Genomic DNA, 72,089 nt, shown 5'->3' on the forward strand with positions numbered 1-72,089 from the left:
AACCGATGACGTTCTCCGCAGCACTGTTGATGGCTGTTTTGATGGTATCCCAACAGTCCTCGAGAGGGGCTTCGTCAAGCTCGCCCTCTGCCGGCAGCGCTGCTTCGACCGATTGCGCGTAGTCTGCCGCGACCTCAGGTTGCTTCAGTCGCGCGATATTTAACAGAGGCGGGTGCCGGTTTCGCGTGTTATTCACTACGGAAAGTTTTGGGCGCATCTTCACCATCACCAGATAATGGTCCGACTCGATATTGGCGCCCCGGCAGGATCTGACGTCGATGATGTCCGAGAAGTGCCGGCTGTCAATCAAACGTGGTCGATCTGTGATTGCGTTTGATACGGTGATCTCCAGGTGTACTTGTGTGGGAGGCGGTGCTGAAATAAGGTACTACGTACGGCCATTCGTTTGGAGGCGGCGAAATCAATAAGTCTGAGGCCGTTTTCGTTGGTCAGCTGGTGCGCACTGAACCTTCCAATTGTCGGTTTGAATTCCTCCTCCTGGCCGACCTGAGCATTGAAATCCCCGATGACGATCTTGATATCATGTTTTGGGCAACGGTCGTATTAACGCTCCAGCTGCGCGTAGAATTCGTCTTTGTCGTCACCGGTACTTCCGAGGTGAGGCCTGTGCACGTTGATGATCCTGATGTTGAAGAACCGGCCCTTGATTCTCAACCGGCACATTCGTGAGTTTATCGGCCACCACCCGATCACGCGCTTTTGCATCTTTCCCATCACTATAAAAGCTGTTCTAAGCTCGTGTGTGTTGCCGCAGCTTTGGTAGATGGTACGACCATCTGGATACGTTCGTACCGTGGAGCCCTTCCAGCATACCTCCTGCAGCGCTACGATGTCGAATTTGCGGCTCTTCAATTCGTTGGAGAGCACGTGGGTACTGCCCACAAAATTTAGAGATCGGCAGTTCCATGTTCCAAGTTTCCAATCGCTAGTCCCTTTTCGTCGCGTGGGTCTTTGCCGATTTCCATCCGAAATTTGTTGTTCGTTGTTCGTTGCTTATGTTTTTTTGTAGTCACAGGCTCGCAAGGCCCGCAGCTAACCCCACTATCTCGCAGGAGGACCGTCGTGATGTTGCTGTTTTGGGTCCCGAACACCACCAGGACGCTGTTGCACTCCGCACGCCGCCCCTGACATGGAGAACAGACGCGTACGAAGCCCCCTGACTCAGTCTGCATGCGACCAAAGCATCCACCGGGGTTGGGTACCCGATCTCCGCTAAGGTTGCTCGCACCCCAGCTAGCACCACGGGGAGGTAGAGAATCGGAGTTGCAGACAAGAGGTGATATGACCACGACCACTACCCGAAGGTTGGGTGTATGGGGTCTCAAGTTGCACATTGTCTACCGTTCACTAGCCAAAGAACGGTTGAAGAAAATGGTAACTGAATTCTCCAACTGATTAGGCCCACATACTTCTGATGTATATTTATCTAAGTACCGTAAACTGGGAAAAAATTGGTCACTTTTTAAATTCATTTTCGATTAGTTTGGAAGGAGCTTTTTTTTAACACATATAATTTTTAAAATACTTTCTGAGGTAAGGAGTATAAAGTATGATCATTGATAGCTGAATATTCAAACGAAATCAGTAGCTATAACGAAATGTTTGTTACAAAACCAGATTTCATGTTCCAGGGTAACTTTGTGTTTGATGCTAATTAGCACTGAAGGCTTGAAACATCAATAACAGTAATTTTTTGTTTGGACTCAATTGAATTTTCAACAGTTTCATTTAAAAACAGATATTCTTAAAAGATGAACAATGTTGCTGCATACATTAAGGGGCAAAAATTATAAACATTTCTCAATATTTTTTTGGCCTCAAAAACATATGGAATTTGTTGCGACAATAGCAATCGCTTATGAATTGTGTAGTTATGTAATGACTAGACTGACGAAACATCAATAAAGATAACTCTATTCCACCACTGAAACCTGGGTTTTGCAACAAAACTTAACCATTTGGTAGGGTTTTAAGTCATTTCTAGAGTTTGTTATGATCGCTGTTAAAGTTTTGTAACCTTTTTTTTAAATCTACAATTTAAAAAATCACTTACAAGTGTCTTATGAAATCGATATGTGATGCGAAAATAGTGTAAGGCTAGTGTATTCGATTCAGTCATAAATATAGTTGTTCAAGAATACATGCACTTACGATTTTTGGCATTGCGCGGTTGTCTCAAACGTCGTTTTGCATATTGATTAAATATCGCCGTGTTTTCCACGAATTATTCTTTAATATGCAACCAATAAAGTTTTTTTTTCTATGCAGGGGTTAACAAGATAAAGTTTTCTTCCTCCCTCGTCCGAAACATCAGACGACTTTTCAGCAATTTCAAATTTTTTTACGGTATCTAAGATTTCAGTTCTGTTCAACGCCGGAATTTACTGAAATGTTTTGGAAACGTTTAATTTCAGTTGACAAAAAAAATTTAATTCCGTTACGTCATATCACACGATCAACATTTTATCTGAAACTGCACCTAGATTAGAGTAATGATTCGTTCATTAAATTCACCCGTTGTCACTTCTACATTTCTCAACCCATTTTAATTCTGTTAAAGACATTGATCGCGTCTTCAAAATTTTGAAGAGATTTCGATTTTTTATTTCATTGTAAATCCAGCCAGAAACACCCTCTAAATATTGTTGCGTCACAACTTTAAAAGTTCCCCCACCCTCAACAAATCCAAAGCTATAAATAATAATTTGCTCATAATATCTTGAAAACCTGAAAGCAGTTGACATTCGCCATGATTTTGTTCACATACCGTAGTTTTTGAAACCCGTTCAGTGAGAAAAAGTGTGAGAATTTATCAAAATGTAAAATTATGTTAATAAAAATGAACTTACTGAATGTCCATACATATCTCGTTTTCTACAAGTCGAAAGTGATTTTCTTAAATGCGGAACAAAGCTGAAGAATTCACCTTTGAAATGGCGCAAAGGAATATAGAAAAATGACTTTGTGGTGGACAGGCGCCTGGAATGGGTCTATTACTAGCGTTTTTTTTTACCGTCCATGGAAGAAGAATAATTTAATACTTTATAATAATCAAATACTGACGTAAGCGACTAAGATAAGACCTTCTCACGAAAAGGAAGAATACTGTTTTTTGAAATTTATGAATTTGCGTTTTTTTTTCGAAGGATTTTATGGGCGCATTTTGAGCTAGTTCTTCATATGATTAATCGAGAAAATTGCATGTTAATGCCTGTAGAATAACAAACAACCTGATGAAAATAATTGAAGACCGCATTATCATAAAGGTAATAATAAAAAAAGTTATGAAAGTTCAAAACTTAGACGTGGTAAAGTGCGAGCAAAATTTTGAACTTGCTTGCCATTTTGTCATTAAATTGTCGATTTCATTAATTGTTATTGCGTATGGAGAAAGTTCATAACGCCCCATGTAGCTGATACGTGCCACTCGTGTTTTTTAATGAAACTGTAACATTTTAAGCCTGTAAAATTCTACCAATATATTTTAAGTGCTATGTTTTGGCCTGAGTCCTGACAAGTATAAATATTTCTTTAAATTGTCCCTGAGTTTTAAAAATTTCACAATTCAGTTTTTTTATGTCAATTTGAAGATGCTTTCGATAAGCTTTCACCAATCAAAGAAAAATAGAGGAAGATAGACGAAAATCTAAAACAAGACTTTATGATAAAAAATTATGCTAAAATATGCTTTCCATGGGTATATTTCATCACGGCCCATGCGCTCATAATAACGCGCCAATAGTAAAATGGTAAAAATGGCATTAACTTTTCAAAACGGCAAATTTTGTTTTCGGTCTGCGGCTGTTATCGGTGTTCTACACTCCGGACAGTGGTCAAAAATGCGAAAAACCTGATTTTGTTTAGTTCACATTTTAGGTTATTGGTGTTCTCAGAGAAGTTTGTCAGTAAAATAAGCTCTATAATAAAAACTATTTTTTTTCTGATTAATCTCTCTACAAGTGAGATAAAATTCTCGACTTCTCTATTCTAGGTTTAAGCTCTTCGATGTCTTCAATTAACTTGCTTAAAATTAAATTTTCTACATCTTTGTCTCAGATGTCAAGTTTCTAAAGTAGGAATTACTCTCCGAGCTATAGGCAAAATAGAAAACTTGACCTCCTAAAATCAGTTTATTAAAAATAATTTTTTTCAGTTAGTTTCAAGCTTAATAGAAAGTTGTTTGTCTCATCAAAATACACCACTTTGTTGAACATTTCAAGTTTGTAAAATGTAATACTGCAGAGCTATGTAAAAAAGATGTAGATTTTCTACAGTAGACTGATTTGCATCACATTAATATCTAGCCTAAGATAAGGCTATAACATTCTGAATCCTCCTAAAAAAGCTGGCTCCAAAAAGATCGCAGGTAGTTTTTATCCATATATGAATAATGATAAAGAAAAAGTGATCCAATCCTAATGTAATGTACTTTTGAAATATCTGACTTCCTTAAGAAGAATAAGAAATTGTTTTCAGATCGGTATTTATAATGTTAAACTCTCGATTAGCAATGCAACGAGTGAAAATCTGAACCATTAAAAAATATTTAAGGCACCATTTTGGTGGAGAAAAATAAAACCTTTTTGCCCAAATTGAATGCTACCGTCTGAGTTGTACTGCCGTTTGTTGATTGTACGTGGATTGAATTAAATTCACAGCCAGATTAGTACCGTACAATTTCCAGCACAGCCGATTGCCGATTCATTGATGTCGTATGGCGTACGTAGTGCCAGAATGAGAATACACTCGAGTAAGTACAGCCGTTGTTGCATTTTTATTACCGCGACCAAAAATAACGACGATGCCGCGCCGTCAACAGTGACATTCGATAGCACCCACTGGCAAGCAAGCAGCTAGTTTCTCGTTTGAAGTGTTCTCCGGAGTACTGAAAATAATGATTATTTTAACGGAATCACATCCTGTTGTGTTTGTGGAACTTCGCACTGCACTATCTATCTATAGCTTTGCGTACATATTAGCATCCGTCGTTGTTGGGACTGAGTTGAAACGACCGACATACAGACATACCCACATATTCAGAAAATCGAACTCGAATGCAGCCTTACATAGTTTATGGGGTGCGGACAAATCGTGTCAGAACTGTACAGAAGAACGCTGCGTCTGACGATTCGGAACGTCGACCGCATCAACAATATAATGCAGCATGTCGATGGCCGAAAAACGAGTTTCTACGAAACGGAATGATAGAAATTACTGACCTCCTTTCGCTTCCCGAAATCAATTGTGCCCGACTACCAAAATAACATAAATTTAGAACGTGCGTGTCTGACTACTGTTCGATGCGCCTCCTCCCAGGGCATTCACTCACGGTGCTTGGGGACACAGATCCAGGAATGACAACACATATTTGGTATGCAATAATCTATGCACTTTTCAGAGAACTTCGGCTCCATTTGGAGGAACGAGAAATTTAGCAGTGTTGGATTGGATTTTGCTGGTTTAAACATAATCATCGAATATTGGAACTTACTGCATCCTGTGCCTAGGACTGGTGAAATGCAATTCACCGGAACTTCAGGCAAAGCCATTCGTTATGATGCAGATTTTTCAACGGAAGAATTGGCATACTCCACTAGTTGAGATAAATAAATGATTACTTATTTCAATACCTGGAAATTGATGCAATTCCAGCACTTTTTCATGCCCCGATGATACCTACCTTACTGGTAATTTAGCGAACATCTATTTTGCAGGACAGTCGTCCGGCATTCTCACAACATGTCCTGCCCAGCGCATCCGGCCAGCCTTCACCACCTTCTGGAAACTAGGCTCGCCGTAGAGTCGCTTGAGCTCGTGGTTCATCATGCGCCTCCACATTCCGTTCTCCTACACGCCGCCAAAGATGGTTTTTAACACTCGTCGCTCGAATACTCCGAGCGAGTGTGCGCAGATCCTTCTCGAACAATATCCATGTCTCGTACCCGTGTAGAACAACCGGTGTAATGAGCGTCATAGACAGGTTACACTTAAAGGTCACCAGCTTCCAGTAAATCTGAACATGATTTCCCCCTTTCTCTGTCATACTCCACTAGTTGAGATAAATAAATGATTACTTATTTCAATAACTTCCCCCCTTTCTCTGTCATTACTTTGGCTTGATGTAGTCCTCTCACACTGCACGAGGATTATATCACGTGAGGCGCTGCTTGGGTGCTTCATTCCCCACATGTTTTCTTCTACCGAACACGCAGGATCCTCCGAAATCTTTTTGAAATAACAGCAGTCTCTTCCTCCCAACAGATTTGCTGCTAAATCTGTATGAGTATCAATTCAGTTTGTTATTCTATCGCACACTAGGGAATTTCGTTAAAAAAAAAGGTACCTATTTTGATGAGGACATGAGGATTCGATTGGTTTCACCACAAGCTCTTAATCGACAAACTGAAAAAAAAAAGGATTCCCAACTTGGCTTGTAAAATGGCTCGAACCATATCATTCGACAGGGTCGCATCAAATCCCAAAACTTCACTGTACCCTCTGGAGTTCCTCAAGGGAGTCATTTGAGTCCAGTTCACTACTGTCCAACTTTTTTATGAGCGACCTTTGTGATATAACCGATTCTGAATTAGTGTTCTACGCTGACGATCTAAAAATGTATCGTTCAATATCATAATATTCAGACTGTTTGTCACGTCCCTGCAGCAGGATCTCGATAAGCTTTTGTTCTGGAGCCAAGTGATCGGCGGTATGAAACTACTTGAATCTGTCCAGAAGCGATTTTGAAGGTACGCACCTCCTAATCTACTCTGGAATGAACCTCAGAGGCTTCCACCTAACCATTACCAATGTGAGATCCTGAACATCGAACCGATCGGCTAACGAATTATACTTCTCCGTCGCCTGTTTATATTTGACATTATATCCGGGGATATAGACAGTGCTAAATAAATAAAAATAAATTTGAATATTTTGAATGAAACCTGATTTCGGATTATATAGGGGAGAGTGGGGTATCGTGGGCCATGGGGAAACGTGGGCCACTTTTAATATCTCAGATGTGTGATGAGATAAAAATCTCAAACCAACTGTCATCGTCGTCGCTTTGCGTGAGCATATATTTCTATATAATGTTGACTGAAATACGCATCATATGCTTCTTTTATTTATCGAGGTAAAAAAAGTTAGAAAAATTTACTTTCATAATTAATAAAACACCCGCTAATTTCATCGATGGGGAACCTAAAGTGCATAACAAAAATATGCTCATAAGCTTATGATCTTATTTTTGTCATGATCTTTCACGCGGAAAAGGAATTTTTGATGAAACATCAATAAGTCACACAAACGCAACCAATTTGCAAATCATAGCTTGTGGGGAATCGTGGGCCACAAATCTTGAACTACCTATATTTTTATCTTTTTATACACATTCAGATCTTAAAATACGTTTTTCCTATCTGTAAAGTTTTCTTACGCCAAATGAAGAATTATTGGAAATATTTTGTCCATCCTATTTAAGAAATTTTGCCAAAACGTTCGCGAGCCAGGTTTTGGAATCTATTCGATCATACACAGCTCTCTTTTTTATTTCATCATCTGAAATTGCTTTGAAATAACGAAATGAAAAAGGAAATCACAGTTTTGGGTCAACTGATAAACTTTGCATGTTATTTGGTCAATTTGGATTTGGTGGCCCACGATTCCCCACCATTTTTCAAAATCCAAAAAATATTGCTTTTTGTAAAACAGTCAGAATTTGGGGAAAATAACTTATTAAAAATTTTGAAAAAATACCTTATGATACCTTGAAAATGTAGAAAACTATACCATTTTTTATTTTCATTTTATCTTTTATAGTAAAGAAGTTATGGAACAACGAAAAAAAGTGGCCCATGATTCCCCACTCTCCCATACTTATATTTCATTTTTTTCATTTATTTGCACCCTGGATTACGTTCGAACCACTCGGAAAGAAAACGTTTTTAAATTGTGGATCATCGGTAGTGTGTTTCTCACAATCCACCAAAAAAATCCAATCATGAAAAAGTGTTCAATACTTCGACAAAGCTTAGTAAAAATTGTACACCAATATATTAACACAAAGAAAATTATGTCGTTAATAAAACCCTATAGGTGTTCACGATGAAATTGCACACTATGAAATTCTTTTAACTTTTTAGCCGTTGGGTAGAATTTTATGAAAATTCGGGTGACTTTAGTTCATAGTGCATTGTTTACATCCTGCAAGTTTTAAAGTCCTGTGATCCAAGCTCGTGGAAATGGGGTCGAAAGAACAGCTCGTGCGTGGTAAAATCTTGCGCATTTATCACGAGAACAAGGATCTCTTGCATCGTTCCATCACTAAAACGTTGGAAATCGAGAATTCCACGGTGTCTCGAGTGATTAAGCGGTTCGAGGAACGATTGACCGTCGATCGGAAGCCCAGATGTGAAGGAAAAAGTATTCCGTACAACACCAAAAATCACAACCGCGAAGTTGGAGCCTTCAACCGAAATCCAAACGCCTCCGTTCGGGATGTGGCTAAGAAGCTGCACCTAAGCCGAAGTTTAGTCCAGAAGGCCAAAACTATGGCCTTTTTGAGGCTAAGGATAAGTTCAGCGCACCGGGGGGGGGGGGGGGGGGGGGGGCACCTTCTTAAACGACCTAAGGTAGTGGAAACAGTCGAGGAACTGAAGAAAGTATGGGTTTTGTTACCATTTGAGTCGTAACCCTATGCCACTCACGAAGAGTAGCCATAAGCAAACGCCTAGATGTTGCCTGGTTTATGTAGCATCGTGTCCCGTGTAAATGAATAGTCCATTATCAATATTAATAAAATTCCTAAATAAAAAATATTAAAATTAAAACATGTAATAAAAATTATAAAATAATTGGATAGGGAACTCCTAACCGGCACATCAAATTTAAAAACACATTCCACAAAACACTTACCACAAAAAACACAAAACTGGAATAAAGGGATATAGGCTAGAGAGAGACAACACGCTAAAGGGGGAAAGAAAAGATAAGGGACAATCACTATTGAAAAAGTGGAAAAGGGAATTAGGCAATATTCGCTACCGGGGACATGAGGTTCTTTTCCAGGTCATCTTTCGAAACAGCAACATCGGTTGAGAGTGAAAAGTTCAGTGCCTGTAAAGTAAACGAAATCAAGTAACTAGTGTTCTCTCCCGGTAGCTCGCCAATTCGCTAATTCCCGGAATTCCACAGGACCCATTAATCTTAGCCTGGATTCGCAAGCTTTCTAGGCCGCACCATCGTCACCCGTCGCCCAGTATACCCGACCGCCATCCTCAACCAGCAGCAAAATCCGGAAGTTGCCCCGACACACTAAATGCGCTTACCGAAGGTTGAACGGTGAGTGTAAGGGTTAGCGACTCTAGCCAGCGATTAGCGACATCCGCTCGACGCTCAACAACCAGCGTTTGATCATAGTTTGAACCTTCGAAAGTTCCCCGAAAACCCTGAGCCGTGAATACGGCGCCGCCATTGCTCCGTTCCCCACGTGTGGTCCCAAAACCCCGAGGTATCCCGCAGCAGCAAAGTTCCAGTTGGCCGGCCACCCCACAGACTACACATAACACAGAGACTCGAATGTGAGTAGGACTAATAAAAGTTTAAATATTAACGACCGTTGTTTAGGTTTCCTTGGTCCAGTGTCACTTCGTTGTCAGAATCCGACCCGAGGTTCTTCGTAACCTCTGCTCCGCTGAGCCAACCAAAAGAGGCCGCATGAGGTACACCCTCACCAGAGTCCCCGTGGCTTGACCAGGGATTCGAGGGCTATTGTAGCAGGCCGAGAAATCTCATGGCCAGGGTTAAAGCCAATGCGTAAATGACAATGTATGGGCATTTGCGTATGGACTGACAGTTTTTGAGGTTATTTTCCCCTATCTCATCGGTACACTCCCAGCAACTCTATCCGTTTTGATTTTTAAGGGTTTATTAAGGTACAGGGTTTTATGAATTGATTGTTCACGATATAAATTTTCTTTGTGTTAAAACCTTGGTGTGTGAAAACTAGCAGCCGGCCGGCGACCATCCGGTCAATTTTGAATTAGTTTTTCCAAGGATTGAAATGTGTTAATGCAAAGCCTAGCATAATGTCACGAACACTACCTTTGCGAATAGGACTATAACTTGGATAGCTTAAACGTATATTTAAAACCAGAGCTTCAGGGCGTATAAATTTTAAGAGTCAAGATATTAAATCAAAAAGTTTCATTACCTTTTAAATTTAAAAAAATTGAGTTTTTTAGCGTATTACTCTGAAAATGCATTAATTAGATACGTTCTCTGTCAGTCATTTCGTCGAACGGCAGTAGACGCTTTAATCTCCTTTTGCGGTTAAAAAATAAGCCGGTTTGGGTCATATAGACCTGGATTACTAAATATTTTGGCTGTATCTTCGAAACTACAGAACCGATTTCCATAAATTAAACCAATTCGGAATCGTCTTATGCATGGATCACTACAAATCTAGACGCACTGTTTATTATACCATAGCGCTCCTAGTTGTCGGATCTGGAATTTTTTGACAATACTTTGTTGGGAAATGTTTCCTCTATCAGTGCTGAAAATTTCATTACGATTCGTTTTGTTCCAAAAAAGTTACACGTGATCGAAGCCGCGAGACGAAAATTAGTTTTGGACACTCAAGTCAAAACCCGAAGTGGTCGGGTTCAAAAATCGCGAAATCGTTAAAAATGGTCAAATCAACCGCTTGTAGCGTTCTCAAACGTTTCCGTGAGATGCATACTATCGATCGGCAGGTTCATACCAAGCGTCATAGTGGAATTAAGTATCGGAAACTGCATTTGAAGGTGTTGAGAACGATTAAGGCAAGCACAGGGTAGTCGGACTACGACATCGCCAAGAAATTCAACGCCGACCGGTGCACCGTCAGCAGAATTCGTCTACGCGAAGGAATACGATCCTATCGGGCCGATAACCAACCAAACCGGACATTGAAGCAGAATTTAGTAGCCAAAGGACGTGCCCGGAAGTTATACAACAAGATGCTTCCTCATGAATGACGAAACGTACGTAAAGATGGGTTTTGGGCAGCTTCCAGGCCAAAATTTTTATAAAGCCACTGCAGTGGTGCACTGCACTGGTCGGGGTGATGTCCCCGGCAAGTTCGAATTCGTTTTTGCCGATAAGTTTGCAACAAAGTGTTTGATCTGGCAAGGTATTTGCAGCTGCGGATGAAAAACCCCGGGTTTTGTGAAAAACAAGACCATGGAGTCCGAAATATACAAGAAGGAGTGCATGAAAAACGTTTTTTTTTCGAACATTAGATCTCACAAAGGACCAGTAAAGTTTTCGCCAGATTTGGCAACCTGCCACTACAGCAAAGAGTGGTATGGGGCCAACGGGTAGATTTTGTCGAAAAGGACATCAACCTGCCAAACTGCCCTCAATTTCGCCCTATCTAAAAATTTTGGGCAATTGTCAAGCGGAAGATGAAGAAGAATGGTCTGACGACTCGGGATGCAACAGAGATGAAGAGATTGTGGAACAAAATGGCCGCTGAGGTCATCGAATAGGGTGTCCAAATTATAATGAGTGGTACTTGACGGAATGTTCGAAAATTCATCAAAAAACATCGGAATATTTTTTTTATTATTTTTCCTTTAAAGTTCAATAAAAACCCTACATTTTAAGTTCAAAACATTTTGATTTCGTTTACATAGCTCCGAGATAGACCCGTTTTAATGCGTCCAGATTTGTAGTGATCCATGCTTTACATGTTCACTGCCTATTTACAAAGAAAAAAATAATTACAATTTTCATGGCGATAAAATAACCAAAAAATGGCGTTTTTTAAATAAGGATCGCGACCATCCCGGTTCAAATAATGTAATTTCTATAGGTTAGCTAAATTGAAGCTGCTTTAAAGATTCATATAGAGTAATAAAAGTTTGTGGTTGCTTATGTCATATGTCATGAATGAAAATATAAAGAGAATATAAAATCAGTAAAATAATATATATCATTGATTTCCTTCTTGAAAACCATTGTATTTTTTTTTACTGAATAATTAGCTTATATTTATAAAACTGTGTCGATAAAACATGAAAACCAATGGAAATTGACTAAATTTCATTTTTTTGTGATATTTTTATCACAATAAGAACCGCAAAAGTCATACAACTAGCGATTCTGGAAATTGGTTGAGCCATTTTTCAACATAAAATGAATTAAATGTGCAGATACCGAATTCTAGAGTTAGTTGAAGTGAGGAATCAGATTTCCTCTATTATTTAACAAAAAAAATTCTCATTTCAAAGTAGATATGCTGAGGGTTACAAAAAACATAAGTATAAGTCGATATACCTCAGATTTAGTCCTAAGTATGTTAAAATTCTATTTCTTAATACAAGAATTGGTCACCCTATCAGTCTTTTCATTGTTAATGCTAACATGCATTCTTAGATTAATAAGTTCGACAAATTTCAATACCATCCACCATACCTGGACCCAATGGCTTCGTATGAACTGTTATGGATGAATGTATTGTGTTGATGTAGGTATATTTTGGAAGAACGAGTCAATCAGGTGGTCTAGTTTACTTACAGCTATTCCGGCATCCGTGTTTATATCTAACCAGCAGGCAACTGATTGAACATTCTTATTGTATAGTCAGATTTAGGAGGGAATACATATTACCTGTCGGCAACCTATGGGATTCGAACCCAAAAGTTGCCGATACCGGGAATCGAACCTACTACGCCTGGCATACCAAAACCAGACTCGCACAAGCCTATCCACTAGACCACATCGGCGCTTCTGAATTTTAACTTTCAGATTTGTATTGTGTACTGAAAAATCAACATCATTTTTTTTCTTCTGTAGAACTGAGACTGCTAATGGGTTTTGTGCCAATTTATAAATTCTCTAATGGATTTTTTTTTCTGAACAACTTTTTTGGAGACCTTAAATTCGTATCGTAAAACGAAGCGAATTAAACATTCTTCTACGGATAAGGATTTCAACTATGATACACAGTCTGTGTTTTGTTATAAAATGAATGCCATTAAATAGTTTTACATTAAAAAAAACTTAATCCGCCTCTCCAGTCATTTTTGGGGACTTTCCTTTTTTCTAATTAATTATAAATTAGTTTAATTATGAGGAACCAAAAAAAATGAACAAATTTGCAGCGTGTTTCAGCATTAATCATCATCGAAAGGAATTTATTGTCTGGCACCCAACATGCCAAAAGAGCCAACTCAGCGGTAACATTCACCTAGAACCTTGTGAAACACAATTTGGACATATATTTGATCACTTTCAATCGAGAAGGGCCTGTGCTCTAAATACATGTTTGAGCACAAAATTCACGATCCACTCGCGGCGTTGCCTACTAGCGCAAGCAACCTTCCGTTCGCTCTGATTGATTCTAACAACCCCTTTTTTAGAACGGAATTGGACTAGCGATACTTTTTTTTTTTGTTTTTGTTGTTTGTTGTTCTCAACCATTGCGCTGGTGTCTTAACAAGAATTTGTTGGCTCGTGGCATTTTATTTTGGGTTTGTTTTTTTTTCTTGAGCCACTACCGTTTTGAATGCACCCCCATGCTCTATGTATGTCTTATATCCAATGTCTTGGCCGGGGGGGATCGAAGCCCCTGGAATTTTTTAACTTTATGTCGATACCTACCTACTTGAGAGAATTTTCTGTCTAGCGACGACGACGAGAGCCGGCCGGTGGTGGCGAGAATGTGGGCCTAGTGAGCGTGAGCACAAATTGTCTCGAAAGGAGCGACGATCGGCTGGGTAGAAGCTTAGCGTACGATCCGATCGTGCGATCCACTAAGCCAACAAGAAGTTTCAATGCATGAATAAGAAACGAACTTCTCGCGGGACCCCAAAACGAGCACTTCCAAGCCATAACAGCCAATCTCGCAGATGTATGAGTATTGCGGGTAGCTTGTAGTTAAGTCGGTACTAGACTTGATTCGTTAAAAATGGTTGAGTTGAGACAAATGTGCTAAGAAACTCCCGAAGAGACGCGACTCGCGCATGCTATGTTTGTTATGTCGTTGTTGCTGTTGATGTTTTTTTTCCCTTCTTTTCTACTGTCATGGGCTGCTGAGGTGTCGCGCGTACGGTGGCTCTCACGAGGGCGCGCGAATGGTTTGGCCATTTTTTTCATACCCTAGTAGAGTGCAACTTTGCCGCCATTGCGCTAGTGTTGGTGTGGCGATAAACGAAAAATGCTTTTTCCACCTACTGGGGTATAAAAACCGATTGTAAAATTATCTTTTAATACAGTTTTCTTAGAGGTTTCGTGGCGTTCGGATAATCCTTGTTAGCAAAAGTGCCCGCAGCAGTTTGGGTGTTTAGAAACTAGACCATTCTAGACTCGGCAGTGATTCGGTGTGAATAACTCTAAAGTTCTGGACATTCCTTTCGCTGGAAAGCGTGTGAAGTGACTATTCCTTGTGGAAAAGGACATTTTCGGTTTCATTTGTGGTTTCATTTTTTCGGAAGCGGAAACGTGAAATTTTCATAGTGTTAATCATGAAGTACAGCATAGTTTTTGTGGTTGCTTTGTTTGGAGCCGGTATGTACATCTTTTAAGCTATAAAAACAACTGAACTGAAACAATTGAAAAAAAAAGCCAACCAAATTTGTGCTTGAGAACCGATCGAGTGGTGATTCTGGTGGGAATGGACATTGGAAGGGATTGAAAAAGGCTGGTTTTCCTGGTTTTCTACCAATCAGGACGTCTATACTGTATTCGTTTGTATCGTTAGTTAAAGTGAGAAAGCACGAGGAACTCTGTGGTCACAATCTCTAGCCGCTTCATAGTGGATTGTTCAACTTTTACTGCTATTGCCTGTGGGGATTGCCTTGGACATTATATAAATTTTTCTCAGTATCTAGTAGTCTAATCTACTTCGAAGTAGTGAAAGGAACTGTTAGTACTGTTTTGCAGTACTATGGAATTGGATTGTCGGAGCATACAGTGCACAAAAGTGACGCATCGAAGGCAGCAACGTTAGAATAATTCAATTTTCAGTTTGATTCGGCATGCATGATTAGTGGTATATGATTTGGCACTGAAGGTATAAAAAGACCAGTGATTTTTTTCGTATATAGATAATAAAGTTTATTAGTGAAATTATTTAACTAAATTAAATCAAGTCAAAAACTAATTATCTGTCAACGTGAAAGGGTTAAAGAAAATCTGAAATATTTTCTAATTTCAAGTTTCCCTGAAAATAATAAATAATTGTTTTAAAAAAAATGGCTGTTTGAATTATTGTACTGAAATATGTGATAGTGGAATCCTGTATGAATAATATAAAAATGGTGTCAATTGAATGTTGAGAAAAATTGTCGCCTCAAGCATCTTTGAACATAACTTTTGAAATCAAAATTGAGTTGTTTATTTAAAAATTATATTTTCCTAACTGTAACCAGAAATGAGCACAATTAAAAAAATCATTTATTAGTTTTTTTAAAAATAAACTTCCACTCACTCCACTCGCTATTAGTGGAACTTGATTTTCCCCTTAAATCTATAGAGAAAATGATAGCTAGAATCTTTAAAGTGCTAAATTTTCGAACCCATAGGAAAAATACTGTTGAGATCTTAGGTTGTTTTAACTAGAAATTTCTAGCTAGGTTGATACTAGAGGTGCTGAAATGACATTTTAGTTAAAATGTGATAAGATTGATTAATATTTGATAAGAACCTGTCCGTATTTCATAAAGTGTTGCATAATATGAGTTACATGCTAATTAATTTCATCGTTTTGAGCTTCTCTGTAGTCTTTTAAGAATCAACTAACTTAGATGTTGACCACCACTTCTTATATGACTCACAAGGACTTTCTAGATAATTCGTACAATCAAAAGGCGGTGGGTTTATCATGAAATGCTAAATAACTCAACCGTACAACATAATTTACGCAGTAATTCGAGCCGAGGTCACCCAGTTCGAAAAAACTCAGATGTATTCCTTCTCACTCAATGAGAAGTCCCATGTCACTGGGTGTGGTTCGTTCAGCTTTGGGGTATACTAAGTTTACCCTAAAATAACCACTTGCTCGTGGATTTTTTCTCTTTCACTGGTCTCGTTCCACCGCAATATTATACGACCACATAACACGCCCGCGGTGAATTTCTTGAGAAACCTGAAGATCGAATCGAAGGAAAACGAAATGTGCGAAACCAACCGCGCGTTCGGTTCAGCTCATTAGGATAAACGCACAGCCGCCTTCGATGATCACTGGCCTGGCGCTCCGTGTACTACTGACCTTGGCACGCTTCAGACGTAAACTCGTACACGATGGGATGCGAGATGTCAATATCTGTGCCTACTTCGTAGCAGCAGGTTATGCAATGGCGATCGAAGTTGGCGTGGTGACACATTTATTTATTTTTTGGAGAACCAGTTTATTCAACAACTAGCTTTACCTGGCTGCTGTGGAGATTAAAGACCTTGTAGACCTTGAGATAGCCAAACTAGGTTGGGCTGCCTTTTTTCGGAATGGATGTTTACGACTTTCTGGAATTTGATCCGCTCAAATTTTGTCTTCCTGAATATGGGACGATGATTAGCGAGAGGGTGAGCGATTTATTGCCAACGTTGGCGTTCAGCATTGAGTAAGAGCTCAATTAGTATTCATGGATTCGGAGGATATGCTGCTTCACATAATCCCCCCTGTCTTCGACACGCCTAATCAAGTGGCGTATCATAGAAACCAAGAGCTCATAAAGCAATTTTTTATCATTCGCCCCCCTCGTGCAACGATTTGTGTATTACGCTGCTCTTTGAAGAAACGAGGTCGTACTTTGCCATATATATAATTTACGCGTAAAACTCCACCGATAAATGAATTCGACAAAAGTTGGCATTCCGTCCACGTTCCGGATTATTCATGATGTTTTCCGCGCTCGCTCTTTCCCCGGCTCAGTCCTAACCGGTGCGATGGTCAGCTAGTATAGTGAGGTTTTGTGGTTGTGCCACCCACCCCATGCTTCTTTCTTTTACGTCGATCACGAATTCGCGTACAGTTCGTTGACAGCTCTATCGTTAGACTCACTGTTGCTGACAAATGCGTGATCAAATTAGTTAATTTTCCTGATTGAAATCTTGTCCGGACTCTCCTGTTGCGCTTCCACTCCATTAGCGATTACACCAATATGGATTCCAGAAAACAAGCCAACACTCTTCAGTATAAAAGAAGATTCTTGACGATGGAGTACCATCCAGCTTTAGTATACCTGAACAACTTTGTCGATTATGACTAGTTGTTTGTCTTAATGAGGCTTAGTCCATCATAGATAAGAAGAGAATCGCTTTTGGCCACCGGAAAAAGGGCAAAAGAATCGATCCCTGCTGGAAAAATACCAAACGTGCAAAAAAAAGGAATCGTTTTTTCTGACCTTTCTCCAGATTAAACTTGTACTCAACGGAACGCCAGGCACAACAGTAAAGTGCTTTTTCATTACTGACTGTCTACAACAGTTGTTACCATTAGTAGTGAGTCTTCTTTAGTCGAGAGAGTCAACAAGTATGAAATCTGCCCGGGCAACAAGCTTATACAGAGCTATTCGTGGCTCCTTGTCCTGAGCTTCCCTGATTCCGTTTTACAACCTTCAATCAAGATTATTTCATTGAGATAACCTGCCGTGGTTGGACTATGGCTGGTTGGTTTCTTACTTTGAAAGTTGGTACATTTGCTAGCCAACATCTTCTGAAGGCATTTGCCGAACTTCTGACGGTGCCAGACAACGACAAACCTGGAATCGAACGTTGTGTCACTCGGTTTGTTTTTTTTTCTCCACATCCGTAATATAGCACAATCCTATCGGACAAAAACTTTATGGGGAGCATTGAAACAACTCACCATCAATTAAACTTTAATCGATTTTTTTTCAATTGATTTAATCTCCTGTTCAAGTTCATTTTGAGTGTTTCATTTAATCAACTTAAGCGTTTTAGATACTTGATGAATTTTGATTACAAATTAAAGAAATGTATCAGTTGTATCTACACAGTTTATTTCAAATATTTTTATACCCAAGAGTATGGAACTAATCAACTCAGAATATTTTCTTTCAATGGTTGTGAGGTTTAAATTTCACAAGGTTTATTTTTAATCAGAGTTCAGGACAGCCTTTGAAAACTTAAGGTAATCTGTAATCGTCTATACACTATCTGCATTCACTACAGTGTCCGTATCCCCAAAGACATACGCCCACGGAAAGGATTGTAAATTAATTTTACTTCCTCAAGCCGTCCCGGTTGAATGACCCATTGCTTCAAGCAATCCATCAACACCTCCATCAGATATTAGAATGCTACCGCGCTCAAATCTTTCCCCCTTCTCATCCTCACTGGAGTGTCCGAGTTCAGGTGTTTGATAATCGCGATAAAATGATTAATTAATGATATCTTCCATTAGCCTGGTTGGAGCTGCGAGTGGTCCCCAGGCGTAATTTACCAGATCGAGTGTACCTACCCTACAAAGTACAATCGCAATGCAGCGGGCGAGTAGCTTCGATGCAAAATGGACACGTTAGTTTTGGCGTGTAATTAAATTAATCAACCGTATCAATCTCACTGGCTGCCAAAGCCACAAACCATCGATGACGTGCCTATACAACACAAATATGTAGGTAGTATGCAGTGACCATTTACTCAAGGCCACACAATTTATCGGTCTCTCTCTGTCTCTTTCACTATCCTTATTACCTTCACTCATCTGACTCGCGAACTAATTCACGTGCTCATAATTTATCTTTTGCATGCATAGTTGGCCATGAGACGACCAGCGCATTATACAAATCCAGGGAAATATTTGATTAGTGTAATTAAATTTTCCCGCTGCATCCTTCCTTGAGGTTAGTGGGTTGATGTTCTGCTTTGGAGTCAATAACACACACATATGTAGTTTCATGTTTTGATGTGCGTCACCTTAGAATGGTGAACATTTCAAAAACTATGCATAATCCTTCGGGTGTGAATTGCACACTTTGAGCTTCTCAGCTATGCACTTTCACCATGAAGGAAACGTTGAGCTCTATGAATTTTGCTAAATATTCACTTGGTAGTTTTAACTGTGTAAGTTCCGTTACTTAGAAAGTAAACAAGACCTCGCGGAACGACTAAATATTTGATTGTCACCTATGATAATCAGTATGTCACCACAATAACAATGTGAGCGGACTTAATGAAGTCTACCCGTGCCACCTAGAAGACGCTTGATGTCTCTTTCAACTAACGAACTGTGAAACATTCCAATCCACACATCGCTGCCCAAACTATAATACCGTCCTACTTATTGTAAGCCAATTATATCAACAGCAACAGTGTGTAGATTCTCAATATTTCATCCGCATTTGCTCCTCACAGACATTCGAATTTGGATTACTGTTTCAGGATTTTATCCGTTGAACGTGAATGTCATCAAACGACTGTAAAGTTGAATTCTTTTAATGATTCTATCAATGATTATTCTTATAACATTCAGTCACGATAAAGAAAATCTAAAAAGTTGAAACATTTCAATGATCACGGCAAAACTAGTCCAAAACAATTCCATGACCATGATGATATGTAAGAATCAATGTCAGCCAGACCAGTTTATTCACTCAGAGGCAGCCTTGTTTCAACCATCTCGTGAACCTTTCCGTCCACATCCACCGACTACGATAATTGCAGACATCATTTGGTCCAGATTGAAGTGAGCCTTAGGAAAGTCATGATCACCTCCACCATCAACGACCGAGGGTGATTGAACGAAAGTGATAGCTTTAACGATCGTGAGAGGGCACCTTCAAGATCCAGGAAGTCGTAATTACACGGACGTCACGTACAGACCCCGTCTGCGGCTATTTCGAACCATGTAGCTTACTTCAAGGTAACACACGACCTGATCTAATAACAACCTGCGATCCCGGTCGAGACGCCAGCCTGATCTTGTTTAATAGTGGAAATTTTCACCGACGGCCAGTACGGCGCTGTTTTAGAAACTAAAGATATCATGAACCTTTTGCACCAAGATCAGTTTAACCTCTCTTGTTAATATCTGTCCGGTTTGGTAGTAAATTGCCCACCTTGAGAGCCGTGACTGGATGGCCTCTTAGAAGACATAGATCTATCGCTATCGATCGCACGCAAATCGAAATGTACTAACAACATTCAGCCTGGCCAAGTGGCATAACGTGGGTTTCAGTCTGCTGGAAAGGAACCTTTTCTTTAAATTTCGAGGGGGGAATGTGGCTGGGGTAAAAAAGCCAGTGCAAGTTTGCAGCTTTGATCATGCAAGAAACGATCGGTAATGTTTTGCGCATTTATGTAATTGCCCTTACCGCGGAAGAGTGAACGCGAGGGAGTTGAATTTTGTCGTTCAGAAGAAGGCCGCCATAAATGTTCCAGTAAACAATTACCAATAATGGCTTTTGAATCGATAAATCTGAGAAAAACTAAACAATAATGAGATTTTTTTCAGAAGGTTTGAATTTTCCTGAATATGAATTTTAAATTAACTTTGAGGTTTTGTATTGAATAATGAATCTCTTCGAATTCTATTTTTCATAGGCCTTATTTTAGAAAGTTGATGAATGATTAAAAATGGTTGTGTTGCAGCATTCTAAAGCACTTTTCCTGTTGACAATACATTGTAGATTCCACCTAAAACTCGAGCTCAAGATAAATGAATGAAAATAAGGTGTTTTAAATAAGACAGCGTCCCTCCTCCTATCACATGCTTCAATTATTCGTTGAGAATAGAAAACTCATAAAAGTAACTTGGAGTACGTTTAAGAATAGTAATACAATTTGTTTATTTATAATTATAAATTGCCCTATAGATAATTATTTTAAAAAAAATCAGAAACTTCAAGATGTGCTTAGAAAGTAGAAGAGGGGGGGAACCAAATACATAATTTGTTTAGTCCTGACAGTGGCCGAACTCTTGCTCCGGCTTCTATGCAAGCTAATTTATGTGTTAATTAAATTCTATTATCCATTAATGCTCACGTACCAAGATTGGGCGTAGTCCGTTGAGCTTTGGTCTACTGTTGTGACTCAAGTGGCACTCCTCCCCCCTCTTCTTTAAGCGCTAGCCTCGATGAGTGCCTCTGACGAACTGTTGTTGGCACGAAGGTGGAATAGCAGAAGGGTTGTTATTGCTGTATCTAACATGAGGCCCCACTGGTTTCAGTCTGGCTTGTTTGGACCGTTTGGAGACACCTTTCACATACAGAATGTCGCGCAACTGAATCACAGTCCTTCCCTAGAACTCGGTTCATAAATGTCACGCATAAATCAAGGATGGTTTGAATCCACTCGTTCACTCAATCGCGATACACTCTTCAACGATTCACTCAAGCGCTCTTTCGGATCTCGCGAATCTTCGTCTGAACCGAACGCTGGTGGAAAAAGAATAACGTTGATCGAATCTGATTGTGAGTGCTGCTGGTTTTGAACGCTGGGCGCTTGCATACGGGCAGGTTTGAATCATGCAATGATGCAATCATCGACTTTCCTGGCTCCAGATATTCGTTCGCTGATCCGATTCAACTGGTTCAACTGAAAGAAGGAATCGAATCGGCAAATGATTGGCCCGCCGTTCGTTCAGATATCTTTCAATCGCCGAACACAGTATTTAACAAAAAAAATCATTGCGGCGGTAGACATTTGAATTCTTCGCAACATGTTCATATTTTTTTATGATCTTTCTTATTTTCAAAGAAAAAACTGATTTTATTGCCAAGGGATATGAAAAATAAGTTAAAACTTTGATGTACCGTAAACTGGGGGAACTTTGATCAGCGGGGTAACTTTGATTAACATGAAATTTTTGCAGATTATCATCATTAACTAAGTATAATAATAAAATATCTGCAAACTGTTTACTACGTTAGAAAGCCTATGAATTGAGCTACAAATAAGCTAAATTTGGTTTTTATTAGAAGATTTTTTATATTACAAACTATAATTTCAAAATCTCAAAATATCTCGTTTTTTGAATGCTCACAAACAAACATCTCTTCTGATCAAATTTAAGCATTTAGGAGCAAATGGGTTAGTTAATGCGAAAGTTCAACTTTTTTCTTGTTGTAAGTTTAGTTTAAGTGTTATTTTTATGGTCATATGATGATAGTTTTTGAATATTAAAAAAAATCGGTCATTTTCCATGAAAATGCCCGAGAAGAAAAAGTTTGAAGAAAAAAATGAACATGGGAATAGAGCGAGGATTTAGGGAATTGCATGAAGATAAAATTTCATTTGTTTTTAAGGTAAAAAAATATTGAGAATTGTTTATATTTTTGCCCCTAAATGTATGCAGCAACATTGTCCTTCTTTTGAGTATATTTGTTTCGAGATAAAATTTGAAATCATGTAAAAATACATTAATCAAATTTGGGAACTTTTGTGGTAGTAATAGAGAACACTATCACTTTTTTTTGAAAATTAAGGTTTTAAGTTGTTCAAGCTTCGGCTGAACATATACTAAAATTGGAACAATACAGAGAAGATTAGCATGGCCCCTGCGCAAGGATGACACGCAAAATCGTGAAGCGTTCCACAAGTCAATAATCAACTTTCCCAAAGACCGCTAGAAATTTTGACTTTTGAGAGAAAAGTTATTGAAGTATTCTTTTTGGAAATTTTGTCCAAATTTACAAAAACGGGTGTTTAAAGTTGTTGAATGAGCTGAAATATTCATCGTCAAATATTTAATGACTTCCTTGAGAGATGTGAGGAATAGTTGTTAACAAATCTTTTGGGTCTTTTGCATAATTCAATTTTTATTTTAAGTGTTGTATCTCTGAAACAAGAACATTCAATGAGATATAATTAATTGATTAAAAAAAATCTTTCCATGTGTTTCCATGTACGCTTGTTTGTTTATCAGTTATCAAAAATCAATTTTACCCAAAACTGACCAATTTTAAAATTTACACACGCCATTTCACCAAAACTAGAGGTGAGAGACTAAATTTGACAAATGTTTTGAATTTTAAGACGCAAAATTTTTCCAAAATCCGTTTTTGAAACAAAGGTACCAAAAATGCTGTTTCCCTGTGTTATTTATTAATATAAAAATGAAGATTAGTTTGGATTAAAATTTGTTCAAATTTGAAACTAATCATGAGTTTTTTTTTTCATCACAAAAGGCTAAATTTTGATGAAAAAAAAACAACACTATGAAAAAAAATTTACAAATGTGGTAAATATATCAAAAATGAATGTATGATGAAAACATTACAAACTTGTGATTAAACCATCGCAAAGTTTAGACAAAAAATTTACAAAAATAAAATAACAAAAATATTGAAAATTCTATTTAAACTGCGCCACAGAAAACCATCACACAAGTTTTGGTTCAAATCACAGAATTCGAGAATTTTTTTTATCAAAAACATAGTTATTTGTTTGGAAACCTTGGGCTTGAATAATCAATTGTTTCTTGTCTTAAATCATTCTAGATGGAGCTTTGAACTTTCTTAAAGAATTGAAACATTTTTTTATAATTTTTCATGGATTTTTCAATACATGTTAACAAAAACAGTCGAAAAACGGAAGAATACATAAAAAAGTTATGAAGTATTTAAAGTTAATAATTGGAGATATTATTTTAATTATAAGATGAACAAGTTTTATAATCTCTTTTCACCGATAATGAAAATGGATACATTTCTTTTTTCATTACATTTATACCCATCATCTCCTAAGCTGATGTATACACATTTCTTAAAATCGAAAATGGGTAATATTTTGCTTTAAAAACGGTTTTTGATAAAAGTAGTTTCTGAATCATCAATTTCATAATTCAAACAACAAATCAAATGTATTAATGATACTAATCATCATAAAAAAGGATCCACCTAACGCTGACGCTCGAGCTACTTTCAGAAGCGCCCGAACGCAGGCAACCAAACTGTAGCAAAACCAACTTTGCGAGCAGAACGAATGATCGGATGCGGTCGAAAGAATTGCAATCATCAATCGCTCGCTGATGATATTCGTCTGCGATTCTTCTGTGCAGAATCATCTTCCAAAGCAATCGCTTGATGATTGGATCATAGGATGGCAGACAGGCAACCCAATCGCCTCCTGAATGAACTAAAGAGGTTGGCCGGAAAGTCCGATTGGTTCGCTCACTGAGTGCCATCGTGTGTAATTTTTTTCGAATGCGTTCGGGGAATGGGTTACCTCAGGGGGTGAGTGAATCATTTTATGTTCGTCGATTTATTCGCCAATCACCATCCTTGGCATAAATAGTGAGTTGTCTCTCACTATCTGCATATTCTACGGAGGACTGTTCGACAAACGATCCAGATACCATGTGCCTAGGTACCTACCTACTATAGGTAAGCACTTCGAGGCAGAGTAAGAGAATGTAAACTTTAATGTCCGCCGGATTATGCCAATACGGCGGCTGAAACCTCTCACTTTATAGGTGGAGCAGATTGATTAATTTCTGCCCGGTCTGTGATAGATATGTCAGAGGTTTGACGACCTTTGCGGATAACGGTAAAGGTTCTGTTCATTTGATCTGCACCGGTCGACAATTGCGGTTCAAAAGGTTGCTGTTGAGCTGACATCATCTGCATTTTGGTGGATGTGGCACCGACTCAAATCGATAATTTGCAAACTATTCCGTCGGAAAACTTAATACCTGTAGAAAATAGAAGTATAGATACTATTACACGCTATAGATTGGAACCTTATTTTCGAACGCTTTAATGGAAACTTTGTGGCATTTATCGCATGGCATCTTTTTTTTTTTTTTTTTTGAGAGAACCATCATGGTCTGCCTAACAGGGTGTTTTGAATCAAAACTTTTCACTTAACAGATGAGACAGTTTTTGTTGGTCGTCTTAAGATAACCTTTACTAGAATTGTTCGACAAATCAACGAAAGTTTCCATTCCACGAGTATTAAAAAGATTTCGAAGGTTTGAACTAAAGTTTTGAAATACCACTCATTTCTCAAAAGAAATGGTCTCCCGGAAATCCAATTCGAAAAAAAGCATTTCACATCTGGAAAGAGCCAAATCATATTCGACCAGTAACTTACGGCTTTGCCAATTTTCGTACCTTCCAAATAAGCCTCTAGTATGCAACCAAAGCGAAAATAAAAAACAGGTACAGAAATATTCCATATCCCACTTGCCGTGCATCGTTCCTCGCGAAAAACAGCCCACGTGGAAAGCGAACGTTTCTGCCAAACCACCAACAACTTATCATCATTATCATAATGGACGAGTTGAAAGGTTTTATTTTTTGCGCCCAAAACGCCGACCATATGAAAGTAAAAATGCTCGTTCCTGCACGGCCAATTAGCCGGCCTGGTCGGTGCATTAGCCAAAACGATTGCAGTCACGATGGCCGCTTCAACGAGCAGCCGATGTTTTCGTTCTGTTGAATGATTGCAGGGCGCATTAGTATAGTTACATCCAAAATACACAACAAAAGGCAACAGAAAAAAACCAATCATAAATACAAATTCAAACTGTGCTAAAATTGATCCATAACACGGTGTAAGCTATTTGTTGAGCAAAACGTTGATTTGTAAGCTCACAGTTGTATTGCAATAAATTAAGCTTGTTTGCAGTTTTGCAAACATCAATTAACAACATCGCAGAAGATGTGTAATTCATATTCAGTTCGCGATATTGAGTTGCCTTACTATAAACAAACAGAAGAATGTTTTCCACGAAAATAGAAAATCACAGTGAGATTTCGATGCCGAACGCGGTCATTGACACGTGGCCAAGATCGGGGCAGGCTGTGATTGTCCCTTACTTATCCATCGATCGTTTGACCACGTGGCAGCGGCGGCGTTTACGTTACCCCAGATTGAAAAGTCGGTCAGCCGCAGCCATTGAACTCTCTTCTGGGCCTGGGTGATGGCAACCCCAGCTGACGATAGTTTATTTTTGACCCTCCTGTGCTCCCAGCTTCTTCTTTCGGCGGCAGCTGCAGCGTGCGTATTCAAATATTGATGCGGATTGACGAGGTAGCACGGGGGATGCCGTGTTAATCCGCAATGTCCACCCGAAAAGGCTGTTACGCGACGAGCGAGATTTGGGCCGCTGCTTGTCTGCGATGCACAGGGCAATTCGGCGGCGATTGGTGTGTGTTTTTGTGCAATGAAGCTGCTGCCTAAAGACCGGTCGTGATGCAAGGCTCTTCGCCAGCAGCATCGGAAAAGAATAACTCAAAACAGATCCCCATATTTGGGTTTGTTCGCACAGCAGCAGCGACCCAAACGGGGTAAACAAGTTTGGTTGCGCGGGTTTTGCGGGCGTTGGGTTGTGCAATGATGCGCGAAAGCCGCGACAAACGTTTTTCAAGCGGTGGGGTGGCGTGGTGAGCCGATTATCTCGAACTAACGGCTTGCAGTAGTAGGCGTTGACGGTTTTAAACGACGATCATCTCATCGCGTTTTATTTTTGCGCCCATTGAACGCTACTAAGTTGTGCAATTCTCTTCTGCACAGCAGTGTGGTCGTTGCGATCGATGTCATCAGACGTTATAAAATTAATATTAAATTGACATAATTCGTTGGGGATTGCGTTTATTACACTTTTGTTATTTGTTTAAGTTGAATTTCTTCAACCGACACGCGAATGCAAGCTTAGGTATTGTTGAGCCATCGTGCTCATGCTAGATTTTTGCTTGTGTTCAACATTGTTGCCCCAAATTGATTTTCCCCTAATTGGAAAAGTATTGGGAAGTGCCTACTCTCGATGATGGCAATGTTATTGCAGTAAACTTCCAATAACAAGAGAACGGCCATATAACAAGATTTGCCAGCGCAATCGAAAAACAAAAAAACACAGAAAATCAATATCTTGCTGCCTTTTTCTTTTGATCTCGAATGTTAACTGCCACCATACGATTTGATACGTGTATTTGTTTTCTCCATCAAATTGAAAGTAAACAAACTGTTTTTTTTTAACATCTTACATCTGATTCTGAATGGTGACATCTTTTATTCGGCGAATCAAGACAATTTGTGCAAGATTTTTTCTAACGAACGCCTTAAGCTTTTATTTTGAATTCAGGACAAGAAAGGTACATCAGCAGCTGCCATCTTGAATCTGATTAAATCTTAACACTGTGTAATCTGTATTGTTTGTATAGATAACTAAGCAACAGGTAAACAACAAAGTGATATGATTAACTACTAGTAGTTTTGAAGTTTTTAAGCACTTTCTTTAATGTGAATTATCTGGTTCCAATAACGCCTTCAATTGAGATCAACTTACATTTTTTAAGACATCTTTTTTCGTACATTTATTTAACGAGGGTACCTATATAACAAAAGTTTTCACCCTTTTTTATACATCTAGAATAACATTCCTTACAAAAAAATCACAAAATACAAATATAACGAAGTTTTCTACCTAGTAAATATTCAAATCTTGGCAGAACACGAATAGTACCACTATGTGTTTTGCTTATTCAAATATTTAATGAGGAGTGGTTTGACAAAGTATTATAACCAAATATCAAATCCGTGAATACCCGTGAAATATCTCTCAAAACTCTTATAAAACCTGTTGGAATACTAGATATCGCCTGAAAATCCTGTTGTCTGTTCAAATATTATTTTTTCAGTATTATTTTTTACTTTAAATAAGTTTTAAGAAATAGTCTTGATTTTGTAGAAATACAAAAGACACATTCCACGCGCTTGTACCGCTCAATAGTGATTTTTATCCGTTCGCGTATCAAAAAAAACTCAAACTTGTCTATAATTTTTATAATTCAAATCACACAAAACCAACGGAAAAAGTTGAAAAAAAAATTTAAACGTGTTTAATATGATTTTGAAAATCATTTTTTTTTTTTTTTGGAAGAGTGATTATTTGGACAACTTTTCCAAAAAAATAATTAAAACATATGGATTAATTCGTTTTGGAGAAAAAAAAATTAACTCGTTTTGAAGCCAAAAAACACTGCTTCATTTTGTTGAGAAAAGAATTTGTTAATATCCAATGTTGTTGTTTTTTCAAAAGCGAACAAAAACAGTCACCAATGAGTGAATTAACGTCACAAAAAAGGGAACTTTTTAATTTTACGAGGAAACTTTGACATTTTCTGACATAAAAAAGTGAGATCTTCTTTGAAAATGATGAGACGATTCTAAAACACTTAATTTTATAGAAATCGGTTGGAATCAAGCTGATTTAAAACAGTGCGAATGAGTGAATTCACGTCACAAAACTTGAGTTTTTGTAAAATTTCATAAAGAAAATATGCTCTGAAAGCTGTTTTGACTCTTCAGCTGGTAAGATTTTTACAAATCGAACATAGTTTAGTTTATTTTTTGATAAGCTCGTTACTTTCAAATAAAAATACAAATATTTTTTTTTTGATAATCTTTAAATGAAGACTATGATAAACAATAGTAATTTCAACGTATTTTTTTGTATCGATTATAACCGTTTCACCATTTTTATGGTATTCGCGACTTTGCAGTTGGTGGACAGTTATTGAAAAACTTATCCGGTACAACTGTGTTCGGTAATAACTCTTGGACTCGAACTCGTGGATATCCGATAAGGAAGCAACTGACTTGCCAACTGAGTTTATATCACAAGCCCAATTTTTACGTATGATCTCTCAATATGTTGCTATTCAAGAAGTTCCAATCAAAACAAGGAAAACGTTAGATGAAGAACTGAAAATTTATGATTGTTAAAGTCCGAACTGTGGAGTGCTGTATTTCCATGCACTTTGAAACAGCTTAATAACTTAGGTAAACAAGCTCTACCGGCAGGTAACCTCTCGTCAGTCAACAGAATCGCCCATCCCTCTTTCGGACATTCTCCATTCGAGCACTCGCTCGTCCGCTTTCCGCCCGACAGTCGGCACCGATCAGACGAGAGTTCTCAGGTAGCAAAATGGTGCAATCGTATCGTTGAACCCTCGGCCAGGTTGGAACCCAAAAGTCAACCGGATAATCTTCCCGCGCTCCGCCCCTGCAGCCACAATTGGCGATCCTGCCAGGTTTTCCCATTTTCCACGGGAAAATAAATTTTAATCGGTGAGTGAAATTTGGTAAATTTTGTGGTAGCCATTTTGTCTGATGAGCGTTATTGGATGCCTTGGGAGAATTTTTCTCGCTAATATTGAAAAAGTGCTTAAGCCAACAAAATTTAAAAAAAATCAAATTGCGACACGAAAGCCTTCAGCTGGTAAGACAAACATTTTTGAACGCTTTACAAAGATTATTTATTGAAGGAATTAGTGATTCAAATTTATGAGGTGATTTGTGGTTATCCCCGCTGATTCCGTAAGGTTTGTAGATGGACTGATAGGCACGACGTAAACATAAGCACCTGATGTGCAAATGTCAGTTTTGTAGAGTCATTTTGGTTTTGATAAGACGTGATGTGTCGTGTTCCTGGCCGTAACTTGCTGGCCATCGGTAGATAAATTTGAGATGAAAAAAAGAGGAATGATTTACATGACGAAGACTTTCGCCAGAAATAGAACTTTAAAAAAAAAAACTAAGCTTAACTGATTTTTTTTTTTTTTTTTTTTTTTTTTTTTTTTTTTTTTTTTTTTTTTTTTTTTTCCTTAACATAACGTTTATTAGGCATTTAACTTAAATATCTAAGTAATAATGTGCCGAGGGTCAATTCAATTATTGGGAACAGGATTATTGGAGGAAATAGGAAGAGGAAGGAAGTGAGAAGGAAGGGTTATTTGGGTGTCTCTGGTGGCCGCCGCGCCTGCTGCATGCTGCGCGTCACGACTGATCGAGAAGAGTTTGTAACCATATCTTCGCGAACAACTTCTAGTGACGAAGTTGCAGGAAGAGAGGTTGGAAGAGGGGTCCTTTTTCTAGGCGGTGAATCTGAATCCAAACTGGTGATATCAGTCTGGATAGATTGTTGCGGTGCTGTTGGAGTGTGCGGTTTTTCAAAAGTTCTTTTCTGGTTCTGGCTCGTCTGTTGGATTGGTTCTTCGTTTCTATTAACTTGCTGCTGATGTGTTGTACTCTTTTGTGTTTGGTTGGTTTTAACTGCATCCGCGTAGCTGGTTGTGTTGCTGCTCGTGTGTACCATTCGTCGGGCTTCGTAGATCGTGATGTTTTTATCGGTGCTGAGTTTAAGAGCTGTCGATTCTGCTGTCCATATGGGACACTTTCTATCCAAAGGGGAATGACCTGTTGTTTTGCAATTCCCACAAAAGGGTTCGACTTGGCAGTTTGCGCTTTCATGTGTTCGAGAACAATTTTTGCATGCCAACAGATTTTTGCAACGGCTTTTAGGGTGACCGTATTGCAAGCATTGTCGACATAATAAAGGCTGCGAATAATAAATTCGTGTACGAACGCGTAGGAGTCCGAAATTGATAAATTCCGGGATAATGGTGCTGTTGATCGTAAGAATTAACGTTGAGGTACCTATGATTCCAGTAGTGGTTTTTTTTGTAATGCGGCGGACATCAATAACTTTTTGAGGCGAGAGTTCTTCCAACAAGACTTTATCATCCATTCCATCCACTTCTCGGCAGGTGACGACTAGTTTCCGTTGATTTAAGCTTGGATGACGACCAATCATGATCGGTGTACCGTCTAATAGGGTGGTCAATGTTGTCAGCAATCTTCCTTGGTTTTTGTTCCTGATCTTAAGCACGTACCAGTTCCGGGATTTTTCGAAGAAAGCTCCTTCAATTTTACCCGCAAAGTTCTCGATGGAACGTCCAATCAAGAACGGGTTTTTTGGCAGTTGTTTTCCTTTAGCACCTTGAAGCGTCAAATAATATAAACGACCGTGTAAACTTTGGGGATCCATCCATTCCGGAATTGTCCGGTTAGGATGGTCACCCGGTGATGGGCTCATCACCACGCGCTCTACAACACCTTATCGATGGAAAAAAAATCGTTGCCTTTTGAGCGATGATCGAGAGTAAAATACGTCCGATACAAACGAAGGCTAGAAGCAAACTGTGCTTAACTGATTTACATGATATTAATTGTTTGAGTTGAAGTTATGAGGACTTCCGTCGAAGTTTCTAATTTGGCACCACTCAAAAAGTTTGACCAGTGAGGCGCGATGCAGACTTCCGCCTGGGTGAATTGGATGATTGATTGTTTGTCAGTCAGATGGCGCGATGAAGACTTCCGCCTAGAGAGTATGACGCGATGAAGACTTCCGTCATAAGTTTTGAATTGTGTGGTTTGATGCATATCAGCCACAAGGCGCGATGCAGACTTCCGCCTAGAGAGACTGACGCGATGAAGACTTCCGTCAAATGTGTAAAATCGAGCAGCTTGTTAAAATGCGAGGCGCGATGCAGACTTCCGCCTAGAGAGTAAGACGCGATGAAGACTTCCGTCATATGTTTGAAGTTCCGAGGCATGATGCATATCAGCCTCAAGGCGTGATGCAGACTTCCGCCTAGAGAGAATGACGCGATGAAGACTTCCGTCATATGTTTGAAACTGTGCAAATTGCTTAATTGCGAGGCGCGATGCAGACTTCCACCTAAGAGAATGACGTGATGAAGACTTCCGTCGAAATGCTTGTGGCTTAGTGGCCAGCCGCGATGCAGACTTCCGCCGGATTGAGTCGATTGTTTTAAATTATTTGATTTTGAAGTTCCAGGCTAAATGTTCGCTTATATAAGCTTATTGGCGCGGTGAGGACTTCCACCTTAAGTGATTGACGCTATGAGAATGGTTGCAAACTTGAAGAAGTTGTTGTTTGATGGAAATGAATTGTTGGGCACGATGCTGACTTCCACTCGGCTGAATTTTGGGCTTGAGACAAGCTGACGAAACGAGGATTTCTGATTTGTTTGTGTTTACAGTATTTCAGTAGGCTGGTTTACGAATGATAATTTCATCAGTACATATTAGAAAGCTAATATTTGAAAAAATGTTAAATATGGGTGGCTTACGGTTAAGTCTGAGCTAAATGCAAATTTGCATAAATATTAGTTGATTAAATGTTATCTGAATGGTGTAGACTTCGGTCGACCAAAAATGAAAACCTCTTAAGTATGTATTGATCAATTTGCATTTTGAGAATTTTTGTAGAATAGAATGTGTGAAACGAATGACCGAATGATGAATAAGGTCATTAGCAAAAGGCTTTAGAAGTGTATGAAATTAATTTATGTGGTTATAGAGGACTCTCCACCAAAGTCTGATCATGAGATGATATCTTTAAAGAAGACAACTATTACCCCCAAGAATGACAAAATAATAGATATAATGCAATGGTAGCGAATAGTTATAATCCCTCATTCTCCTGATAGGTAATAAAATCTTAGCGATAAAAGGTTTGATTTGATTTTCTTTTCGGTACCACCGCCTAACCTAATGGCCTTACATGTCATGGTATTAAATCGAGTTGAATTAATGATTTCTTTTTCAAATGAAAAAAAAAAAAACAGATTAAGTAGCCCACAGTGAAAATTGGCAATAGATGTGCGATGCTAAAAATGCACAGAAATTCGCTGTTAATGGTCGTCGTGAATTGCATTATCATAAAGCGTTAGGCTTTCATTACGTAGAAAAAGCATTAAGTTAAACTGGATCCGTCCCGGACGTCTATTAAGGTGCAATAGAGATCAGCAATAACTTAGACTTGTCCTAAGGAATGCACAAGACAAGTAAAAGCAATTCTACTATTCAGATCAAAAAACGATTTTTAATCTTACATACTTATGTATTGCTCTTTTAGTTGATTTGGATTCCAAGCATCTTTGTCTAAATGTAAAAAAAAAAAAAAATTGCCAACACATTGATGCAGTGTTGTTAGATCCGTCATTACTTAAAGAGTTCTCAAAAAAGTTTAATTTAAAAACTACATCAGCCTAAAAGTGGAAATAGTTCAAGAGTTGTTGATCACCCTCTATTTCTGTGTATTCAGACAAAAGCTCGGCACTTCTATGTTTGATCAGTTGTAACAGATTATTAGCAGCATGCAATTCCATGGTAATGTGTGTCTCAGCGACGTGCATAAAGATGTGCAGCTTTTTAGTGTAGAACATAATAAAAGCTTATATTTACATAGATCTGTGTTCTCAGTTTCAGGGGTTCTTTCTTCCTCCAACCAGCAAGAAGATCCATGTTTGCTATATCTAAAGAATATGAGCAATTTCAAATGATGAAAAAAATTAGGAATGGATGCATGGCAGATGTTGTGGCACTAATGTTAACTAGTACAAGCACTTCAAGTGTGTATAAATCTTGACAACGGGAGCATCCTTGGTCTTGGAGAAACACAAACTTAAAATATTGTTCACCTTGTCAATCTAATGTTACGTTGGGTACAGATGAGTTTGGCTCCTACTGAAGCGTCGACTGTTGATCTCATCATTCTCATACCTTTGAAACTGTAAATTAAAAGTATTAATTCAATCACTGAGGTCGACAAAACTGCTACATCGAATGCTTGAATTATTTCGAATATGTCTAGTAAGTCCAATAAGAGAGATTTTCCATTCTTTATGAGCTCCATTGTAGTGCAACTGGAATGTAAAAAGTATTATTAAACGCCAGCAACATGTTGAGAAGTTAGGATGGATTGATTTGTGTATGCCTGACTGTTGGTTAGCACTCGCCAGAAACCCAGCCGCGATTTTGCTCCAGGAACGGTTTATTCGGGTAGTACAGCTACAACTGTCGATGTTTTTAAGCCGGATTTCGAATTATGAACTGAGATTCTTTTAGCTCCGACATAATCAATCCAGAAATAATTTGAGATTAATTGATAGCGCTGAGTCGCTGAGAGGAACGATAACAACAAAAAAAATCAAAGTCAAACAATTTGTTTACTTTTTATACACGCTCAAAATGTTTTCTAACGAATATGCAAAAACTTAATCAACTGACGCAACCATATAGTGTTAACAGGGCTGAACATATTGGACTCTCGAGTCAGGAATAACATATGTGGAAGGTGTAAATACATTGCATCTGAATTTCAATTTAATATTGCAGTATTCTGTCAAAACACACATAAATGTTACAAGTTTCATATTTAATATCAATTTTTTTTTTTTCGAGAGTAGGAGGAGGATGTGGAGTGCTGTATTTCCATGCACTTTGAAACAGCTTAATAACTTAGGTAAACAAGCTCTACCGGCAGGTAACCTCTCGTCAGTCAACAGAATCGCCCATCCCTCTTTCGGACATTCTCCATTCGAGCACTCGCTCGTCCGCTTTCCGCCCGACAGTCGGCACCGATCAGACGAGAGTTCTCAGGTAGCAAAATGGTGCAATCGTATCGTTGAACCCTCGGCCAGGTTGGAACCCAAAAGTCAACCGGATAATCTTCCCGCGCTCCGCCCCTGCAGCCACACGAACAACAAAATGTCTTTTTTTTAAAGTGCACATACAATTTGAAGGCTCTAAAGAATGATTCAGAAAACTTGATATTTCATGACGTGAATTCAGTCAACCATTCTATTCTGTTTAAACTGAGTGAATTCACGTCACAACTTTAAATAAGCATAACTTCGTTCGTTGTTTTTGAATCGAGTAGCTACGCACATCAAATTATGGGTAATTGTTTTTTCTACAACTCATTTGAAGTCACCGATATTCTATTTCCACAAAGAGAACAGGAAATCAAAGTTGTATGTACTGAAATCAAAAATGTTCAATTCTAGCGTGAATTCACGTCACAAAAGTAATCGATCACAACAAAAACCACTTAAATTAAAATTATGTTCATTGTGAAGAAAATTCAATTTTCGAACGTTTGTCCCATTTTTTTTTTTATTTTCAAGTAAATTGGTTGACTTATAGTATGATAACAGTTCAGAAAAGTCCAGAAAAGCGATTTCACGTCACAGTGTAATGTATCAAAAGTGGTATAACTATTTTTGTCTCGCACCCTTTTTAATATTTTTGGTCCTCTAGGCCAATCGGTTCATCGGAAAAAAGTAGATTTATGCTTGAGTTTCCGATTATCAATTCAAAACAAGTGGAAGAAGAAAATTTTGACGATCGTCAATCATTCATATTTTAATAAGCAAAACACATAATGGTATCACTCCTGTTTCACTCACTTTATGTAATATTTGCTAAATCCACAGCCTACTTATACTCAAGCAGAGAATTTCTGAAGTGAAATAAGATATGGGGATATATCCGTCAGCACACAAAAAGAATGCTATGGATACCGTGACCGGGATTCGATCTCATTGACCTCTGGCTTAGACGACTTGAACGCTATCCTCTAGGTCACGGTTGGCGACCATTACGTTTAGTTAAGTGGGTTGAAGAATTTAGTAAACTATGATTCAACATTTTATACCATTTCATAAAATTTCAAATGGCAGCTTGGAAGTTTACGCCAGAACTTCGTAGATGAATTTGCTTCTTTAATGTTCTCGAACCAAAAGGTTTACTTTGTGTTTAATTGATTAAGCAACAATATTTGTTGAAGAAACCACCAAATGGTCCTCCCGTTTATAATAGCTTGAAATCCGAAAGCCACAAATTCCATCGTTAGCAAAAATGTGACACCTAACAGGGCGCGGAAAGTGTCAATGAATAATGTCTGCTATGTATGCGCATTTTCACTTTCAATCATTTTTTAAATTGCTCCCCCACTCCCGACACTGTAGTTCCTTCCTGGTAGTCCACAAAAATGGTCCAAAGTGCGACTGAATATGTTTATGTTTATTTATCATCATCGTTTCTTTTTTTTGTATCATCTTGCTTCCATTTTACACCGCGCGTGGTCTCTGATGCGAAAAATTGAGCAATTTTGCGCCAGTTTTCCATTGGTTATTGTTCGCGCCAGTAGCGATGGCGAGCGTAATTTTTTCTGCCCCCGGTACAAAAACAAACGCGCCATCGTCGTCGAACCTACATGTGTTAACAAACAATAAAAATTTGCAGAAAAACAGTTACAATAACAAGTGTGGAAAATGCATTGTTGCTAAAAAAAAATGGCGATAGGTGCAAAAATAGCATATCTTCATTACCATGCATCATCATCATCGACAGCAACATCATCATGAATGATCTTGTTTGGCTTCGAATGAGTTTTGTGCTGTGCCAATGCATAAAATAAATCAGATACAATCGATTTGCTCCAATAAGCACAAAGAAATTTCACACTTTTTATTAGTTTCACATGAATGACAACATTGTGTTTAGTAGCATGGCAAAAGAGACACAATACTCGACAGTGCATATTCACCAGGTGGCGCATTTCATAATTATCTGATAAAATCGATGATGATGGTCATTAGAGGGTCCCTTCTACCATTCAGTCGGCAGCACGCTGTGCACCACCACACGACCCGATAGAGGGAATGAGTGCATTGATTTGAGTTGCTCATTAAAAATCAATAAACCATTTAAAAAAGCATCATTGTGCAACAGTTAGTGTTCGGGAGCTGTGGAATTTTGCACCACAGCAGGCGAATAGTGGACTCAATTTGGTTGGTCGCGACAATTGCCACCGCAAACCCGATCGTATTCATTACAATATTCTCCACACCCCATTCCCAAAAAGTTACGACATCATGGCCACACTAGGACACAAACATACCTACTCCAAGTCCAACTTTTAGCAGTTGGACTCGTGGCCTGTGAAATAGTGGGGCGAAAGTGCCAGTAAATTGGCATAATTTAGACATAAATTCAAACGGGTTCGAATTTTACGGCCAACAGCCCCGGGACGTGACCACATTCGGTCGACACAGAACAGAACGACGGAAATACGGAGCTTTGCTGGAAGCCCATTGGGAGTCTGGGTGGGGTCAGTCGTGTGTCATTAGCGGACAACTTCCAGAAGTGTGAACATAAATTAAAGATTGCGGTGAGTGATAAAAATAAATGGTAATTATTGGTTAATTATTATCGATGTGCTGCTGTTACTGCTGCACGTCACCGCCAGGGGACGAGTTGATTGCTGCCGGGTGGTATGAGCTGCATGGATACGCTTCGGAAATTGACAAGAACTGTCACTTTAATGTGGTATTTGCGGAAGGGTGATTCCATCGAAGCGTAAATCTGTTTGATACACCTAGACGGTCCGCAATTGTTTGCTTTAATCAATTCTCAGCGGGGTGCTAGACTGGTTCGAGTGATACCTACCTATGTATGGAGCGACAAGTGCTGCACTTCAACTGACCAAGTGGTAGCATTTCGTTACAACAAGCTGGAGGATTTCAAATGGAGATTGGTAGAATATATCCGTTAAATGCTTCCTTATCCGTGTTTATTCGGTTGCACGGAGTGCAATGGCATGAGCAAGGAATTCTTGCACACTCCAAATGACGCCATTCACCTTATTTTATGGTTACAAAACACGAGCCATGTTCGGATTCACCTTTTCACGCTGGCTTTCCGTTAAGAAAACCAAAAAAAAGTGACGCTGTTAAAATTTATTCATGCTGTACTGAATTGTTGAGTCCATCCAGCGAGGTACCTGCTATTAGCTGACATTAGCAAATGAAGAGTTCGGACACTTACTGAACTCAAAGGCTTGTAAGTATGGACAACTTTGTTACAGCTTGTTGACCTTTCCGTATGGGACTTTCGAAAAACGAGAAGAAAAAGTCCGTTGGTTGAATTGACTTCATCCTTCTGAAGAGATATTGATTATTAAAAAGATGTATCCCCTTAAAGTTACCCTTAACTCTAGCATAGTTAAATAATTTTCTCCTATACTTCGTCCTTGATAGATGATTCAGCAACAAGAAAGAAACGCACTAGATTGAATTGAATCTCCAAGAATTTCTTAACAACTGACTTCAACTTCAAACATGGCATGATTCAGACAACCCTTGTGCGCCTCTGGCTTTTCTAAATGTACTCAACCTGCAACCTGCACCTCATCGCATCCGCCCGAGGAATGTACGCGCTTTCCGCGGAGCATTCAACCAATTAAGGTAACAGCAATAGCCTAGGTATTGGCTTTCGTGTTTATAACTAACTCTCTGAGACAAGATTGTTCTCGTTATACAAACACAGAAACCTGCTTCTGCTGCTGTTGCACGTCTGCTTGGATGGAGTCAGAATAAGAACCAAATTCCACCATCCCATAGCCTCTCATCTGATGCAATTGTGACTTAAGGTTTCACTTGGACTTAAAACGTGTCAAGGTGTGAATTTGTGGAAGATTCATTCAGTATTTGAAGCAATTCAACGTTTGTCTAATGTAAGGCATTTATTGAAAACTTTTGTTTTGACACCTAGCCATCAATTAGAAAAGACCTTCCAGAAAACTTTCTGAAAAGCATTTACTTGAGTAGGGTGCACCTTTTGGAAATATTGTTCTCGACTATAAAGACGACGCAACCGTTGCTGTTGCTCCCGTGTATGTTTGAAGCGTAAAGAATAAGTGCCCCAAACCAGTCGAATAAGAGAGGAAAGTGATGGTGGAAACAGGTAGAATGCACGCTGTAGAAACCTACTTTCAAGGCAGTCCACAACGTCGTTCTCGAGACACTTTTCCTTTCGCAGTCTTCCACCGGGCGCCGATGGATGGTTGGGGCCTCACTCTCCCTTTCCCTGACGCAGCGGTGGCGTCGGCTTGATCTGTTTCGGTTCACCGAGAGCCTCCGAGAGGTCTACTGTGTGCTTGAACCAGTTCCCGGGGGGAGATTCTCATCCCATACCTACTGACAAGTCGCTATCGTATACTTACAAGTGGGACCGCTGCTCTCATGGCAAGAGTTAGCTCTCGCATGACATCCGGGCTGAGGCGGGAATCTGTTCCCCCTGGACGACCTTCGGAGCTTCCTTTCCTTGAAGAGCTTCGCCACAGCAAAATTGCACTGAAGGGGGACTAGCTGGGGGAACTTATTTGCCAAGCCAGTTCGGTAATAACAACAGCAGCTCCACATTTGCCTAGCTTGACTTGGCTTGGCTGACTGATGATGTTGATGATGAAAACGTCGTCGTCGTCGTACACTTCTTCCAATTTTGTCTGCACCCGATATACGGCCAAGGAACACGTTCCATTCGCACCGGAAATATGCACTCAATTCTCTCGGGGTGCTATTACATGCTCCAACGCGCTCCTTTACTTATTCTACTGACTGGAAGACGCTTTCCGGAATTGATCAAGATGTGCGAGGGCCAATAGGAGGGTTGGACGATATTTGACCTAGGTCAAGGTGGGAAAGCAATAATGCATTGCACTTACGTACCGGTTTGATTGACTCATTTATTTATTTATTTATTTTTTATTTATTTATTTATTTATTTCGTCAATCAGTTGTAGACTACGTTTACAATTTGCTCATACAAAAATTGTCTTAACCACTATTTTGTAAATGTCTTCTGCTTAACACTTTTCTTATTGCAGCTCTGGACATGGTTATGTCAATATGTACACAATATTGATTATAAGTTTTCATCATTTGGTTTACAGGTTTGTTGCTGGCGTACGTGGTTCGTTGAGACTCAGCTTGAAATAAGTTTCTGGTTCTTAGTATGCGTGAGGGTGTGTAAAAGTTCAAGTTTTCTAACAAGTATTCTGATTTTACACGTTGGGAGATAATATCGTTAACAAAGGAAATCATAGCAACGTCTCTTCGTTTTTCAAGCGTTTCAATATTGATTAACATGCATCGTGCTTCATATGATGGAAGAATTAAAGTGGAACTCCAGCCCAGCTTTCTTAGTGCAAACAGTAGAAATTGTTTTTGAACCGATTCTATTCTTGTAACATGAGTGGGCTGATACGGGCACCAAACTACACTACAATATTCGAGTATAGATCTTACATACGATATAAAAAGTGTTTTTATTGAATAAGGGTCCTTAAAGTGATAACAGAATCTTTTGATAAACCCTAACATACTGAAAGCTTTATTAATAATCGTGTTAAAATGTTCAATAAAAGTTAGTTTGGTGTCCAGTATTACACCTAGGTCCCTAATTTTGTTACATCTTTCAATCTGCTGCTGCCCTATAGTAAAATTAAAATCATGATGGTTCAGTTTTCTAGAGTAAGATATAATGTTGCACTTTTTAATATTGAGATCTAGCAGACTTTTTGCACACCAAGTGTAAAAAATATCAATATCATCCTGAAAATGCTGTAAATCCATTCTGTTACGTATCTCCATGTACAGTTTCATATCGTCGGCATAAATAAGTACTTTGACGCTATTTAATACTAAATTGACATCGTCTACAAAAATTATAAATAACAAGGGGCCCAAGTGAGATCCTTGTGGAACACCAGAAGTGACCTGTATTTCTGTCGAGATTTTTCCTTTAAAACGGACCACCTGACTTGTTACATCAAGAAACATAACCCGACAAAACGTACGAGTTCAAGAAGCTTTGCAAATTTTTCAACAAACTCCATGCTTAAAAAAATGTTTAAAAACATGACCAGCTACTTTTTCTGAAAACAGGTATTCTTCATTATGAATCTGAATTTGGCTACTGTGCTTTTTGATTTTAACTCTGAATTCCTATTCAGAGTTCTGATTCTTAATTGTCATACTGAATTCTGATTACGAATTTTGACTTTGATTTCTGCCAAATTCTGATTCTAAAATCTGATTCTGAATTCTGATTCTGAATTCTGATTCTGAATTCTGATTCTGAATTCTGATTCTGAATTCTGATTCTGAATTCTGATTCTGAATTCTGATTCTGAATTCTGATTCTGAATTCTGATTCTGAATTCTGATTCTGAATTCTGATTCTGAATTCTGATTCTGAATTCTGATTCTGAATTCTGATTCTGAATTCTGATTCTGAATTCTGATTCTGAATTCTGATTCTGAATTCTGATTCTGAATTCTGATTCTGAATTCCGATTCTGAATTCTGATTTTGAATTCTGATTCTGAATTCTGATTCTGAATTCTGATTCTGAATTCTGATTGGGAATTCTGATTCTGAATTCTGATTGGGAATTCTGATTCTGAATTCTGATTCTGAATTCTGATTCTGAATTCTGATTCTGAATTCTGATTCTGAATTCTGATTCTGAATTCTGATTCTGAATTCTGATTCTGAATTCTGATTCTGAATTCTGATTCTGAATTCTGATTCTGAATTCTGATTCTGAATTCTGATTCTGAATTCTGATTCTGAATTCTGATTCTGAATTCTGATTCTGAATTCTGATTCTGAATTCTGATTCTGAATTCTGATTCTGAATTCTGATTCTGAATTCTGATTCTGAATTCTGATTCTGAATTCTGATTCTGAATTCTGATTCTGAATTCTGATTCTGAATTCTGATTCTGAATTCTGATTCTGAATTCTGATTCTGAATTCTGATTCTGAATTCTGATTCTGAATTCTGATTCTGAATTCTGATTCTGAATTCTGATTCTGAATTCTGATTCTGAATTCTGATTCTGAATTCTGATTCTGAATTCTGATTCTGAATTCTGATTCTGAATTCTGATTCTGAATTCTGATTCTGAATTCTGATTCTGAATTCTGATTCTGAATTCTGATTCTGAATTCTGATTCTGAATTCTGATTCTGAATTCTGATTCTGAATTCTGATTCTGAATTCTGATTCTGAATTCTGATTCTGAATTCTGATTCTGAATTCTGATTCTGAATTCTGGTTCTGAATTCTGATTCTGAATTCTGATTCTGAATTCTGATTCTGAATTCTGATTTTGAATGCTGATTTTGATTCTGAATTCTGATTCTGAATTCTGATTTTGAATTTTGATTCTGAATTCTGAATCCAAACTCTGGTTCAGAAATCCGATTTTGAATTCTGAATTCTGATTTCGTAAATTTTACTCCGGCATTGCGGTGGAAGTATATTGTATATAGTATATTGGAGAAAGAATTTCAGAATGGAACTGAAAAGTAAGTGAATTATCTTCGAGGAAACATCAAGTTTCATTGAGATCCAATATGTGTTTGTGCTCGTATAAAGTATGATGTATGTTAAAAAGTGTTGATCGCAAAATGCTTTATCGGTTTTTTCACACCTCCTCCTTGATTTCGATTCTTATTCTGAATTTTTGTATTTTTTTTTATAAATGAATACGTTCAAGTTTATTTGCATTTTCCTTTGATCCCCTAATAATTCATCAAATGTTCAGATTTTTTTTTAACAATTTTAATGTCGATAATACAGTTTCTCGGAAAATTTCAAAATCGGTTCCTCTTCCCTCGAACAAATCAGAAGAAGTCATCAGATTCCATGAAATTCACGGGGTGGAAACCGGGGTGAAAAATCGTCTGCAAAAGAACTGTATTTTGCCTGCCTTTCGAATATGCAAAGCTCTGGCCCAATCTCTATCATCGACACGGGGCTTTAAATGATGTTGCCAATGACGCGGACTATGGCTTTGATGAACGAACCTATATATCTACATGTGTTGGGTAAAGCAAGAATGGACCATGAACTCCTTTTTTTGATTTCTTGTATCAATGAACTTGTAACAAGAATATTGAACTAGGTACCGTAAACATTTTTAATTAATTTTCGAATGTTTTGGAAGGGGTTGCTTTTTTGTAACACATAAAAGTTTTAAAACACTTACTGAGTTAAGGAGTATGAAGCATCATCATTGATAGCAGAATATTCAAACGAAATTAGTGGCTATAACTAAATGTTTCTTACAAAACCAGTTCTCGGGGTAACTTTGATCACTATGGTTTTTACGTATCTCAAAATCTTCAAAATTGTTGTTTTGATGCCAAGTAGCACAGAAGGCTTAAAACATCAATAACAGTAATTATTTGTTTGAACTCAATTGAGTTTTTCAACATTTTCTTTCAAAAACAAATATACTCAAAATATGGACAGTTCCCTAGGTCCTCCCACTGTTCCTATGTTCTTTTTTATTCAAACTTAACCATTTTATAGGGTTTTTAGCCATTTGATCTATACAAGCTTTCTCATAGAAAATGTTTTTGGTGTTTTTAATATACAAAAATTATCATAGAATAACGATAAAAATAACTCTAAAACTTTACCTATACCAAGGAAAAAAGTTAAATTTCCATATAAAATTACCCATTTGCTTCTAAATGCTATCATTTTTATCAGGAGAGGTGTTTGTTTGTGAGTCTTGGAAAAAAACAGATATTTTAAAATTTTATAATTTGATTTTAAGTAATACAAAAAATCTCCAACTACAAACCAAATTTCGCCTATTCAATACTCAATTTATAGGCTGTCAAACGAAGAAAACAGTTTCCAGATATTTGAACTTCAGACTAAGTTAATGATGATTATCTGCAAAAAAAAATCATGTGGATCAAAGTTACTCCAGTGATCAAAGTTCCCCCAGGGTACGGTATCATTTTTTCAAAGAAGTTTTCTGAAATTGAATTTATATACCAGTTTTAAGAAAAAGGTAATGCGTTTTTATATTAATTTCGCAATGGCAATATATTCTGGTACCAAAACTAAGATTTTCTTCGAAATGTGTTTCTGGAGCTCTCGTTAGCATTCGGAAAACCGGCGCGTGGGAGCGTGTGGACCACTGCAATTTTCATCAATAATTGACATTCGCTGGAAGGACGCAGCACAATTTTAGCAGTATCTCATCATAGTACTGATGCAGGTGGAGTCTGCTCTGTTTTAAAATATCTTTTCCTTGAAGCACCGTACCCGGAATAGGGCACTGACTAAATTTGGGTATAGGTTGTCATGGATGCCTTCAGTATCACCAAGGGTGTTACATTGCATATCTCCCGGGGGGAAATTCAATGCCACCGGGGGGTGTTCAATGCTCTTGTGCTCTATTGAATAGAAGGCTACCTTTCTAAAAACATAACAAATGGCGTTTCAGCTTCAGTGTATGTGGCAGAGAAAATCAAAATGTTCTCGACGATGGTTCATGTTCTGTAGTCTTTCGGGAAGCGTTTAAATAACAAGCGAATGCAGCGGACTGAATAATTGTTCCCTAAGTAGTGATTGGTCATCGGAAAGGATGAAAATTTCAGTAGAAAAAAAAGTTCCCTAAGACCTTGGTTCGTTTAGAATCAAAAAAGAAGAAATTCCTATTCACCCTGTTCCTTTCTGTTCGTATGGCCAAAAATGTCCATTTAGATAATATAACCACAGATGCGAAGTGATTTCTGCCTTTTTCATACCTTTAAATTGTTTTCCAATTTATTATTTCTTTTCTCCAATTAATAATTTTCATACTTTTAACAGCAAATGCCTTAAATTGAATTAAAAATTCGCAAAGCTTATGTGGATTCAACCAGAATAATGGTACTTATTTAAAGCAAAATTCGGTTGAACTTGTATCAAACAGCAGCCATTGTCGCTCCACGAGATCATTCCAGGGATGAATTGTGCTATCCGATGTAATAAACGTCGTTTCACCCACATCATTCAAAATTGAGGAGAAAAGCCCGAAGCGCTAAAGCGTAGCTTTTCATCCATACCAAGAGCAGCGGCAAACTTCAATAGGATTTTTCCTATACCATCCGACGAAAGTTGATGACGGAATCCCCCTCCGGTCCTGTCATTGCCACAACTTTCGTCATCCAATCGATCATAAGCTTGCTAGCAACGGGGGCAACAGCAGCATCAGATCAGTGCCATCAATTCGAAACCACGCGCGCCAAATTTCCAGCGCATTTTGTCGTTTCCCAAAAGATTCACCAACTATGACAGGCGACGCCAGCCCTTCTTCCTTCATCGCAACGACTCCCGGCTGCGCTGTGTGGTCTCTTTCATTCAAAAATTTCCATCCCAACCATCCAGCGACTGAGAACCCTTTTATGGCTGAAAAGTACAACATAAAAGAAGCATTTTCCCGGTATCGAGCAGAGAAGATTATCTCCTCTATTGCTTATTTGTAATATCGTGCATTATCTTTATTCTTGCCATCAAATTCGAAACTGTAAAGAAAGCAGCTTCTGCTGGTTTGGAAGAGTGGAAAAGAGACAGGAATAGACCGAAAGAAGCATCACGAGTAAGGAACATCCCCGTGGGCTTCACCAACGATCAGCTTCCTGTGTTCTAAAAAAAGGAAATACAACGTTACTGAAAATCCTTACGTTTTGCCAAGCTGCCTTCTCATGTTCTGCAGCACAGGTTAAAGGAAGCAGCAGCAGCAGCTGAGAGATGATTTCGTAAGTGTGGTAGGTGTATGTGTGCATGACAGGTTCGCCAAAAGGTGAATGTTGTATCAACTTCCAGCATCAACCCAATTCGTTCAGTTTTTGTGAAGAGAAGGTGACTTGAGAAGCTTCACCGAACCATCTACTCGAATAGCTGCTTGCTAGTGAATGACGTTGGCCGCACCTTTGGTCGAATTTCTTGAAATCCTCCCCAACAACCCCAACAGTTTTGTCGGAACTTGTAACCTAAGTACGGGGAGCAGAAATTCCGATCCAATCATCCTGTAATTAGAATCGGCTTCAGATCAAATGTAGAAAGCAATGCACACATCACTGCCTCACACATGCACTTACTTACACGCCTTCAGGTTGGCTTTTCGATTTGCTTCCGAAAAAGCCAACTATGTAGGTACCACCTAGTCTGGAAAAATGCTTTTGATGCAGTGCAAAGTTTAGTTTTTCTTTCTTTCGGTTTACTTTTACTTCAAATCTGAAAATTCTAGCCAGCTTACTTACCTTTCGAAGGCCGAGAGGAAACCGTTCGTTCTGTTTCGGCCGGGGAAAACCCCCGTTTCTAAGCCCAAACGCAAGCCATAAAGGGAAACGCTATGGAAAATAAACATACTTTAGATCTGCAAGTCGCTTTCACAACTTCGGCTTATAGCTTTTGATGGGCGGGCAGGGACTGGTAACTGACTCACCTTCCATTGATGGGGCAAACTAAAAAGAACACCGATTCAGTTATTTTCGGATTACACGATGATGGGTTGATTACATTAATGAATCTCACTAATGGCGCTTCGATTGTACCAATTGCTTTTTTGCCAATGATTGATAAGAGTAACTTTTAAATTCAGGACTTTCTGACTTTCGGTTTAAAGTCTTGAAAACTGTCGTCGCTTGAACCAAAATCAGCTGTATGAGTAATAATCGTGAGCAAAATGCAACGATTGATTCTGCGAGTAGAGCGTTAAAAAAATATACATATTAGGACAGCTGGCCTTGCCCTAGTGCCATTTTTTTCGTTAACGACACAGTTTCGACTGAGTTGTGGTCTGGTCTGCCAAAGGCAGAAAATGGGCTAAGGCTCTGTGTCTTTGTCACGCACTATTTTGCGGTCAGTGTCGTTCGTTCAAAATTTGACGGTTAAATTGCTCGTTTTCAGTTTTGGCACAACGAATTATACTGCCTAGAAATGTTTGTGCACTAATTTCTGTTCACTCGCCCCCTGCCTGGTGAGGACGAGGCAAGAGTTTGCTCTGTTTCAAGGCGCTTCGGTTGGAATTTGAGGGTATTCCGTTTGAAAATGTCAGCTTCAGGCTACAGAGTTATTCGGCCTTTGATCAATCCAAATTTAGTGACTCGAACGTTCGGATAAGTCTCGGAATAACACGGATTCCTTCCAATTGATGGGATGGTTCAATAGCATCAACGCGTCAATCATTTATCAAAAGTAAAACGTTGTACGAACGAAGCCAAATATTGGCAGGCGTTCGGCACGTTGAAGTTAAAGGAAAATCAGTTGGATTAATTTCAGATTGACATAAATTGAATCCATTCAAGTGTACGTTTTTGTTCCAAGAAATATCTTTCATTGGTTGACGAGCATGACGAAATAGCGAATCCCGGAGACAAAATACCGACGGGGATAACAACAGGACGAATACCGCGAAGACAGGCTGCCAGTTTGGGGCGAAAATCAATCATTTCCGGTACGCATTTCCCCTTTCTGGTCGGAAACAGTTCAAGTGCTTGCGGTTCAATTTTCCGCGAATTACTTCCCGGGAGAGTCTTTTCGCAGGAAGGAACCAAAAAGTGTGTAAAATTATCATCAGCATGATAGATTTATCAGAAAATTGTGGAAGCATCAGAAATGGGGTATTATGAAGATATCGCAAGAATACGACAAACATTTCCTTTTCCACTTTGCTCGTCTGCGCTCTGAGCTGTTCAATTTTTTAGGTGCTACGGAGGGGGCGAGCAACCTCCCTCCATTTTTATTCATTTTTTCTTTTCTCTCGACGCGGAAAGGTGAAAATTTGTGACAATGCATCGAATTTAGATGTTCATTTATTACTGCGTGCCAAACATTCTTCGCACCCTGATTGCCATCCTTCACGAAAAGCAACAAAAAACAGTCTTATTGTTTGTCACGTGGGATCACTCCATCGCCTGGGCGAGATGATAAAAGTACGTCACGTTTAATCAAAAACTTTTCCGCTCCCTGGATTCCCAGTAAAATTTTACAACCACAGAACCACCACCGCCACCAATCTTCCGGCACACATTTTTCGGCAACCGACACGTTTAGCTTTATTACCTCCGGGTGATATTTTTAATAATCTTTGCTCTTCTTTTATTATCTTTTCCCCAACTTGACGAAAAAAAAAACAGCAATGGCCCAGGAAAGCTTCAAATGTCCAGACGACTTTGGCTTCTACCCACATCACACATCCTGCGACAAATACTGGAAGTGCGACAACAACGTGGCCGAGCTGAAAACCTGCGGCAATGGGCTTGCCTTCGACGCGACAGACTCCAAATACCTGACGGAGAACTGCGACTATCTGCACAACGTGGATTGCGGTGACCGCACGCAGCTCGGTAAGTTAAATTACTCTTTCATTCAATGACACCTTCTTTCAATTTTTAAAACTGGTTATTGTTTTACTCAATGCAACTCAATTGCATACCAACAACGAACAATTGTGAAAAGTGAGCAGTTTGTTAGTTCAGCAGATATAAAAGTTTCCAAAATTAAAATTACGTATAATTGATAGCCAATAAACACCTCAATCAAAAGTCTTGAATTTAGCCTTATAAAAGAGAATTCAGAGTTAGCATCTTGTATCAATGATTTAATCATGAAGTTAATTTCAAAAACAAACAAAGGATAAAAATACAGATATGAAAACAGGAAAACGGTTTCTAAGGCTATGATCATTTAGTATCCGGGCAGTTACAAACGTGTGTATTTTAAAAACTATTCATTTGATCGAAAAACTTTCTATGTAGGAAATTAAGATGTTAATATGACATTTAAACTAAAAATATTAAAAAAAATATTTATCAATGATTTTTAAAAATACTCTAACTTTTTCATAAAATCTCTTTTTTATCTTTGCACACTTTTTTCAGTCATGTATTGATTTATTTTTTTTACCACAGAACCAAAACCTTTGCAAAATCATGATATTTTACACAAACTCACCTGGAAAAAGCAATTGGAATCTGGTTGGAACCTTTTCATGAGTTGGTATCTCGAAAAATTTGATCTCTTAAGTCCGGTTTTAACATAAATTTTTTTGTCCATCAGAACACATCTGTCACATTGCGTAAAAACCGGTTGCACATGTTGCAATCTAAGGAACTGCTCACTATTAGTCATTTACTAGGTGTCTACTAGTCGGAAATCACTATTTGACTGACGGAAATGGATTAATTGCATTATTCAAGGGGTCTGCATTCAGTTATCTCCAATAACCATAGACTTTTTACCATATTTGAGATCAAGGGTTCCATTCCGATGCTTGATTTGAACTTCGTGTGGATTCTAAAGTGGCTCTTTATACTTCTTAACCATTCGGTCCAAAAAAAAATCAGAAAAAAATCGACAGTTTATGAGTTTTCAAGTCAAAAATGAAGAGTTTCTAGGCGCAAAATGCGCAAATTTGTGCAAAATTATTTTTACCATGTCTTTTTGCATCGTAAATATCTAAAACATACATTAACTTAAAAATCTGCCTTATAAAGGGTGATACGGTCAAAATTTTGTCATCGACTTGACGTATTTCTTTCAATTTTGCATTTAAAAAACCTGAACTCCCCTCATTCTGAAGATGTGTGTGTGTAGAATGTTGCTCCTATTTTGATTTTGGAATTCACTCTTCAGTTGTCAAAATGCCGTCCTAGGATAAAAAGAGCAGCGTATCAAAATTTTGCTCGTGCATCGCGAAAATCCGAGCTACTCGCACGCAAAGCTGGCAAAATCGCTAAAAGTTGCCAAATCAACTGTTACAAATGCAATTAAAGTGTTTGGGGAACGTTTGTCGACAGCCAGGAAGTCTGGATCGAGGAGAAATCAAAAACCGGAAGCCGCTGAGACGACAAGGAGAGTTGCAGGTAGTTTCAAGCGAAACCCTAACCTTTTTCTCCGAGATGCCGCAAATAAGCTGGGTGTATCGTCTAGAACCATGCATCGAGCAAAACACGAGCCGGACTATCGACTTACAAGAAGGTAGTGACTCCAAATCGCGATGATAAACAAAATACGACGGCCAAAGCGACGAAACCTACGTCAAATCCGACAGGACAGGAGTTTTATACGGCAAAAGGAAGGGGAAAGGTAGCAGATATTTTCAAGCACATTAAACTGTCAAAGTTCGCGAAGAAATATCTGGTTTGGCAAGCCATCTGTACCTGTGGGTTGAAAAGCAGCATTTTCATAGCTTCCGGGACTGTCAACCAAGAAATTTACGTGAAAGAGTGTTTTAATAAACGTCTGCTGCCTTTCCTGAAGAAACACGGTTGTTCCGTACTGTTTTGGCCGGATTTGGCATCTTGCCATTACGGTAAAAAGGCCATGGAGTGGTACGCCGCCAACAACGTGCAGGTGGTTCCCAAGGACAAGAACCCTCCCAACACGCCAGAGCTCAGCCCAATTGAGAAATACTGAGCTTTTGTCGAGCGGAACCTAAAGAAGACCAAAAAAACTGCTAAGGACGAGCAGCAGTTCAAGGCAAACTGGCTTTCTGCGGCGAAGAAGGTGGACAAGGTGGCTGTACAAAATCTAATGGCATGGGTTAAGCTTAAGGCCCGGCAATTCGGATTTGTAAAGCGTAAGCCTAACTGAATATTTTTCCTGAATTTTATGCTAATTCAATTCGAAAAAGATATTTAATTTGATTTTTTAAATAAACGATTTCACCGATTTCACGCGTTTTCCCTTGACCAAATTTTGAGGTTCAAATCAAATTCAGAATCAGTATTCAGAATCAATTCAGAATTCAGAATCAGAATTCAGAAACGCTTGATTGATATTCACGGAAACGGAGAAGTAAAGCACGTGTAGATGAAGTTAAACATTCATAAAGATTTATTAATTTTAAGGTAGAACGAAGTTAACCAGGCCAGCTAGTTTTATAAATAAAGAGGTAAAACTTGATAACGAACTGCATTCTTATATTTCGGATTGAGTCGAGCAACAGAAATTAATTAAAATTTTGACAAATGTAATTAGGGCATCAGCAAGTGATATGCAGTGCAGCAGGTAATTATCCAAATTGAAAAATACCACAAATCTAACCTAGATTTCCGATTGTGCTAAACCGTTCGCGCTAAGCAAACTGTCAGTGACATGTTGACAACTCTTTTTTGCCCCACTAATAACAATAATTATACTTACCTACATGTCAACCAAATCCAACAGTAAACATCTGCTTCAATCGGGATTGGCTTTGAAACAAAACGAATTCGGTCGGTCATTCCACCTGAGCGAGACAATCGAAAACCCGGAAGATCATTCGTTCCGGTAAATCCTACAATTTAATCCCGTGGCCCGATTTGGTCGGTTCGGTGATGCAAATGAATAATTTTATTATACTGTTTCCGTTCACTTTAACCTCCACCCCCATTTTGAGGAGAAGAACGACGATGACTACGACCTAGCTGTTGCGTAATCATTTGAGTTCAGTCCATCCTAAATTTTCAGTACAGTTTATGTTCATTCACCTGTCGATGCGCCTAACTAGACTGGATTTCATGGAGTAAACGAACTTCAAAACAGTTTACGAATTCAAACTGAAGACATTCCGAAAACTTGAGCCGGAAATGTGTGAAATCCTGTTCATAAGCGAGGCAAGGGTGAGTGTGATGTTTGTCGGTGAGCTGTTCTACAAATCCCACACAATAGCAATAAACATTCCACGGTTCACCTGTTGGTTCAAGTGCATAATCCGATTGCATTCAGATGAAATGGTAAATCTTCCAGCTTGAAATTTGTTTTTGGGGAAGTGGATAGTGGCGGGCTGGGGATGTTATCAGTTGCAAATCACATCAAAAGGAGTCACGCGCCTTGAGTTTGGTTTAGGAGATGAAAACAGCATCTTAGAATGACCGTTCAAAGTCGGCACAGATTTGCGCAAATTGATTTCAGTGCAGGTATGAAATCCAGCGAAGATTCTGCTTGTATGCAATAGTAGCAATCACCAGCAGACAGTTCGGAAATTCTTTGAATCGAAATGTACATAGGGGAAAACTTTACAAAACGCACCAGTTGAGCATGAATGATTTTTACAGCGCCTGCAATAATTTTAGAATCAAATTGAACGTTAACGATGGTTCAGGATACTGATCTACATCTTACTAAAAAGAAAAATAGTGATTAAAAGTCGACTTTGAGGATATTTTTGTAAAAAAACACACGTTGGTGTAGAACGCCGAAACTAGTGGAGAGAACGCGCCGTACCGAAAGGGTGATCAGGAATAGAATAATGATTATGTTGTTAACTGTAACACCAAATGTTTAATTCATCGTATTCTTGTAAACTAATCATACTTTGGCAAGAATTCATTTGTTTTTGCAACACTTATCGAAAATTTCAATTTTTCAAAAACACTTCAAGTAGGCAATGAAATTCGTTTTTTTTATATAGCGGCAGATGATACTGGTGCACCTTTTAAACTTGAACAAAGACGAAATTTGTAACAATTCTGATACTTTTTTGGATTGTATTAGACGATTTCTGAAAAACAAACTGTGTTTGAGTAATAGCTCTAACCTTCATCTGTAAATAGACGTAAAAAATGCAACAGTACTATAGATGGTATATCAGCAAGATGTATACAAAGGAGAAAGTAACTGTGGCATCTTGATATATGCACTTTTTGCGCTCCCATCATACAGAAAATGTATGAGAGCCAAACTCAACCAGAGATGTTGAGCAATCGCTAGCACAACTGACCTTTCCAGAGTCTAGCCAGCTATCGGGTCAGTTATGGAGTAGTCTGGTATGAGAACCTCAAAAGGGATAAATACCGGGACTCTACAGAAATCAGTTTTCTTCTCGCTCAAACATATCCCAAAAAAATTGCGGCGGCTGTAGCACGCCATCTAGCAACTGGTCGTCGCGTAAAACGTTCTCTTTTTGATGGACCATGTCAAAGGAAGCCGGGTAGTGGAAAGCCACGGCCACGGAAGGTCAAGACGAAAGTGAAGCGGAATCCAGTAAATAAGATCAATCCAGAGGCTGGCTAAGAAAGCGAACATCTCGTTTTCTATTATCGCGCCAGCACTAAATTTGGTCTCGTAAGTCTGGACTTCCGACTTCCGGCTGACTTTCGACAAAGAAAAATGATGTTCTAGATTGTCGGAAGTCTATGTTCAGCTGTTAGTTCACCAGTGACGTTTCTCAAATTATTATTGTTTGCACAATATCATACAAAGATTGGTCGAGGATGACTCAAATGAATCATCACAGGAAAGAGTTAAGTGCCAATTGATAACAGAACGAATGAAAGCAATGCCACTTGAGCGCTCGAAGCGATTCCGGTCTTAGTTAGAGAAGAAGCAGCTGATCGTCGTTTTCTTAGACAAGAAACTTTTTTTTCCGATTGATCTGGTGTCCAATTCACGTTCGAATCGGTATACTTCCACTGAGAGCTAAGGATGTTCCAGAGAATGAGAAATTCAAGTTTACTACCAAGCATCCCACTGCAGTCATAATATTTGGCGTGGTTGATGTCCCCTGTTTTCATAATAGTTGGAGTAAAAGTTAATACCGAAGGTGCTTCCTTGGATTGGAACTTTGATAACCCGAGAATGTTATTTTCCAATAAGACCCGTGCCATACTTCCAGGTGGACCCGAACCTGGAGAAAAAAATGCAATTCTGGACAAAGTATCTTTAGCCTCCGGGCTGTTCAGATTTGAATCGCACTGACTATTTGATATGGGCGTATGTTGAAGCAAAGGCCTGTGGATTCTCTCACCCAAATGTCGATTTTCTGACGGCTTCCATCTCTGGGGCGTGGGCTTCGATGTCAGAGGCTTATATGGCGTAGCTATGCTACCGAGAGAGTAGTTGAGAACGAAAATGGACACATCGAGTGATTGTTTCTGAATATGTTTATCTACGTGCCTGAATGGATAAAACATTATTAAATCATGTTAACATCAAGATAAGTTAGACAGAGGCGAACATGCCTGCGGCTGAAAACCTCTCAAATGAAAAAAAAAAAAATGTATTTTTGAACCTCGGTGACTGAATTTCGCATTTTTTTATGGGTCTTACTGTAATTTGGGAGTCAGTAAATAAAAAGAATGATATTTCATTTTCTATTCAGTTTTTCTCAAAAGTTAACAGCATTCCAAATTTGAGCGTAAAACTCGTGGTCTTGCGCGCATTCTGTCCCAATTTTGGTATGATTATTTTTAATTTAAACTTGTGAGAATAAGGTGTAATTTAAAAAAAAATCTAGTAATTCGAATGTTTTCCCTCACATAGATACTCAACTGATGTTGAAACTGTTTTATATCGATTCTATATCTGAATCAGTGGCACTATATGAATAAAATTTCTAGTCTACAAAACGGTCTGATTAGTATTGCTTTTTATGAATATTAAAATTTAAATATAGAGTTTTTTTGATGAGATTGATCAACTGATTTTTTACTTATGGTGTTCTACTCATTCAACTAATAATTAATTAGCTTTTATACAAAGGATATTAGAATGCAGTGCTCGGCATCGCGAGAGCTAGCTCAAAGTTAGCAATCACTAATAGTAATCGAGAGATGTTTCCAAAAGTAAGTCATCTCACATTTATGTCAATCACTTATCGCGAATTTAAACTGAAAATTCGAATAGGGACGGTCACATTGAAAAAACGCCACCTTTTTGGTCAATTTTGCCTTTTTGTTCCTGACGTCCCTGAGCTTCCCCGATAGCTTATCTCAGAGGAATTGCAATGCAATAGATAACTGCCGGCATCATTTTTGTTGGTAGAGAATGGCATGGCTTATTAAAAGTCTAAAACTTTCTACACTGTTTTTTGGCTTAGTAGACATCTCGAGAATCTTAAACACTATGTTCGATGTTTGTGTTGTTTTCTGGAAGCATGTTAATTCCTTGTTCGATTAATGAAATGGCTTTCGATAATCTTTGAATAAAAGATGCTTGAAAACACCTGGTTTTTTGTAGAATTCTGGTTAAAGCCTTGAAAACCAAGTTCATCTCATAGATCCGTTACGCTTAGTTTAAGGAAGGACATTCTTTTCTACATTAGTATTTTTAACACATTCTGACTGTACTTTTTCTAAACACGAATTTATTTCCGGGAATTCACTCAAAAACAAGAGGAGATAAAAATGTGTTTAGAGTGATATTTTTGAAATATTTTTAACCGAAACATTCAAGGCCGTCAATCGAAACCTTTCCAGTGATGCAGGCCAGTATAGCGAAAGGCCGTATATCGAGGTGTGGGTGTTTTCTCATAGCGCCTTCATGCATGCAACCAGCGCTTCATATGAAAAACTGATCTTTGTTCGGATTCCCTATTCCCAACCAAAATCATATCTACAAAACGATGTTGATTCGAACTATCTATTTTATACTTTCGGATCCCGCCTTAAAGGGATTTTTATTTGAATAATCTAGAAAAGCACTTCATCATGAAATTATAATCTCGGACGCCTTTCGGCTCCAAGCGAATCCGCCAAACAAGATTCCCAATTTTAATATGCCTTATTTCTCGAAAACCACATCAGGTGGTAGATGTGCCTGGGCTGTTCGTTTCACATTACGAGAACATATTAAATTTTCCATCCGGTCCATATTCCTGTTGGACACACACAGCTACTCACAAAAACCGACCGGTAATTCCAAACTGGCACAGTTTTCCGGATTCGACCGGAATGAAATATGCCGATTAACACGACTCGGGGGATTCTCGACGCAACTGCCTGCCAGCGCTCCTGGTGCTGAAGATCGTTGAGGTGGAGTAGCGGGCGTGCTGGGATCCTGGGAGTGTGTGTACCTGGCTGCTGCCTAATCGCTTTCGTTGTTGTCGTCGTCAGCGCGAGTAAAAAGCTCCTTGCATGCATGAGCCCAATCCACCACCTCCGCTGACTTCCGGAAGCATCCGCTCAAGGCTCAGGTTCGCTTTACTAATAGTTAATGGCTAATGTGCAGCACGCTTCCCAATCCCGGTAACAAAATTTATAATTTGCCGCACAGCAGCGCCGCTCGCGTGAACCGCAAAAATTGGCAATGGTTCTCGTGGCTTACGTTTTCCGTAATGCTTGGATTAGTGCACATCCACTGCTACAGCTGAGCTCTGAATTTGCCTACAAACACATTAACATCCTACCCCTTTCCATACGAACAGCTGCGTTTGGAGGGCTGCGAACCCAAAATTTGTGGTTTTCCAAATCTATTTGCCACCAATAGGAAGCTTACAATTTATCATTAGTATAACGCTTAGGAATAGTTTGTGCCTTCTCGCCAACATTCATTAAGTTAAAAAAATCCATTACTGCTTATTTTCCTGAACTTTCACCGTCTTTTCTGAAAATATCAAAACATATAATATTTCGAAGAATTGCTCTGTTGATCGCTTGAACTAGTGACGTCTCTTTGGTTGAGTATCTGACAGTGGTGACGAAGAAATTGGTGGAATTCTTGCAATTTTCATGCACCAGCTCGTTTAACCCAGGCTAGGCTCGTAGCATTCAAAATAGATTGGATTTGCTGCGTGCAAATGAGATGGGTAGTAGCTAACCTTGTTTCAGTGAATTAGCACTGTTGATTGACTTTTTTTTTCGGGACGATAATACTTTCAACAACACAAGTGGATATAGTGAACATAAGTCAAGAACAATGTAAAATTGTGGAATCCTGTGATGAATTTTGACATTGTTGAAATCATCCGTCACTTCCCAAGCAACCAAAATTTACCATATTTACTTGAATAAAGGCTTTGAAAGTTACATATTGGCTGACAAAGAGCATCAACTGCCCAATTCCCTTGAGTGAGCGTTACGTACTCATTAATGAACTTGAAAGTTGGGAAAGTGATTAATATGTACGTTGTAATGAACCTGAAAGTTGCGAAAGTGATTTATATGTACCTTATAAGGGAGTTTAGTCACATAAAGGGCACAAAAGTGCTCAAAACGCGATTTACTAAGTCACAAAAAGTGCATTGAGGTGCTTTTTCCTGGCTGGCTGGCTGTCTGGTTGGGCGGGGCAGATATGCTACAAATTTCCACTTCGAGTTTTAGTTTCAGTTAGAACAACATCTAGGCGTTGTCTTGTGGTAGCGTGTTCGTTTCTTCCCACGAAGGTTGGGGTTCGATCTCCAAGCCGGGCAAGTTTTTTTTCAATATGTAATTTGATACTTGAGTGACCATTCTGATGCGATATATGTAAGAAACGTAGGAAAGAAGCAATTGAGCAGCAAATTGAACAAATCTCGGCAAACTTAAAAGACCGGCGCATGACATCATGGCGGCGCCGAAAATAGTAAATAATCAACAGAAGGTGATATGAACTGATGCCAAGAGTGCAATTGACATAGAGAATTTTTTGCTCATTTTACGATTTTTCGGAAGCTAAATTAAAAGGCAGCTGGAGGCTGAATAAAATTTCATTAAGATTTGTTTTGGAACTTGAAAGTATCTTAATATAAGAACTTAAATTTTAAGCTGCATAGACCGTACTTCAGATCAATGATGAGGCTGGGGTAAGCTTTTTCGTACTTATTTTATGGGACTTCTTGATGCTTGGGGCGTTACCAACAATCTGGATTGATTTTTTGAGAGAAAAAATTTCCTTAGTAAGGTAGGAGCGATTGAACGCAAACCTCGTCTAGATGCGGGGTTGGGAAATAACGACAATAATTCGAAAAATATTTACAATTTTCACTTTTCATATCACTTTTCAAGTTAAAATATCTCAGCTTTATGCGCAACAATTTTAACAAAAATTATATTAATATATAGATTTAATTCTGCCTTAATATATTTCAACACAAAAGAAAAAATTGTTGAAGTGTTTGAAAACTACAACCAAAATAGTACTAGAAGTCAAGTTCGTTTGCTCCTGTAGTTATGCAATTTATAAAATTTTGTCAAAAAATTTCCTTATTTCTAAAGTTTTTCGTAGAACAAAAGTTGTTTGTAATCAATAAACTAAGCTTCTGTGAATTTTCCAGCGAAATAAAATTGGATTTGGTGGGTAAATCTGTTTCTAAGTTCCGATAACAATGCACATAAAATGCATTGCAAAACAGTTTGGTCTTCAAATAAAATTCTGCCGCTTTTGAGGCAGGGCGATGAAATGCCTAATGTATGAGTTTGTGTGAGGTACACAAAAAAGCTTTTTCTGCAATTAAAATATACTGCAGTATAATGAGCAAATTAACTGACAAGGCAATAAAATGGCACAAAGTGGTGCATGCAGCCAAGCTCTCCCCCCACCCAGGAGAACTGACTGTGTTGCAATGTGCTAATAGCGACTTCCGCCTTGGCTTATGTGCCCGGAACCGGAAACATCTTCATTCCGGACATCATCAAGAGCCAAAGCAGAAGGGTTTCTCGGTGAGACACGGGTCCTCCTCCTGCTTTTCTGTCTGACTGTCTGTGTCTACCAAACCAGAAACAAACAATGAGTGAATGAAGAAAAATACACCTTAAAGAGTTAAGTGAAAGAGAGAGAGAGAGCGAGCTAGGAAATGGTTTGCCTTGAGCAACAGTTTTCCGGATCACCGAAAGCATTACCGTCTGAATGTTGCACTCGTGCCAATCGAGAGGCACAAATAGCTAGCAAGCTTGCGACTGCTACTGGTGAGCCACTTGATTGGAGAAGCCACTCCAAGTGCCGACGGATGAGCATTTGCAGCCAGATTACAGTAAGACCGACCGAACTCAACCAGCTTCGAATATGTCAACGAGGAAAAAGAAGCAATGGATGGGGTATGGATATGGGTCTCGTACGCCGAGTGGGATCAATTTATTCGGTTCCCTCTTAGTAAAGATTTAATTTAGAGCTCCAGCTTGTGCAGTTTCAACAATTAGGTCGGATGAAACATTGGCATAGATGCATTTCAAGAATCAGGTTAAGCAATTACATTTTTCGAACTCTTCAAATTATTTCATAATTGTTTGAGAGCAATGACTTTGTTATTCATTAAAAGAAGCAATTTTAAAACAAACATATTTTAATAAGAGATTCAATAATCCCTTGTTTTCTTCCTCAGAACCACCAATTTCCACCCCACATTGCGAGCGCCTGTACGGTATTTTTGCTGACGCCGGAAAGTGCGACGTTTTCTGGAACTGCTGGAACGGTGAAGCCTCTCGCTACCAGTGCTCTCCCGGATTGGCCTACGATCGTGAAGCCCGTGTCTGCATGTGGGCCGATCAGGTTCCGGAGTGCAAGAACGAAGGTGAGTTTGTCATCAATTTTGTAAAGGCGCCTATAGTTAGGCTATATAAATTTTCTCTTCTGTAGAAGTGGCCAACGGATTCACCTGCCCAGCTGCTGGCGAAATCTCGAACGCTGGATCGTTCTCGCGACATGCTCACCCAGAGGACTGCCGAAAATACTACATTTGCCTGGATGGTGTTGCCCGCGAATACGGATGCCCAATCGGAACCGTCTTCAAGATCGGTGATGCTGATGGCACTGGAAACTGCGAAGACCCAGAAGATGTTCCCGGATGGTAAGATCGCTTTTTAGAAATCCAACATTTCATCGTCTGTTGTCTTCTAACAAACATGTGAACCCTATTGTGTCCTCTCATTGAATGTTTTCTAAATTCTAACAACTGTGTTTAATTTTTCGAAAATTTCAACTCATCATAACATGCTCGTGTACTGATTCACTACTCTACTCCATAATATTAACCTCGCATTATATCTCATTTACGCCCCCTTACAGTGAGGATTACTACGGTGATTTGGACTTGAAAAGCATCCGTAAGAGCGAACTCCTTGCCGGTCTAGCCCTCCAGAACGGTTCTGGACAAGGAACCAAAGCTCATACCAAATCCAACCGCCCTGTCGGCAAGGAAAACTAAAAAGCATCAGTGATTCTTACAATCTCTAGCTTTTTCCCCCAAAGGAAAGAATAGAAACAAACAAACAAACAAAAACACACACCCCCACAAACAAAAAAACACAAATGTACACTTCAACCGAGACCTAGTTGAGAGACCTTGTAGACGCTAGGAGAGCGTTAGCGGAACTAGTATCTAAGAAGTCGTCGAAAAGATTTTTGGAACATCCTCCGATCAAACATCCGATTCCCTCGCGGAGGGTTGATAGACTGTTATTAAAGTAAAGATTTTAGATAAGTGATAGTCAGAGAGGAAATACTCAATTAACTGCTGAAATTTCTGTGGAACATAAGTATTTGAGTACTTTTTTAAAAAACAAGATTGATTTTGAGAAATTATATATCTCTAGTGAGGTGAGCTTCGCTTTTAACAGAGACACGAGTTTTAATTTATTTATTTTCCTTACCCTTCTTATATTGTTAAGAAGACGCAGTGAAGCACTCAAAACCTTTCAATAGTGTACTTTTCATACCCTTTAATGTGGAAAACAAATCTGCCATTACCTTGTTCCTTCTCTTAGGATCCTCTATGAAATACCTTAGCAAAACAGAACCTCTCATTTGATAACAATTTTCACCGACTGAGGAGTACTGCCTCGAAAAACAAATTTCAACTTTTCTATGAAAAAGAGATTTCATTTGTATGTAAAAATCGGAAAATTCAAATCCTTACACCGAAACCTAAGAAGATGAAAAAAAAAACAATAAAAAATAAATGGAAAATAAAAACAACTAAACCTTGACTACTTTTCATTTCACCGCCGATTCCCACCGCGTCAGAACAACTGCATTGTGTCACGAGGATTGCTGTTTCGGATTCTATTCTTTTCTCTATGTTCTCACCATCTAGCTAACACTAAACCAAATATTCTACTTTCCTCCTTACTCAACCTTTTCATCAAACCCTAAATTATGTGTCCATTAAATGAAGTGGGTTGGTTGTTACTTATTGCTCAAAAATGCATTAGCAGGCGTCTCTTCAGGACGAGATAGGCCTATTATGCTTGTTTGCCAACATCTGAGACGTTCCGTAGAATATCACAATTCAATCGAATTTCTTCATAACCTATCGTACTTTTAAAGTTTAAAGATTATTTATTATTTACATAGTATTCCGTCTTACGACATAACTTGACGAACATAATTCCTAAAATTCATTCCCCCCCCAAAGTTTAAAGATACTCACTAGAACTGAAAAAAAACACTAGATTCGTGACCTCAAAGCTGATCCAAAGCTTTGAATATGCAGCACGATGAACTCGTAAAAATATGTTTTAAAACCATACCTTTTTCCCGGTTAATCAACCACATGAATTTTTTAACATCAGAGCACGTTTAAGAACATAGGGGAGAATGAGGATACTGGATCCCTGGGGATACTTGATTCCTTCGCTATATCTCAAAACATAAAAGTTTTACAAATATCAAATATTCTAGAAAAATGTGCCAAATAGAACTATACTTCAATGCTGTAATCTCAACTAATCATAAACAAAATTCGAGTTTTTGAGCTTTGTTTGAAAAATTTTACAAAATCTGATTTGGCGATCTTTTATTATAACTTCAAAAAGTTTCTCACATGAAAAAATTATAATAAAATCATTTATTCCAATATGTCAATCGTAAGAGTATAATATGTATGAACTTCATAATGACAAACTTTTAAAGCAATAGTAAACTCTCAAATTTTTTAAGAAGAAATTTTCCAAAATGTATGTTATGGGCATAATAGATCCCTAGAGACCAAAAAGATGTATTTTTCATCTGAATGGATCGTGATCATTGGTTGTTATGAAATTACTAAGATCTGACCAATAACTTATGTTTATCAAGAAATTATCTGTTAAAAAGGGTTAAAAATACTATATTTATCTAAAAATTAGAAAGTTGCGCCTTAAAGTATGCAATTATCCAGGGTAAAAGACAAACTTTTATAATTGTCTTTGTCTGATACCTATAAACTGTGAAATGAGAACTAATATGGCAAGAAATAGTCAACGGACCTTTTATCACTTATAAGCTTTTATCTTCGGATTTTATTAGATTTCTACCTAGGATCAGAGCACCCTGAATAAGGGATCAAGTCTCATTTATTAAGTCTCACGAAAATGCTTCTAGCAAATCTACGAGTTCATATATCGTTCTAACTTTTAAAGCATATTAACTTGAAATCACACGCTATCAGAAAATGCAAAAGACTACAAGTTGCTAAATTTTTCCAAAAAGATATGATGAAAATAAGAAAAGGGGATCAAGTATCCCCATCCTCCCCTACAGTTGCGTTCAAAAAAGAATGAAATCGCGTGAAGCTGTGCACTCACTTCCAACTTCGACAAGCTGTCAGTTCTCTCTCGGTTGATATTTTTTCATGAAATTTTCACACAATCTAGTTCAACTATCCAACTAACGTTCTGCATTTCTAAACAAAGCAAGAATGAAGTTCCTATCAATTTACAAGATGCTTTGTGATAAATTTTGATTTTGTGAAAGAGAATACCAAGAAAACATTGATAAAGATGTTTCAATGCAAATATTCGTCCAAAAAAGAATTAAATCATCTGTTGGGCTATAATGAACCTTATTCTCTACCCAGCACCGTTTTTTATCACGTTGGTCGATTTTGACGAAACTTGGCTTGGTACTAGATCAAATATTTTTACATCTTTTGACCAATTTTCAAGATTTTTCAATGAAAACTGTACAAGATACAGCAAATTTAGTGAAGGAACTCCAAATTTTCCTTTTTACGGGAATAGCCGTATCTTTGTTACAATCTTCAAATTTTGCAGAACGTTAGTTGAATAGTTGAACTAGATTGTGTGAAAATTTCATGAAAAAAATCAACCAAGAGAAATGACAGCTTGTCGAAGTTGGAAGTGAGTGCACAGCTTCACGCGATTTCATTCTTTTTTTAACGCAACTGTACATTAAGGGTCAATATGTCCAAAATTATACATTAAGAGACATTTCAGAAAGGAACAAGTAACTCAGAAACAGTTAGTCTACAATCTACATATCCAAAAACTTGATTTCGGATCAATAATACAGGGGAGCAGCATTTTTGTTGCCTGAACTATAGGGGAGAATGAGGATACCTGATCCTTGGGGACACTTGATTCCTTCGCTATATCTCGAAACAGGAATGTCTTACATATATCAAATATTCTAGAAAAAAGTGCCAAATAGATCAAAACAGCAATGCGGTTATCCCAAAAAATTGGAAAAAAAAATTCGAATTATTGAAATTTGTTTGAAAAATTTAACAAAACGAGATTTGAAGATCTTTTTTTATCACTTTAAAATGTTTCTAATCTGAAAAATTATTTAAAAAAATATTTATTACAAAATGATTAGCATAGAGTATAAGTATGAACTTCATAATGCAATATTTTCAAAACAATAGTAAACTCTCAATTTTTTTAGGAAGAAGTTTTCATAAAAGGTATGTTATGGGTATGTATAATTAATCCCTAGATTCAAAAAGATGTATTTTTCTTCTGATGGATCGTGATCATTGGTTATCACGAAATAACAATATCTGTCCAATAACCAATGTTTATTATCTGTTAAAAAGAACTAAAAATACTGTTTTATAAAAAAAACTAGAAAATTGCGCCTTAAAGTATGCAATGAATCTAGGGTAGTTTAGAATTATTTTTGTCTGATACTTATAAACTGTAAAATGAGAACTAATATGGGAAAAAATAGTCAACGGACCTTTTATCTTTGGATTTTACTAGATTTTTGCCTAAGGTCAGGGCACCCTGAATTAGGGATCAAGTCTTCTTTAGTAAAGGATCAAGTCTCCTGTAACTTAAAAAATATCACAATTTTTTAGTCTTTCGAAAATGCTTACAGTTATTTTATCATACAGGTTTAGATTATACAGCTCTAGGTCTTTTGATTAGGCGTTTCAAGGATTGTAAAGAAATCAGTTTTCAATAAAATTGGACTTTAATAGCACTAGTTTACAGCATTTTAGAACTCAGTACACTGAAGGTCGCTTTTAATGTAAAAATCGGACGCTGAATGCGAAAATGATATTCGAAATAGTGGTATGAACAAACACTATTGGTTTTATTTATTTATAACTTTTTTCTCCACTAACGGATTGCTTTTTATGAATTATTTTCTAAAAGCCTTAATTGAGACGAATATTTTATTCGAAGACTGGAACACGATTTAACTTGAAACAATAAAAATGATTGCGGTTCAAAGATTGGTTTTAGGCCGCAAATTGTTGTCTATGAGTACGTTTTACGCATTGCGTTTCAGACGACAATTGCAGCCTGAGATATATGAATATATGTCAAGTACTTTTTATTTTTCTTTAATTTCATATTTGGAGCATAACTTAAAAGCTGTTACACTGAGATTTTTTTTTCAATTTCATTTTCGGATCTAGCACTCGATTTTACATCTAAATATAGGTGTTGGTTTACGATTTGTTTTTGAAATTTGCAAACTAGTAAATAATCTAAGAGACAAAAACTGATTTTGAACCTATATTAATATTTTGCATAGTAATTCTAGTTTCAGTAATAACATGCTTGAAAAAACAAAACTGTGAATTTTGGAAAACTCAACGAAAAACTCTTTAATACCACTGCATAGTAAAATAAACCAGTGCATAGAAAAAAACTTTTAACGATTGCAAGTTGAAGGTTAACTTGAGAAAAGCACGGCGATAGGGGAGAATGAGGATACTTGAACGACTTACAAGGATCAAATGTTTTAGAAAAATGTGCTTAATAGAGAAAAACAACTATGCCATAAGCTCAAAAAATTGAAGCAAAATAAATGTTTGAGTAATTGAACTTTGTTTGAAACATTTCTAAAAATGTGACTTGAAGATCTGGGTTTTTAACAATTTGAAATGTTTCTAACATGAAAAATTATAACATAAATATATATTCCAATAAATAAATCGTTAGAGTGTAATATGAACTTCATTATACCATATTTTAAAAACAATGGTAAATTCTCAACATTTTTCAGAGAAAGTTATCCAAAATTTTTATTATGGGTTCAAATGATCTCTAGAGTTCACAAAGGTATTTTTTTCTTCTAATTAGATTGTGATCATTGCTTTTTACATGATTACGATTATTTATCCAATATCTTATATTTATACAATAATTGTCTGGCAGAAAGGACTTTTTTGCCAGGAATTTAACACTAGGTGGCATTCTTCCCCAATGCAGAAAGGACTAAGAAAGTTGATTTTCTATTAAATTTAGAAAATAGCGCCTTAAAGTATGCAATGATTCTAGGATTGAGACATAGTTTTTTTTAATTTTCTACTTCTGACATTTATAAATTGTGAAATGAGAAAAAAAACATGACCAAAATAGTCAATTGACATTCTTTTTTGAAATTTTGTTTGATTTTTTTCTAGGACTAGGACCCCCGGAATGAAGGGTCAAGTCTCCTTCAATAAAGGATCAAGTCTCCCTAACTTAAAAAAATATCCCTTTTTTGCTTCTACAAAAATGCTTCTGGTTCATCTACGGGCTCATGTATCGTTCCAACTTTTGGAACATATAAACTTGAAATTAAACGCTGTCAGAAAATGCAAAAGATGGCGAGTTGCTAATTTTTTTCCAAAAAGATATGATAAAAATAAGAAAAGGGGATCAAGTATCCCCAGTCTCCCCTACAAAATAATTTTGATAAGTTATTAGCGTCCTCAGTTCCAGTTTTTTTTATCATACAGCTTAAGTTTTTTTAATTAGGCGTTTCAAGGATTGTAAAGAAATCAGTTTTGAATAAAATTGGACTTTAATTGCACACAGCATTTTAGAACCCAGTAAACTGAAGGTCTCTTTTAATGCGAAATCGGGTGCTGAATCCAAAAATGATATTCAAAATTGCGGTATGAACAAAAAATATTGGTTTTGTTTATTTATAACTTTTTTCTCCACTAACGAATATCTTTTTATGAATAATTTTTCAAAGCCTTAATTGAGACAAATGTTTTATTCGAAGACTGCAACACAATTTTACTTGAAACAAAAAAAAATTGCGGTTCAAAGATTGTATTTAGGCCGCAAATTGTTGTTTATGAGTACATTTTACGCACTGCGTTTCAGACGACAATTTGCGGCCTGAGATATTTGATTTTATGTCAAGTACCTACTTTTTATTTTTCTTTAATTTCACATTTGGAGCAGAACTCCTCTGAGATTTTTTTTCAATTTCATTTTCGGATTCAGCACTCGATATTACATTTAAACTAGCTGACCCGGAAAACTTCGTTTTACCTGTTAATAAATAAATCGTTAGAAAATGTTTAATTCATCTACACATCTTTAACTTCTTCGAGCTCGTGACTCAGTTTTCATGAAAATTTCTCAAGTTGTTGTAGCTGTGTCCCATTTCTAATTGATATGGAAGAGAGATTCTTGAAGCTATTATACAAACCATTACTGACCCGAAAAACCCTCGGATACCAAATTTCACCTCATTCCGACCGTCCGTTTATACGTGATGGTGTCACAAAGAAAACGCCTCCATTTTTATTTATAAGATTTGTTTTTTGAAATTTTGCAAACTAGTAAATGATTTAAGAAACAAAAACTGATTTCGAACCAATATTAAGATCTTGCATAGTTAATCTAGTTTCAGCTATAACATGCTTGAAAAAACAAAACCGTGAATTTTGGAAAACTCATCTAAAAATTCCTAATTAAATCATTGCCTAGAAAAAACTTTTATCGGTTGCAAGTTAAAGGTTGACTTGTGCAAAGCACGGCGATTTAGAGTTATTACAAAAATCATTCAAAAAGTTTTTCCGAATGATGTAAAACAAAGCTGGAATGGGTCATAAGAAGTTGATTTTACAATTATCAATTTTTGTGGCTGATGAAAGATGATTAAAATTTTCGTCACTGAGTGCAACCATGCATGGACTAGATTACAAGGAGAAATGTCCTCAGGAGAAAGTTTTGCCGTTTAGCCAGTCACACGGAATCCCCGTGAAGTTCTGGACCGATCTAGTTTGCTGCCGCTACATCCGGGATGTACGAAAATGGTACCAGCACAAAAACAATGATGTCTTAAAAAAAGTATTAATCCACCAAACTGCCCACATTTTCGGCAATACTCAAACATGAACACAAACACAAACAGCATCTCAATGAAACTTCATGTTTCCTCGAAGATAAACCTTTTTTTAACTTTTCGCGTACATTTCTCGAGGATATGATGGCTAGCATCTTACAAATGCTAAAACCACCAGTCCACAGAAAGTGTACAATGTATGCCATGACCAGAATTCGATCTCATGCCCGCTGGCTTAGAAGACTTGAAGGCTATCCTCTACCCCACGGGCTGCGGCTATAACATAACTTGTAAATTGTAAAAAGTTGCAAATCTATAAATCATCATCTGATATGAGGAAGTTATGGAGAAAATGGCCGATACGGGAAATGCATCAAAACTGAAAAAAAGGTTTTTTTTCGTATTTCTCCTTAAAAATTCAATAAAAATCCTATAAAAACATGTTCCCACTGATGTTATACGTTATTTCCTCATGGAGAAATAAGAAATTTTATGCCATTCGAAAATAAGTCGTACAAGCCTTGAAAGCATCCACTTTCTGCATATGTGAGAGCAGTTGTTCGAGAATTGTTAGGTTTCAATTCAAAAATAAACTTTATTGTAATTATTTCTTTCATAACTATTAAAAGAGTGAATGAATGATTTTAGTATCTCCAGTTGAATGTTGCAACATGAAATGGACCACAAAATGGTGTTTTTGCAGAATATTTCAACACTTATGGGGTCTGTATGACCCGAACTGTACCTTCTTGATGCGATATCTCAGGAACAGTTGAAGCTAGATACACGAAGTTTTTAGAATTTACCTAAAATGGGAAGTTCTACAATTCCTCATTTTTAGATATTTGAATAGAGTTACCAGACTAACCCAGCAAAAAAAGACAACTAGCCGGTAAGGGTCATATAGACCCGGATTATTGTTTTGGATATAAAATCAAAACTACTGAACCGATTTTTAAAAACTGTAAAATTTTGAATTTATCGAAATCTGCTGTCTGCTTTTAAAAATTTCGTTTATGATTTTTGTTGTTTTCTTAAACCGACCTTAAAATAGTAAAGCCCTAAAAAAATGGGTGTTTTGCAACAAACATAACTCGTTTTGCTTAAGTTGTGTTTTAAAAAAAAATATTGATATTATTTCAGACAGATTAAGAGCTCATATTTAAACAATAAAAGTGCTTCGTTTAACAGACCACAGGTGGTTGATTAAAAAGTTACTGGATAGTTTAAATCTACGATTTTACAACTATAATTTCATGAGAATCATGGAGTTTTGATTGAAAAAATAGCTTTTCTGTTAAAGTACATTCATTTCTAACCGAAAGTGTGTTTTGAAGAAACTAATGAGTTTAAATGTGTACAAATGAGTTTAAATCATAGGATTGCAACATATTGAGAAACAAATGTGAGGTATATCATTGTTTACTTTAATTTTGTTTATTTATTTTTTTTCAAATTTAATAATATTATTGAAATGGAAAACGGCCCATAGATTTACTCAAGAATATTAAATCTGCATATTTGGCACATTTTATGTCTAAAAAAGACACGACGTACTCCGGAAATATGTGATATAAAATCGCAAAAAATTATCATTCAATATTTTTTCACTTATATTGATGTTTTTTTTTCAATGAGCCACTTTTCAGCCAAGTTTTATGAATATTAGATATTAATTAGAGATGTACCGAATATTCGGTCGGCCGAATATGCGGCGCCGAATACCGCCGAAAAACCGTTAAGCCGAATATTCGGCTCACCGAATAGTTGAGCTAAGTATTCGGCCGAATAGGACGAATAGGCCGAATATCTACTACAGAATTGGAAATTTTTTTAAAAATGTTTGGACAATTTATTGAAAAAAATCTAAAGTAATGTTGAAAAGCTACACAATCATTAAAAACTTATGGTTTCAGTATCTGCGTATCTTTCACTGTAGGTCGTACAGGAGAATGGTGAACGGTATCGCTTTATGCTTTGATTATAGTTTATTCCAGATTTTCTGGATATATTCAGGCTTGCCCATAAATCCAGTAAAGAGTCCAGATAGGTCAAATCTGGTCGGTTTGTTCAGATATTGTTTAACACTTCCCGAATTTTGCTCGGGTTTATTCAGATTATTTGCTAATTCAAATAAAACACTCAAATTCCTCTTCAAAACTTTGGAGATTTTGTGGTCAATAACGTTGTTTCAAAAATTTCAAAATATACTTAAATGTTTCCCTTTTCTAATTTTTTTGTTTCAAAAATCGTCCTGAATGCCTGACCGTGTGGATACGTGTGGTTAAAAGTATGGTTTGCTTAGCTTAAGTTTAAAGATCTTTTCAACAACTACTTTAAACAACTATTTTAAAGATATCTTACTCAAATTCGACCTTCATCTAATTCAGTATAAGAGAAGCAATTTCAAATAGCTCGGCATCTGTTTCGACATGTTTAATCCCGGATTTCACATGAACGCAATCTCTTTGGTGATAAACGCTCTAGAAGCGACTAGTCATCAGTTGTCTTTTCAGTTATTGGCGGCATTTAAAAATCAGAAAGACCCCTACATTAAAAATATCTTGTAATACATCATCCGATAATACCATCTGGTTGGAAATAATTGACTAAAAACATGGGGGGCATGAATATGGAAGAAATAGAAAGCATTGAAATAGTCGCTTAAGTTTTTCTTTATTAAAAACTCAAAAGAATATTCGGCCGAATATTCGTTTGGCCGAATAGTTGAAAAGGTCAATATTCGGTATTCGGCCGTTCGCCGAATACCACTATTCGGTACATCTCTAATAATAATTCATAAAAAACCAAGGTTTTCGAGAAGAACTTCACTGATATTTCTGTTTTTTTTTTTTATAAATTGGAAACTAGAAACTTTTATTACTTCCTTTCAATTTCAATCTTTCAATCAGCTTCCTTGTTCAAAACTGCCATCTTATTATGGCCATTTTGTCTTTTGGCGCAATTTTCAAACGTCATAAAAAGTGAAATGAATTTGTTTCTTCATAAATAGATAGTGGAGATGATTGACGATGACGATAGAAACGATTCCAAAATGGAATAATTTATGGAAATCGAATTAGTAGTTCTGAAGATACAGCCTTAATAGTAATCCGGGTCTAAAGGACCCTAACCAAATAATTGTCCCTTTTTAACGTAAAGATAAGTTAAGCTTTCTATTGATACTTCATGTACATTTTAATAAAAACCAAAATACTTTATTAGCAAAACTGATAAAATTCCCATGCGTTGTGATGTGATTGTGATTTTATGATTTCTGTTGATATACGAGAGAGTTATGTAGATTTGAATAATGGTTCTACTTTACTCACGAAAAAAAAATCTAACGTCAAAGTTGCTAAAAATCATTTGAGTCGTAAAAATGCACCAAATAAGAAATTTTTAAGAAAATCTGAAAGCCCCCGGAGCAAATTGGTAGTTATCTACTACAATCCCCAGTACTAAGTAGTAATGGTAGTAATAACTGTCGTGATCGTGATCGTGATGGCCTCATTGCTCTCGTCAAACCAGGGATCCATTATTCGTCACCAATTTTGTCACGTTTTTTCAGGGCTTGATTTGAGCACACACCAATTGACATCCGTTCCTTAATACAGCTTTGTTCAAACTGATTTCTCTCAACTATGCTGTTATTACACTTTCTCTCCCGCTTTCTCTGATTAATTCTCTTTTTATTCTCTTAAATTAAACTGTTCAGAGTTCTTTTTTTGCATATTGAGGAGATGGGTTTCTTTTATTTTGTAACTGCTGTATCTACCTATTATATTTTTTAGACTGATAGAAATCATCACATATTTTATATTCAAGTATATTGATCTTCTATTACATAATTCTTAGCATCTACTTACTACAATAACAATCCGCAGTACTAATGCAGAATGAAAAACAGTTCATATGGATTAGCTTAGGGATGCCATACGATCTTTTAAGAGTACATGTACTATTTTTCGATCGAGAAATGGGTGTACTCTTCTTTTTTGAAATTTTACCAGATGTACTCTGTTTTATTGAAAAACATTTGATTATAAAAACCAACATACTTCTTCCATTTAATGAAATTGTTTCACATCTTATACAAAAACTACGAAAGGGTTACAGCTTACAACAAATTACTTAAAATTTAGTTTTGATAATCATACATTTTTTGTCGTTATAAACAGTGAGCGCGGTAAGCGCCTTTGAGTATGCAAGCAGTATTCATTGTGCACAAAATGTAGATATAGTGCAATCATATTTTAAAAGAACATTTGTAATTGTCATGTAAGTCACATAACCTCCATGACATTAACAGTATTCTATAAAATTGAAATAAATTGGTGCCACCTCAGATAGCACGAAATATGTAGGTACTGTAAAAATGTGTTTTATAATCGCGATATATGGATTAGCTATTAAATTGACGTTTTTTACAGTTTAACATCTAAACTTGCCAGAAACGTCGGTTTATAATAGAAAAACAAAAGAACCGAGCTTTGCGCCTGAATGATATTCAATACCAGAGCTAAAGGACAGGGTTTTTCAATTTATTTCGTTTAATTCGAGGTTGTCCCTCCCCCGAGTACCTCGGGTAAGCGGGGTTCTACTGCAAATCCTTTTGCATACCATCCGGGCCCAAAGCTCGAAAAAATATGGATCTTGTCTCAACCTGAGACTGGGATAACGCGGGAGCTCAAAAAACTGGAGTTCTGATAAGCGGAGTTCTACTGTTTAACGTTTCTCCTGACTTTTTGGATTAATGATCTCAATGTATTCTTTTCGGTGTCGCGGGATATGGTAGCCCGAGGTTAGCTGTTACTAATCTCTACTGTATCTTACGAAACTCGCTAGGAATAACTGGTGCATCTTTCTATAAGAGAAACCTTGGAGAAGCGAGAAACCTTTTGAAGCGAGAAATAAAGTACAGTCCTTGGACTCTTGCTTTACAGAACCCCGTCCGTAAGGTTTCTTTTTCAAGTACCGTAAACTGGGAGAACTTTGATCAATTTTTTCATCCATGTTTGAATATTTTGGAAGGGGTTGCTTTTTCGTAATACCTAAAAGTTTCAAAACACTCACTGAAGTGAGGAGTATAAAAAATGATCATTGATTGCAGTAAATTCAAACGACATTGGTGGTTATAATTAAATGTTTGTGACAAAACCAGATTTCGAGTTTCGGAGTAACTTTAATCACTATGGTTTTTACGTACCACAACATCAAAATTATTGTTATGGTGCCATTAAGCACAGAAGGCATGAACATGAATAAAAGTAATTTTGTTAGGACTAAACTGATTTTCTCAACGTTTTTTTTCAAAAACATTTATAATCGAAAGATAGACAATGTTGCTGCATACATCTAGGGGCAATTCTTTTTGGCCTTAAAAAACAAATGACATTTTGCCTTCAAGCAATTCCATAGGCCCACGCACTGTTTCCATATTCTTTTTTTTCTTCAATTTTAACCATATGATAGGGTTTTAGCCATTTTTACTAAACGGGCTGTCTCATGATAAATCACTGTTTTTTTTTCGATATTCAAAAATTTTCACCAAATGACCAAAAAAAACACTTATACTGAACATAAACAAAGGAAAGAGTTGAACTTTCACATAAAACAACCCATTTGCTCCTAAATGTATTAATTTCATCAGGAGAGATGTTTGTTTGTGAGCCTTTGAAAAACTAGAAATTTTAAGATTTTAAAATTAAATTTTAAGTAACATCAAGAATCTTCTAATTAAAACCAAATTAAGCTTATTTGTAACTGAATTTATAGGCTATCAAACGTAGGAAACAGTTTTCAGATATTTTAACTTTTTACTTAGATAATGATGATTATCTGCAAAAATTTCATGTTGATCAAAGTTACCCCGTTGATCAAAGCTCCTCCAGTTTACGGTA

The 72,089-nt window shown here is 37.6% G+C and overlaps 1 protein-coding gene and 1 non-coding gene across 2 annotated transcripts; both read left to right on the top strand.

The window, feature by feature from the left end:
• The first annotated feature begins 14,270 nt into the window (after nt 1-14,270).
• LOC129739435 (protein obstructor-E) lies at nt 14,271-59,861 on the top strand. The gene is made up of 5 exons (XM_055730887.1): nt 14,271-14,574; nt 47,403-47,612; nt 58,265-58,453; nt 58,519-58,729; nt 58,948-59,861. Exons 1-5 carry the CDS (start codon nt 14,532-14,534, stop codon nt 59,084-59,086), a joined length of 792 nt encoding a protein of 263 aa, XP_055586862.1. The 5' UTR covers nt 14,271-14,531; the 3' UTR covers nt 59,087-59,861.
• Nucleotides 22,462-22,568, top strand: LOC129740746 (U6 spliceosomal RNA). The gene has a single exon (XR_008736363.1). It is a non-coding gene; the product is annotated as a U6 spliceosomal RNA (small nuclear RNA).
• Nucleotides 59,862-72,089: the final 12,228 nt, after the last annotated feature.

The sequence above is a fragment of the Uranotaenia lowii genome, chromosome 1 (genome assembly GCF_029784155.1).
Source record: "Uranotaenia lowii strain MFRU-FL chromosome 1, ASM2978415v1, whole genome shotgun sequence".
In the NCBI taxonomy this organism is placed as follows: Eukaryota; Metazoa; Arthropoda; class Insecta; order Diptera; family Culicidae; genus Uranotaenia; species Uranotaenia lowii.

Bases quoted from the DNA above. Each gene is read 5' to 3' on its own strand.
- LOC129739435 (XM_055730887.1), top strand. From the start codon at position 14,532: ATGAAGTACAGCATAGTTTTTGTGGTTGCTTTGTTTGGAGCCG. The intron at 47,613-58,264 runs GTAAGTTAAATT...TTTCTTCCTCAG, and splicing joins CGGTGACCGCACGCAGCTCG to AACCACCAATTTCCACCCCA. The intron at 58,730-58,947 runs GTAAGATCGCTT...GCCCCCTTACAG, and splicing joins CCAGAAGATGTTCCCGGATG to TGAGGATTACTACGGTGATT.